Raw genomic sequence first — 72,089 nt, 5'->3', positions numbered from 1 at the left:
TTTCTGAGTTCAAGACCAGCCTGGTCTACACAGAGAAACCTTGCCTGGGGGTGGGGGGGGAGTCTATTTTCCAAATGTTACCTGGAAATCTGGATATCCACCTGCAGAAGAATGAAGTTAGATTCAGATCTTATTCTCAACAAAAATCAGTTCAAAGTATATTAATGATTTAATTAAAACATAAAATTCAGAAACTGCTAGAGGAAAACATAGACCATAATCTTCAAGATACTGGGATAGGTAAAAAACCTTCTGGATAAAACTTCAACAGCATAGAAACTAGCCCCAAGCTCTCAGCAAATGAAACTCGATAAAATTAAAGTGTCTCTGCACAGAAAAAGAATTTATCAAGAGAGTTAAGAGCCCATAAAATGATAGAAAATAATTACTAGCCATCCTTCAGGCAAGAGGCTAATATCCAAAATATACAAAGGACTGCAAAATGTCAGAAGAATGAAAATTAAAACTGCCTTGAGATACCAGCTCACGACAGTCAGAATGGCGGTTAGCAGGAAACCTGGGGGTTAGAGAGCTGTCTTAGCAGTTGTAAGCAGTTTCTCTTCTTCAAGAAGTCCTGAATTCAGTACCCAGCACCCACATAGAATGCTTAACAACTGCCTGCAACTCCTGATTGAGAGGATCCATTGTCCTTTACTGGAGAAGTTAATATGGGAAAATTACCTTTTTTCACTGTTGGTGGGAGTCTGAATTAGCACAGTCATTATGGAATTCAGTGAAGGTTCCTCAAAAAATAAAAACAGAACTATCATGTGATCTACATGTTCCACTCCTAGACATAAGATCTCCATATCCTACCACAGAGAAATGTACAAATCTGTGTTTACTGCTGCCCACTTTACTATAACTATCATGAAAAAAAGAACCAGTCTCTGTGTTCAAAAACAGACGAATGGGGAAATAAACTGTGGAATATATACATAATGGAATATTATCTAACTGTGAATGTACATTGTAAAGTGAAACGGCATTACTTTATAAGAGAGATAATACCCCCACTAGACACTACAGGCTAACAAATAACTCTATTGCCAAGAAGAGTGTTACCCCTTTTGGAGTTGTTTGTCAGTGGGTTTCCATAGACCCCTCCCCCAAGCATTCATGTTCCTCTAGAACTAGACAGTAAGAGCCTCATGCTTATGATTCCATGCACTTGAGTCAAAGAACATGAAGAGATTAATGTATTAATCACCTGGAAGTGCCCTCTTTCATCCTTAACATTTGTAATGCTTAAAGGTGCCATTCATGCTACTGTTGGAAAAATGTAATCATCAATATCACCCAGTTTAGAATCTTCTGAACTATAATAATGACCTGACAATGACTCACAATAATGGCCTGATGATGACTTATAATAATAGCCTTACAATGACCTACAATAACAGCCTCATGAGATATACTCACTGGTACAACAGTGGCATTAATATAGTGTGAATAATCAGATGCTCTCTGAAAGGATCAGATCCACTCCTTGAGATAGATCCCATACTTGGCACTGTTAACAGGGCCACAAACCTGCTTCCATATGCCCCAGGGGAAGGCTACTACTAGTGTTACTATGCTAAGGGAACACAGTACTAAAATGACCTCAGTGACTGACTGCTGTGCCCATAGGTATATGCCCATAGGTCAGTGAAGCTCTAAATCCTCACATCAAAGAGCTTTTTTCAGTAGATGGCCATTGACACAGAGATGTTCAGTGAGTGAAGAGGACAAACCGGCAACCAACAAATTGGGAAAAGATCTTCACCAATCCTAGTTCTTTATATATATCCAATATATATAAAGAACTCAAGAAGTTAGACTCCAGAAAACCAAACAACCCTATTAAAAAATGGGGTACAGAGTTAAACAAAGAATTCACACCTGAAGAACTTCGGATGGCGGAGAAGCATCTTAAAAAATGTTCAACTTCATTAGTCATTAGGGAAATGCAAATCAAAACAACCCTAAGATTTCATCTTACACCAGTCAGAATGGCTAAGATTAAAAATTCAGGAGACAGCAGGTGTTGGAGAGGGTGTGGAGAAAGAGGAACACTCCTCCACTGCTGGTGGGGTTGCAAATTGGTACAACCACTCTGGAAATCAGTCTGGCGGTTCCTCCGAAAACTGGGCACCTCACTTCCAGAAGATCCTGCTATACCACTCCTGGGCATATACCCAGAAGACTCCCCACCATGTAATAAGGATACATGTTCTACTATGTTCATAGCAGCCCTATTTATAATTGCCAGATGCTGGAAAGAACCCAGGTATCCCTCAACAGAAGAGTGGATGCAAAAAATGTGGTATATATACACAATGGAGTACTATTCAGCCATTAGAAACAATGAATTCATGAAATTCTTAGGCAAATGGATGGAGCTAGAGAATATCATACTAAGTGAGGTAACCCAGACTCAAAAGGTGAATCATGGTATGCACTCACTAATAAGTGGATATTAACCTAGAAAACTGGAATACCCAAAACATAATCCACACATCAAATGAGGTACAAGAAGAAAGGAGGAGTGGCCCCTGGTTCTGGAAAGACTCAGTGAAACAGTATTCAGCAAAACCAGAACGGGGAAGTGGGAAGAGGTGGGTGGGAGGACAGGGGAAGAGAAGGGGTCTTACGGGACTTTCGGGGAGTGGGGGGGCTAGAAAAGGGGAAATCATTTGAAATGTAAATAAATTATATCGAATAAAATAATTATGATGTTATAATAAAAAAATAGAAAAAAAAAAGAGATAATGGCAGTGCTCAGCCTAAAACTAGAAGTGCATATCACCCTCCTCAAAAAGCTCAGGGATTTTCATGGAAGAGGGACAGAGATACTGGATAATTTCAAGGAAACAGTGTTTTCCAGACACAGGGAAGTTGAGCATATCAACTCAAAGCAATTCTAACAGCATGTAGAAGACTTATGATATCTCAAATCAGAGTAAATCACAGTATAAAGGGCAAAGTGGGCGTTAAATTTCACCATTAGATGAAAAGCTATTGGCAATTGGTAGCTTCTGGGAGGAAGACAGAAAGCCAGTCTTCTTCAATAATGTAAGCCCAGGTAGTCTGACTGCTTACTGCACTAAAGGGTGGTGGGACCTGGGAAAATGTATGATAAATATAAATGACACAAACAAAAGTCTCATGTAATAGCTAACTTTATTCACAGCATCAGACAATTTATATTCTGTGGCTAAAAAAAACTCACATGACTGGAGGTCAGCATGTAGAAAAATTCAAATCAGCAAATTCTTATCTCCTTGTACAAATCTCAAGTCCAAGTGCATCAGGAACCTCCACATAAAACCCGATGCACTGAAACTTACAGACAAGAAAGTAGTGAAGAACCTCAAACACATGGACATGGGAAATTTTCCTGAACAGGACAGCAATGGGCTATGCTCAAAGATCAACAATCAGTAAATGGGACCTCATACAATTACAAAGCTTCTGTAATTCAAAGGAAATTGTCAATAGGACAAAAGGGAAAACAACAGATTGGGAAAAGATCTTTACAAATCCTACACCCTATAGAGGGCTAATATCCAATATATACAAAGAACTCAAGAAGTTACACTTCAGAGAATCAAATAACCCTATTAAACAATGGGGTACAGAGATAAAGAATTTTTACCTGAGGAATACCAAATGGCCTAGAAGCACCTAAAGAAATGTTCAACATCCCTAGTTATCAGGGAAGTGCAAATCAAAACAAGCCTGAGATTTCACTTCACACCAGTCAGAATGGCTAAAGAAAAAAAAACTCAGGTGACAACAGATTCTGGCAGGGATGTGGAGAAAGAGGAACACTCCTCCACTGCTGATGGGATTGCAAGCTGGTAAAACCACTCTGGAAATCAGTTTGGCAGTTCCTCAGAAAATTGTACATAGTACTACTGGAGAACCCAGCTATACTACTCCTGGACATATACCCAGAAGATTTTCCAACATATAATAAGGACACATGTTCCATTATATTCATAGCAGCCTTATTTATAACAGCCAGAAGCTGGAAAGAACCCAGATGTCTTTCAACAGAGGAATAGAAACAGAAAATGTGGTATATTTATACAATGGAGTACTACTCAGCTATTAAAAACAATGAATTCATGAAATTCTTAAGCAAATGGATGGAACTAGAAAATATCATTCTGAGTGAAGTAACCCAAACACAAAAGAATACACATGGTATGCACTCACTGATCAGTGGATATTAACCCAAAAACTCAGAATACCCAAGATACAATTCATAGACCACACAAGGCTCTAGAAGGAAGACCAAAATGTGGGTGCTTCAGTTCTTCTGAGAAGGGGAACAAAATACTCACAGGAGTAAATATGGACATAAAGTGTAGAGCAGAGACTGAAGCAAAGGTCATCCAGACACTGTCCCATCTGGGGATTCATCCCATATACAGTTACCAAACCCTGAAACTATTGTGGATGCCAAGAAATACTTGCTGAAAGGATCCTGATATGGCTGTCTCCTGAGAGGCCCTGTCAGAGCCTTGCAAATACAGAGGCAGATTCACAGCAGCCAACCACTGGACTGATCCTGGGGTCCCCAGTAGATGAGTTAGAGAAAGGAGCATCCTCATAGGAAGAACAACAATATCAACCAAGCAGGTGCCATAGAGCTCCCAGGGACTAAGCCAGCAACCAAGGAGCACTCATGGTTCCAGATGCTAATGTAGCAGAGGACTGCCTTGTCAGGAAGCAATGGGAGGAGAGGTCCTTAGTCCTATGAAGGCTTGATAGATGCCCCAGAGTAGGGGAATTGAGGGCAGTGATGTGGGAGTAGGATAGGTAGAGAAACAACCTCAAGGGAAGATGGAATAGGGGGTTTCCGGGAGAGGGGAAGCCAGGAAAGGAGATAACATTTGAAATGTAAATAAAGAAAATATCCAATTAAAAACATAAAATATTTATAATAGAAAGAAGCTGGAAATAACCCAGATGTCCCTGAACAGAGGAATGGATACAGAAAATATGGTACATTTACACAATGGAGTACTACTCAGCTACTAAAAACAATGACTTGATGAAATTCTTTGGCAAATGGATGTAATTAGAAAATATCATCCTGAGTGAGGTAACAAAAAATTACAAATTTTGAAAATGAGATATTATTATTTAAAAGCAAAATTTGTCTTTGAAAATGTTTTATTCTAATAAAAGCTTATTGAAAAGAAAAAAAAAGAAAACTCACATGAGTAAAGTATAAAAAACATGTTTTTCCATAGAGGCATGCAAAGAAGAGTTTAAACATTTTATTGAATAATAGCAACAAGCAATAATGAATAATCTGAAGAAAATTTATTCCTGTTCAATATACCTTGGAGGAGCATGAAAACACATTCCAAGCATTCCATGTTTTGAAGAGACAGAGGTCACAAGACTTGAGTCTTGTTTCCTTGGGCTTTCTCACAAGCACTCAGAATTCTCCTTTCACAACTTAATTCTTGAGCCTTGTTCCAGCAGTTGACCATACTCTAGCGAGAGAAGTTGGGCAAAGCAAACCAGACTCTGTGAGTCTAACAAAAAGGAAAATGTATAGTTGGGTGACTAGGGATGTAAGGGTAGATAAGGTGGGTATGGAACAAGTTGGTGGAGGGTTATCTAAATACATTTTATGAAACTCTCAAAGCAATACTCAAAATCTTTTAAAAATATTTAAAACCATGTAAAATAATGCTAGCACAATTTGATATATAAATAATTTTGCCATACATAAAATACAGCTTTGTTTTAAAGGCAAAAATAAAATGAACAATAGGTACATAATTTTGATGTAGAGTTATAAAAAGTTGTGATAGCCATGTAACATTGCAAGCAAACTTAATGCCTTGATATATTACTTTTAAAACTACTAAAATGCCAAGTGTTAAGCTATATATTTTAGTACCTTTGAAAAATAAGTTCTCTCTGTGGTTGTTATATTACTACAGAAGAGCACGGACAGATACAAACTTCCAGAAAAGTAGTTTTCTTTCTTGAATTCTCTGTTTACTCCTGAAAAAAATAGCTATCAGTATACTGTGACAATATTTTATGCTTTGGGGGGTATCTAGTCTGTTAGAGAATACAAACACATTGAAAACGTTTTCTAATAGCTAAAATGCTGTGATGGGCTATAAAGTCTACTTTAAAACTTCTAGAATTCATAAAATGATCTCATTCTGTGCCTGTTGTCAACTCATATCCCTCATCTCCAAATTCAGTGTGTGCTTGATCTGAAAGGACCTGTGCACTGGCCACTGTTTTCCTTTCCTGGCACGACGCAATGTTAAACATGGTCGGTAGAGGGAGCAAGAGGAACATTACAAAAGAAAAGGTTTTTTTGCTTTGCTCAGGGTGTTCCAATGCTGCAGCTGGTTTCCAGCATGGACAGGTGCACCAGGTCCACCTCTGTAGGATCACCAGTGTCAGACCCTGTGGTGTTGGTACCCAGCAATTCCCTAGCTTCACCCCATCTCAGCCTCCAGGTTAGTGGTTCCTCCTGCTGTCTGCCATTCCTATTTCAGTTAATGTCAATAAAATTCTATCTATTAAAAATTTTAGGGAGGAGAATCCTTTGGTCCTGAGAAGGCTAGATGCCCCAGTATAGAGGAATGCCAGGACAGAGAAGCAGGAGTGGGTGGATTGGCGAGCAGGGGGAGAAGGGATGGGATAGGGGGTTTTCTGAGGGAAAACCAGGAACATTTGAATGTAATGCTGATACATGATTTAATGTTTCTACTAACTAGAAATTTCAGAAAATATATAGTGTCTATCTTTCTGAGACAGGGTTAATTCATTTGATAAGATTACATGCCTGTGCTAGCTAATTTTATGTCAACTTGACACAAGCAAGTGACTCATCTAAGAGAGAGAGACTCCAATCAAGAAAATTCATTTATAGGGTGGAGCTGTAGAAAAGCTTGTAGGACATGTTTCTTTATTAGCGATTGTTTGAGGAAGGCCTAGTTCATCGCAAGTGTTGCCACACATGGGTTGATGGTCCTGGGTTCTATAAGAAAGTAGATAGAGTAAACCATGGGGACCAAACCAGTATACAGCATACCTCCACATCCTCTCCATCAGCTCCTACCTGCAGGTCCTACTCTGCCTGAGTTCTTGGCTCACATGTACTGTGTGAGTGACATAAACGCTTTCCTTCCAAAGTTTCTTTATGGCATGGTGTTCATCATAACAACAGTTAACCTAAGACTATCCTGTTACATCTAGTTTCCTAAAAGTGACAAAAGTTTGTTTTTCTTTACAGAAGGAAACTTGCATTGTGTATTTTTTCCCTAGTTTTCTGTTGTTGGACACATGGCTTGGCTGCATACTTATACATGGTGACCAGGACTCCAATAAACATGTGCAATTATTATAGAAACCTTTAGATATATACTCAGGTGTGCTATAGTTGTATTATGGTATACATCTACTTTAATGTCTTGAGGAAACTCCACGCTCAGTTACATATCAGCTGGACTTACTTACCTCCACATCAGCAGTGTGCAAGGAATCCCCTTTGCCTACATCCTAGCCAGCACTTGTCACTGTTTTAATGTCTTCCATTCTGAGGCAAGATGGAGTCATAATGTAGTATTAATTTGTATTTCCTTATGCCTATTGATGATGAACATTTTTTTGTGTTTATTAACCACTTATCTCTCATCTTGTTTCAAGAATATAAAATTTTGTTTATTTAGTTTTAAGGGTATTGTGTTTGCCATGTTGTGAAGTGGGAAGCTCAGAGGACAACTTGCAGAAGTTAATTTTCTCCCTCCACCATGTTGTGAAAATTTTTCTCTCTCCACCATGAGGAAAAGATTATATTAAATGAGGGAACCCATTTCCAGAAAGAAAATCTTTCATGTTTTCACATCTTCTGTTCTTAGTTCCTAAACTTCAGATCTGAGTATAAAACATGGAAGAACAGATAGTGGAGGGTTTACTTAGCAGGACTCAAGCTTGTCAGTAAGCAACTGTACCCACTGTGGCATCTTGTAAGTCACAAGTCAGGCTCCAGGAAGTGTGATGGGATATGTGCTGTGGGCAGGGCTCAGAGTATGGCACATCCACTAATCTCATAAACCATGTCCTGCATTATAAATGGGTGCGTGTGCTAGCAGCTAGTGATTCATATGCATTCTAATCTCATGAACCACGTTGCACACATAAAAGTGTGTATTCACCTTGGAATTCAACTGAATGGTAGAACAATCAAGGGTGTGGCCACAGTTATGCCAGCCTCCTAAACTAATGTCACTATAATCACTGTTGCTGGTCTCCTATTTGTCCTACAACTATCACAATCAATTGATATGATGCCACTCCTCTTTTCCTGTCCTTTGGAGATGGCATCTCAACACATTAACAACAAACTCCTTAAATTCCTTCCCCAGACCTGTATACTCCTGAGACCACACCTCTTGTCTTCTATTCTTATTCACTAAATTTCTCTCATCCATCTGCTTAAAGACATTTTCTATTATTAAATTCATTAAAATTATTATCACACTGGAATTCTATTTCCCTAGGTCTTATTTTCTCCATGACATCATGTAAACATTTCTATTTTTCTATTTAGTGTTGAAGTACATCCTTGTATCCTAGCACTGATTGGGGCTAGTCTTAGGATATTTTCTTAGTATACTTTCAGTTGCTGATAGGCATTGTAACAAAAATCAATGTGGAAAAGGAAGTTTATTTGGCGTACATGTCCTGATCAAAGTCCATCATTATGGAAGCTGGGGAAGGAACTCAAGAAGGGTCAAAGGCCAAAATATGGAGGAAAGATAGCTACTAGATTGTTCTTCATGGCTCACAGAGTACATTTTCTTATACAACTTAAGACTTAAGACTACCTTATAGGAGTGGAGACACCCACAGTGGACCTAGATTTCACACATTAGTCATTGATAAAGAAATGGGTCCTGTAATATGTCACCAGCTACAAAACCATAAGCCTAGTTTCAAATGCTCAAAGCATTAACACTCTTTGTTAGTAAGCCATCTTTCTGGAGATATTGATGAATGAGGAAAAGATTATATTAAATGAGGGAACCCATTTCCAGAAAGAAAATGTTTCATGTTTTCACATCTTCTGTTCTTAGTTCCTAAACTTCAGATCTGAGTATAAAACATGGAAGAACAGATAGTGGAGGGTTTACTTAGCAGGACTGCAAACCATCCTTTTGCTGTAAGGAAGGAATGACGAAGCAAGATTGGATACCTGTTTGTAGTGGGACTTCGACTATAGGGGAGAGGCTACTTAGCAGTAACTGAACTCTAACTCTTTGGCCGTTTGGGAGGAAATACCTGATAGAACCAGACACAGCCATGTGTAGTATGAGGGTTTTGGCATCAAGAGGGGACACCTAGTAGGATCCTGCATCTAAATTTCTTTGTTGGATTTTGGTTATAGGAAGTATACCTAGGAGAAATTCACACTTAGCTGTGAGGTGTGTGTGTGTGTGTGTGTGTGTGTGTGTGTGTGTGTGTGTGTATGTGTGTGTGTGTGTGTACATGTAGCTTTGGTTATTGGGGTGGGGGTATCTAACAGTACTGGTCAAAAAGCCATGTTTGTGTTTGAATTTGTGTTAGCCTTTGAATTAGGGGAGGTAGTACCCAGCATGACCTGAAACCTAAGCCTGTTTGTAAGGGAGAAGATGCCTAGCAAAACCTGAAGCCTATCCTTGACTATGGCTTTAGCTCTTGGGGAGAGGAAGGGACACCAAGTATAACCTGACTTTTATTCTTTTGGGTGTGTGTGCGCGCGCACGCGCAAACACTCATGTGCACATGTGTAGATGTGTATGGGTGTGTATAGACATGGGGTTTGCACTGTAGGGAAGTTTTACCTAGCAGGACCTGAGGCATAGCTGAGGTTGTAGGCCAGGGGATCCACAATAGGACCTGACATCTGACCTATCATGTGATAATAGGTATTTGGCCATAGGTAGGAGGTACTTTGCAGAACCTGACATCTTCCCATGTATATGGAAATTTGGCTGTAAAGGAAGACATAAATAGTAGAGACAGACAGACAGAGAGACACAAAAAAACAGAGAGAGTTTTCCTTATCAAGCCCTGCTGATAAAATCTGCATCACCACCACTACCACCACCAACAACAACAACAACAGCAATAACACCACCACCACCACCACCACCACCACCACCACTGCTCTCCACTTACTTCTATAACTCAAACACTGCTGAACATGGTCCTGGTATGGCACATAGCCATGTGTCATGTGTCATGTTCTACTGTACCTAGACAGTTCCAAACTGCTGCCACCCAACACATACTGCTGTGTTCATAAGACACTGCAGTACAACTCACTGCTTCTCTCACAAAGTCATTGCAGTATTATGGGCTGCCCCCCCACAAGCCTTAAGATCCTCCCCAATCCTGCTGACAAATCCAGTCATGCACTAGTAGGTATCAGGTCCCCTGAACACTCCTTCTCTGGCCATGATAGTATGAAAAACATTGTTTAGTTTAGGGCCTTGCTGGACACTTGCCTGAGGCTTGCATGTATCACATGTTTCTAGACTTTTAAGTCCTGAACCTTATATTTTTGCATGACACCAAGCACTGTTCAATATGTTCCTCTTCCTATACCTGTAACACTGCTAATTTTCAGCCATGCTAACACTCTCTGCCACTTTTTTTTCGATATATTTTTTTATTTACATTTCAAATGTTTTCCCCTTTTCTGGCCCCCACTCCCCCAAAGTTCCATCAGCCCCCTTCTCTCCCCCTGTTTGCCCACCCAACCCTTCCCACTTCCCTGTTCTGGCTTTGCCCTATACTGCTTCACTGAGTCTTTCCAGAACAAGGGGCCACACCTCCGTTCTTCTTGTACCTCATTTGATGTGTGGATTATGTTTTGGGTATTCCAGTTTTCTAGGTTAATATCCACTTATTAATGAGTGCATACCATGATTCATCTTTTGAGTCTGGGTTACCTCACTTAGTATGAGGTCAGCATTCAGAAGAATGGGAACTGATCCATCCTTGTCTTCTTGTACTAAGCTCAACTCCAAATGGATCAAGGACCTCCACATAAAGCCAGACACTCTGAAGCTAATAGAAAAGAAACTGGGGAAGACCCTTGAGGATATCGGTACAGGGGGAAAGTTCCTGAACAGAACACCAATAGCTTATACACTAAGATCAAGAATTGATAAATGGGACCTCATAAAATTACAAAGTTTCTGTAAGGCAAAGGACACCATCAAAAGGGCAAATCGGCAACCAACAAATTGGGGAAAGATCTTCACCAACCCTACATCAGATAGAGGGCTAATATCCAATATATATAAAGAACTCAAGAAGTTAGACTCCAGAAAACCAAACAACCCTATTAAAAAATGGGGTACAGAGTTAAACAAAGAATTCTCACCTGAAGAACTTCAGATGGCAGAGAAGCATCTTAAAAAATGGTCAATTTCATTAGTCATTAGGGAAATGCAAATCAAAACAACCCTGAAATTTCACCTTACACCAGTCAGAATGGCTAAGATTAAAAATTCAGGAGACAGCAGGTGTTGGCGAGGATGTGGAGAAAGAGGAACACTCCTCCATTGCTGGTGGGGTTGCAAATTGGTACAACCACTCTGGAAATCAGTCTGACGGTTCCTCAGAAAACTGGGCACCTCAATTCCAGAAGATCCTGCTATACCACTCCTGGGCATATACCCAGAGGATTCCACACCATGTAATAAGGATACATGCTCTACTATGTTCATAGCAGCCCTATTTATAATTGTCAGAAGCTGGAAAGAACCCAGGTATCCCTCAACAGAAGAGTGGATGCAAAAAATGTGGTATATCTACACAATGGAGTACTATTCAGCCATTAGAAACAATGAATTCATGAAATTCTTAGGCAAATGGATGGAGCTAGAGAACATCATACTAAGTGAGGTAACCCAGACTCAAAAGGTGAATCATGGTATGCACTCACTAATAAGTGGATACTAACCTAGAAAACTGGAATACCCAAAACATAATCCACACATCAAATGAGGTACAAGAAGAAAGGAGGAGTGGCCCCTTGTTCTGGAAAGACTCAATGAAGCAGTATAGGGCAAAACCAGAACGGGGAAGTGGGAAGGGGTGGGTGGGAGGACAGGGGGAGAGAAGGGGGCTTATGGGACTTTCGGGGAGTGGGGGGCTAGAAAAGGGGAAATCATTTGAAATGTAAATAAAAAATATATCGAATAAAAAAAAAAGAATCAGAGAACAATTCCTTTACATAGCCAGGAATCTCATAAGTGAATTAACTGGAAATCATAATATATATCCAGAAGAATTGGTGCAGATATGTGTAGCTCCTCTGCATGCTAATTCAATCTCTGTTAATTTATATAAGCTTTGATCATGTTGATTTAGAGGGCCCTGATTTCTCAGTGTCCTACAGCCCATCTGACTCTAATGTTATTTTTATATCCTCTTCCATGAGAGATTCCTGTGATGGGGGAAGGGGTGCCGAATTTAATGAAAATATCCCATTTAAGGTGAGTGTTCCAAAGTCTCTCACTCTGTGTAATATCTCAATGTAGGTGGTAGTATTTCTTCCCATATGATACAAGAGGTTCTTTCTCTGAAAATGGCTAAGCAAAGCACTGATCTATGAGTGTAGCTTCAGGTCATTTTATCACATTTTTTAGACCAGTAGTATTTGGTTTTATCGTAGATCCCTAGGATACCCAGTCCCTTTGTTTTGGTTTGGTTTTGGTTTTGGTTTTTCATCTAAGCATTGTCTGCTGTGAGTTTCATTCATAGAGTGGATCTTAACTCAAATTATATATGGGTTGGTTATTCCCACCATTGTTGTACTGCAACTGCACTACCATATCTTGGAGGAAGGACACTATAGTGGGCCAAAGTGTTCGTGGCTCTGTTTGTGTTTGCATTTTTCTTTTAGTACAATTCAGAACACGTTCCTGAACTGAAGATACTGAACATAACTTACATTTTGACCAGCTCAACTTCTCTATATTCAAGGAGTTGTATAGGTGTGGTTTTCAGTAATAGAATCTTGCTGTCAGGAGACCAACCCTTCGTCATGGCAACAGCCTGTGTTGTTGCTTGGGGATTCCCATGAGACCCATTTGGCAAAAAATTCCATCAGATATAACCTAATCCGGGTGTACTGTTAGCTTCATTTGATCACAAAAGATGGCCATTTGTGACTCTGTCTTCCCAATTATTTGTCTATTTTATTTAGATTGCATTGATATATGTATGTATTTTAGAAAGTTTCTATGTTGTTTCCATAGTACCCTTAAAATGGACCTTAATGTCTTCTGCATTTCTCCATATTTCCTCCATCATTTCCTTCTCTGATTCCAGTTCTCACTTGATCCTCCAGTTTCAGATTTCATTCCTGTATAACACTCTATTCAACTTCCCTTTCCTAAAGAAATTTATTTATATCCTCTAGTCTCTTACTGTGTATATGTAAGACTCCAGGGAGTCTTATCTTACTGGTGAAACCCCCTGGGTAGACCACTCAGAGATGGGAATTGATGCAAAAAGCAATAGAATTTTTATTCAATCCAGCATGCTGAGGTCGCACTGCACATGGGGAGAAAACGACCCCTGCAGCCTGTGCAGCGGGCCTTTTATACAGTTCTCAGGGCAGCCGTCTTTAAGTACAATGTGATTGGCAAAACAGTGTTACCTTTAAACTAATTGGTTGTTATGGAATGAGGTAGGTGGTCAACAGAATCTGGGCCTTTCCTAGCTGCATGGACCTCCCTGTGGTCTGAGGAATGTATTTAGCCTCTCCCTTCTGGAAGGGGCAAGTGTTCCATGACCTTTCCAAAGTTCCTGAACTAATCTTTTCACATACTTCTGTGGTTCTATGGGTTGTATCTTGTTTATTACTAAATTAGTAGCCACTGTATTCCTGCAGGTGAATACATGCCAAATTTGTCTTTTTGAATATGGGATACTCACATGGAATGAGTTTTTCTTGTTCCATTGATTTACCTGCAAATTTCATGATGTCATTTTGTTTTTATGGCAAAATAACTCCCCATTGTGTAAATGTACCACAATGTCTTCTGTTGAGAGATACCTAGTTTATTACTATAATGAATGCTTAAAGCAACATGCACATGGTTAAGCAATTATCTCTGTGGTAAGATGAAGAACCCTTTAAGTATACATCCAAATGTTATACAACTGTATCTTGAAGTAGCTTAATTACAATCTGCCTGATGAATTGCCACACTGATTTTCATAGTGGCTATACAAGTTTGCATTCCAACCAGCAATAACATAATGTTCACATTACTTCACATCCTCACAAAACTGAACTGCCTCTTGTTTTAAGGATCTCAGACATTGTGATGGGTGCAAGGTGAAATGTCAAAGTCCTTCAGATTTTCATGTCTCTGATGGCTAAGGATGTTGAACATTTCTCAGACATTTTAGTTTCCTCTATTAATAATTCACTGTTAACATCTCATCTTAAGGGGATTATATGATTTGGGTATCTGATTTCTTGAGTTCTCTTTATATTTTGAATATTAGTCTTCAATTAGATATGGTTTGGGGAAAAATCATTTCCCATTCAGTAGGTTGCTTCTTTTTTCAAATACTAGTAGCTTCAGTGGCCAGCTTTCTTCTAACCAAGGCCTCAAATTATATACAAATCACATGTCAGAATGCAGCATAATGTCACAGCAAAGCTGACTGAATACAAAAACAGACACAGCAATATAGAAAGCATAAATTTGGGTCCTGGCTTGTGATTCCACAGGTGCCAGAACTGGGTCTATGGCCCTATGGAAGCAACAGTCTTTTACCACCAAAGGCCAGATGATGTCCCTGTTATAGGCTGTACCCTGGAGACATGTTGATGTCTGAGGGCTGTGCAGAACTGACCCCAACCTTCACCTGAGCATTGTGGGAGAACTAGCCCTAGAGGCATGTGAGCAGGAGATCTGACCCTGCCCATATTCAGCTGCAGTACTCAGGAAATTAGGCCTCACACATTGCAGGAAGTGCAGAGCAATACTGAGGCTATGAGCATGGGAGAGCTGGCCCTGCCACTTATCTCCCATGAACAAGGGAGAGAAACCCTTCTTCCCCTTTACCTCTCAACACCTGCAGCAGGAGTAAGGCTTATCCCTTGGGTCATGAGAGCAGATGTACTGCCCCTGTCCCTCACCAACTGCAGCACTCGGGAGAGCAGCCCCTGTATCTCCCCTAGGCAGCAGAGTAGAGATGATCCTGATGGCAAGGGGCATTGGAGAGCCAGCCAGAGAGCATGGGCATGGGAGGTCAGACCCTGCCACTTGTCTACGGTGGTGGCATGGGGAAGAAAGAGATATACCCCCACATAGCCCTTGCCACTTCTGACAGACAGAAGAGATGTCCCGCCCCTTACCTCCTGCAGCACTTGGGAGAACTGGCCCTGCCCCTCACCTGTGCAGTACAATAGAGCTTGTCCTGGATGTGAAGGCTGCAGGTGATTCAGCCCAAGAGTGTGAATGTGGGAAAGCCAGCCCTGACTCTTGTATGCTGTGTGGTGGTATCAGCAGAGGAGAGATCCCCTCCACAACCTTTGTATTCTGCCATCTATGGCAAACAGAAGAGCTGGCCCTGGGTTCACGAGAGCAGGAGAGCTGGTCCTGCTCCTCACCTGCTGCAGCATTCAGAAGAACAGGCCCTGCACCTCACCTGGGCAGCACAGTAGAATTGATCCAGATGGCAAGGGTGGTGCAAGCAAGCTGACTCTGGGGTGTGAGCATGGGAGAGCTGGTCATGCAACATGTCTGCTATGCAGCAGTCTGGGTGAACAAGAGATACTTTCCCCCACCCTCACCCCTTTCCATCTATGGATGGAAGGAAAGCTGACTCTGGTGGAGTCGTGAGAGCAAGAAAACGGGTCATGTTCTTCACCAGCTGCAATACACAGGAGGGTGGACCCTGCACCTCTCCTGGAAAGCAAGATGGGTACCCTGGTTGTGTGGGTTGCTGGTATGCCAGCCCCACGGATGTGAAAGTAGGAAAGCCAGTGGACTGAACAGATCAAATACCTCTGAGATCCAGATCCAGGGTTTGGAATAGGCCCAACCCAACATTTACACCATTGATAAACTGCTGGAATGCAAGAAGGGGCCTGTCCTACAGATCCAAAACTACAGGATCTCCATGACACAGGGCAACAACAGGATATCTGAGAGAAGGCCAGGTCTGGAGAATTTGTTAAGCAGCTAAAGGTACTTGCCATCCAGTCTGATGATCTGAGTTCAATCCCCAGGACTCCACATGGTTGAAATAGAGAATTGACTCCAACAAATTGTCTCCTCTGTCCTCCACAGACACAGAGTAGCACACACAATTCCACTCTTATATACATATAAACATAAATAAATAAATAAATAAATAAATAAATAAATAAATAAATAAATGCATACATACATACATACATATATACACGTAATTTTGCTTATAAAAGTGTCAAGGAGAGTGAAACTTGAAAAGGACACCCAAGGTTGATGTCTGGCCTCAATATGTACAAATATGGACACACGTCTGTATAAACACAAAGAGACATCCCATGCCCTGCACAGTACACACAGAAAAGTAACATTTCAAATCAGTGTCAATATCAAGACTGCAAAAGACAACCCAGGGTCTGCTCTAACCCTGTGGTGGGTTACTATAAAATGAGCAAATATGTGACAGAGAGATGGGAAAGTCAGAAAATGTGGCGGAGAGATAGGAGAGAGTGGAGCTGGGTGGTCCGTGCACTGTGGAGAGCAGTGGAGCTGGAGATGTGACTGTGGTGAGAACAAGCTGGTATGAGGGGCCTGTGAAAGCACTTGAGGCCATGATGATGAACGTGCTTAAGCTCCACCAAGAAATTCAGCTTGTTCAAGGCCTGAGGGAAGTTCAGCTGTTTTGATGTAGACAGTTTCTCCTTCCAATGCCTTGAAAAATGGAGTTAATGTTCACTGGCCACATTTTCCACAGTGTATCTTCTCGATAAGTTAAAGAGTGAGTCTGGATTCTGACCCTGGAGCTCCAGCACAAATCCTCACTGGAGATAGCTGTGTAGGAATTTCTTCTGCAAATTTAGCCCCACCATCTATAGACAAGCATCTTCTGTCTCCTCAAAATCTCCAGGATGCATGCAGACAAATCTCCCAGGAGTGTTGTAGAAGCTTTTGTTTTGCCTGTTATGTGATTTTTCTGCTAGGGAGCATTCATCCATCATTTGACAGCATCCACAATTCTTAGTGTAGCCAGAGATACATCTTTTACACTAAAGCAGGTCTGTTCCTGTGCAGCCTGCACAGGTGAAACCACATTCTTCATCTGTATATGACCCATGGCCATTCTTACTGTACATCACTTCACATCTCTGGAACATATTCTTCCAACATCCACATGTATTCTCTCCTCAGTACAGACTATATCAGTCAGCTGCTCTGGCTGCTAGCTGCACATTACGGAATAAGCAGGTTTGTATCAGTCTCTGAAATAAAAACTAATATTGTGAAACTTAAACAGGAGGGATTTTTGTCTTTTGGTCCTAAGGGCTAGAATTTCAAGATCAAGATTTGCATATAGCTAGTTTCTCCTTAACTTTCCTTAGCTGGTAGATGCCTTGTTCATTCTACCTAACACATTGGACTATAATTCTGTTTAAGGAGGTGGTTCATAATCTATATGCCACAACCCCCAAAAACCATCAGAAAACACAGATATTTATATTATAATTCTTTAAAAATATCAAAATTACAGTTACAAAGTAGTAACAAGACTAATTTTATGGTTGGAGTTACAACATAATGAACTGTATTGAACGGTCATGGAATTAGGAAGTTGAGAATCACTGTTCTAAAGACATTGCTTTAACATAATGGCCTCTTAAAAGCCATGTCTGCAAACACAATGATGTTCTGAGGTACAAGATGTTAGGATCTAAACATATAAGTAAGTCATGACCCTAAGGAGTAAATTTCACAAAACAAGATCACATCTGACTTGCTATGGTTAGGGCCAAAGAAAATGGCTTCTAAGACCACACTTTAACCTGAACTTCCTCTTCATCTTGGGAAAAAGTGTCATGTCTGAGTTTATCAGGTTTTTTTTTTCTTGCTCAACCTGCCAATTGAGGTTGAAAGCTGAGAGTGAAATGCCTTCTCACTACTCTCTATCATCCCACCCTCCCAGGAGCCAATGCCCATTCTTTCTGCTTGATCTATAGATGGTCCAGCCTGTCTTGGAGCCCTACCTATAGAGCTACTCAGAAAAGCCTATATCTCCAACATGAGCGTCCAATTGGCCAAAGCCAATTGTTTTCCACCTAGTTCTGAATTCTTGTTTCAAAGTGCTTTTGCCAAGCTAACCATCTAACTCTATCCCATTTACACCCCTAGACCCTATGGTGTTTTCATCTCAAATCTGTTCCGTGATACTCATTCTAAACCACCACAGATAATAGGCAATGCACAGGCAGGATTCCCCTCCTCATGTCAGAGCTTTCGGTTTTCATAGAAAATTATATTGATTCAAGACAGAGCATCAGATTTGCTGGCTATTGGGCTACTACCTCTGTTTACTATTGCTCTAGACTAATTGTTATTATTTGTTTGGTTCCTTATACACACTTACCTACAATTATATCATGCTGCTTTCTGAGTTCTTTTTTCTCAATTGGATTTTTCTCTTTTTACTTGGTTGGGAATAAGGAAATCAGTGGGAGATTACACCTAGCTTTCTTCCTTATGCCCATTTATCACAGGCTCTGATCCTGTTCTACCTCGTTATAAGCTGGTAAACAATTCCTTAATCCTCTTGTGGCTGCACACGAGACAGCTTATCATCACAAGTGAAGAAATCCTATTAGTCCCCAAACAACGGAGCCTCAGAGTCTGGCTTACTTTGGAAACATTTCCCATCATGAGAGAAGCAAGTAATCCCTGCAGGTATCCAAGAAGTAAGACAATCTACCTCAACAGGTGTTTGCACTGAAAAGAAGTCAACAGGCAAGGCAGATGGGATCTGAGATTTATTTTTGGTCATGAACAATGCCAATCTGCAATAATGTTAAATAAGATTAGTCATTGCACATGTTCCCATAGTCCTTGCCAAAACATTAAATGCAGAGCACATCTATGAAGCAAATGTCTTCTGAGCATTGATCATTGAGAAAATGCTGCTAAGCAATTATCTGACTACAGAAGTGTTTCTGAGCTGATTTCACTGTTGCATTTCTGACTCTTAAAAATAACTCTCTTAAACACTCAATGTAATCTCCATTCAGTAGAAAGCAAAGCAACGATTTTAAGCATAGAATCTAAAGTTTTCAATGAAATTCGTTTGACTTAGAACAAAACACAAATTATCTCCAAGGTTCCCAGATTTGCCTGTCTAAGCTCATCCTGTGTCATGAACCCCTCATGACTGCCCACATTCAGGTTTCCTGTGAACCCAGTTTAAGCTCCAGCACTGGGGTTTAGAATCTACTGCTCCTTCTGCCTGCACATACTTTGCCACAGCATTCACCATCATAACATCTGAAGTCTCGGAAGAGTTTCTCTGACTTCTTAACTATCAACCCAGCATTTCCATTACTCACTGACTCTCCCTATTTTCTTTGCATAGCATAGCACCTGTTATAATCTTATGTATTGTTACCTATGTCTTTGCACTGAAGTAGAAGCTTCTCATCATGACACCAATGCTCATACCATAGCTAACACATAGAAAGTATTCATTCATTATTAAATACATTGATATAGGGAGGTCATATGGATAGGAAGCTGTTAAGAAGATCTCATGTCTATGGCATTTGACTAAATTTAAATTGACCTATAGTTTTGTACTATGAATAACTGCCATCTATAGGCTTAAAATTTTAATTGTTTTAGGCATAAATTTTTTGAAGTCTATTTTAATAAGGGTTCGACCTCTCCTCATGCCTACCACCCACCACAGGTAGTGGAAGAGAAAAGTTATTAGGACATGAGGGAAGTAGACCTGTTCAGCAATAGTTCTTTGAGGACAAGCTCAATCTTCTTTGTCAGAAGTACAGTCTTGTAGCAAACACCAAATACAAATCAGCAGCTGCAGTCCAGTCCTCTCAGCAGGTAGATGCCACATGCCAAACCAGCAGCTGTAGTTTAATCCTGAAGAAACTACAAGGCTTGCCAACTGGCCTGAGGCCACTGAAGCAGCAAGAAGCCTTAGGAACTTTGGTTAGTTTCTCTCACTGGCAGTGTTACCGTAAGTGGATGTAAGGCAAATCAATGCATGTGTGTCATTAGCAAATAATAGCAAGGCTGAAAAAAAGTGAAATGAATGCTCCATCACCTGTGTCTACTTCATGCTTTCATGTGTCTACCTTAGCAAAACATGCTTTTATCTGTGTGTCCCAGAAAAACATCATTTGACAAAACTGACTTTCCAAAGAAACTGGACGTTTCTACTTCAGCCAGACTCTCTACTTCATAGACCTCACAAGCTGCTCATTGTTTTCAAACGTGGACAGTTGAGAATGGGACTTTAGCCTACTCTGGCTTTTTCCTTCTCAGAATTCATTCTACTCCCTCTTGGTAAGTCCAGAGAGAAGTTCTGAGGCATTTGTACATGAACAGTTGAACTCACAAAGCAGGCATCTCTTAAATCACACTTTGTAACAGCAAGTGTTCATCCTTATTAACAATGTCAATGAGCATCCAGAACAGTTTGAAGAAATGGCCAATAAAGAGAAAGTGTACCATTTTTTTAACTCTCCCCTCAGCATAAATAAAATCTTGGAGTCAATTGAAATCAGACACATCTATTCAGAATCTTAATACTTTAAACAGATATTTTTAGAAGGCTTTTGACTTTTAAAAATGTTTAAATATAACTTGGTAAGTTCCTAAGATTATTAATTTAGCATGTAAAAATTTGAAATGTAGCTCATCTAAATAATTATTTTAACTAATCTAATTTTGTTTTACCCAATGGATCAAGGAAATAAAATTTTATATATCAGCATCAAATATAAAAATGTTTAGATCTGTAATATTGCAGAGACAACAGTAGTGGCTAAGAAATTTTGGGCCTCAAATGTTTAATTTCTGACCCTGGACCAGCTGCCCAACTCCAAGCGGGATTTTGAAGTTCTCATCCCCTTACCTGAAAATTTTCTTACTTTAAAAATTAAGACAGATTGTGGGAAGGCTTTGGTAAAACTTTTAAATTATAGTAAGATGATAAAGTACCCAGAAATTTGGTTCAGTGTAGATCAGACTTTAGGGAGTATTATGGGATTATCATTTAGCTTATGTAGTAGTTTGAATATGCATGGCCCAGGGAATGGCATTAGTAAGAGATGTAACCTTGTTGGAAGAAGGATGTTACTCTGGAGAGGGTTTTAGAACCCTCCTCCTAGCCACATGGGATTCAGTCTTACCCTAGCTGCCTTCAGAACAAAAGGTTGAACTATCAACCCCTCCAGAGCCATGCCTGCCTGGACGCTGCCATGCTTCCTGCAATAATGATAATGTACTGAACCTCTGAAACTATAAGCAAGCCACAATTAAATGTCCTTTATAAGAATTTCTTTGGTCATGTTGCCTCTTCCCAGCAATGAAACCCCAACTAAGACAGCTTATTTCATTGGACAAGTCTTTGAATGATAGTTTACAATAAAAATCAAAAGAACAGCATGGAAAATTTAACTTTTAAGGTTCTATATGATTTAAACTGAAAATGGAACATCAACATAGTACTAGTATAAATGTAGATATAGCCTACATGAGGCAAATAAAAATAAACTACATTAGGACTTCCAATGGCACTACCTGCAATAATCTGTAAGCAACTACACCTGAGGTAGGACTTCCAAGGTGTATATGTGTATATCTCACTAAAATAATAGCCCATTATCCCATCCTCATGATTTTAGGTGTATCATATTTCTTGAAGTAATGAGTCTTTGAGAGATGTCTTTAATCAAGTGATTGACAGATTCCTTCAGATTAACTCTTTTAAAAAGGGGAGAGTGATATGTCTGCAATTTTATAATTTTTCAAACACAATTTTCAGCCTCCCCACCCCTAAAAAAATAAGTAATAGTTTATTCTCTAGTAAAATAGAGTGGTCATGGCCCTGGAACACAGATTCAGGCTATCTTGAGTTACATGTTTCAGTGAAGTAGAGTTTAACAAAAGTTTTGTGTGACAGAAAAGACAAAGTTGGAAATCAATGTCCTTTTCAAAAATGTCAATGGAAACTTTAGCTAAATGTTACACAAAGGGAGGAAACCTCTGCTGTAGACCTGAGATGCTGTCTGATGACATTCTTAGCAAGTTGGTTCGTGGAAGCTGGGTGTTTTGTTACATTACATTAATACAGCTTAAAGGGTTTTATTTGTTACTCACAAGATATAAAGCATAACACATAGATGGGCAAGGAATGCCTATTGAAGGGACCCAATAACCTGCAACATTCCAACCTCACTATCATTACTGAAGTCCTAGGCAGTTAATTAGCTTTGCAAAGATTGAGTAGAAGGTGTGACTTGGAAATGTCATGACACAAAACAACTCAGATACCAAACTTTTGATTAAAACAAATCATGTAACAGAGCAGAGCCCTGTTGTGTCTGCATGCCTTCCTTTCATTCTGTATTTTATGCTTCCCTGCCTCTTTCAGATAGTATTTCAAACCCTAAGAGGACAATTGTGATATTTTCCCGTCTTAAAGTTGGTGTTTTACCAAGACAAGAAGGTGAAGGCTAAAACTACTTAGTCCATTTTCAGGGGACTTCATGCCTGTCAACATCTGACTCACTGCCTAACAAAGGAACATAACTTTGGCTCCAAGGACAATGTGTGAAGCTTTCCGGGAGTCTGGTGTCATTTACATAAGGGCAGGCATACCCTTGTTTCTTTCTTTATGTCTGCATTGCTCTGCAAAACTGGTGCCTGTGTAGCCTGATCTATGGCCCGCCCTAAGCAGGCTCCTATATTTATGGGAGGAGAGAACAGGATTAATGTAGAAACTGGCCACAGGCTTCCCCTGCAGGTGGCATGCGTCTGGCAGAACTCAAGAGCTATCCTGGAAGAACAGTCTAAAGACAGTGAAGTCATCAACTGTCAACAAACAGGGAACAAAGGCCAAGGTATAGAAAGGTCCTCACCTGAAATCCTGTGAGTATTACTGTCTTCCCGGGTTGCCTTTGAGGACATACAGCAAGGTCGGGAAGAGGGGAAGGGATGGTCACTGTTTCTGGCAGAGAAGAGAGCACTACATTTCCAACGATGAAGGAGAAAAGTGCTGTTTTGCCTCTAGCCCCAAATTTCACATATTCTGTGTTCCATTGGGCTTTTGTTAGATTTAAGAGCAAGGCTTAGCTGAGGGATGTGCAGAAATCCCCCTGACCAACAACTGTCAAGTACTTTCTTCCCTGAAGGAAGACACCAAAGTTAAATGAGTCTGCCATAAAGCAAGGCCAAGATCTCCTCAGTGAATGATATTGGCACTGTCCGTGTTCAGGGTAGCTTCCACTTTGCTTTTATCAGGAGGAACTCAGGCCTTTGCTGCAGACCCTTGCTTTTGGCTGCCTGTCTTCACAGCAAAGTTTTCACAGCTCTTTCCCAGGGATGCTATGAATAGAGGTACCTAAGCACCTCTCAGGATGCTAAAGCTTTGAAAGGTTATAACATTCCAAGAACACAAGAGAAACTGAAAGGTATCTTCCGGAAGCAATCAGACCTCAGACTCCCTAAAAGCATCCTCCTTCAAGTCAGAGACTGACTGGTGGACCTACTGAAATCACCCTTAGGTGTTAGCGACCCAAAAGAATTTTCTCATGGAGACAGGAATTATTTCCTGACACAACTGAGTTCATGGGTCTTCCTGATCTCCTGGCAGCCTGGGAGCTAAACACTGCCTCTCCCTGAGATTTGATAATAAAAGTGAGGAGAATAGACCCTGATCTCCTTGACATCATCCCACTGGGCCACTGCAAAGAGGCTTGTTGGTTTTTCACCCTGGCATGGGGCCACATAGAAGAGAACAATGACTTAGTAAATAGATTAAGAAACAAGAACATCTATGACCTGATTGGAAGCATTCACAGACCCACAAGAAGTTTACTTGGACCCAGCCATCTGCAAGAGTTCCTGAAGTCAGAGATGCCAGAGGGGCTCCAGCTCCAGAGTAGATCCTAAAACTCCCAAAGTAGTCAAGGATGAAACCTTCGCTCTCTAAGAACACAAGGGAGCTAGCTCTCTATCAGTGTTATTTTCCTACAGAGAATTCACAGGCCAGGCTATGTCTGTAGTAATCCATGCAAGCGAAGCAGGGCGAGGCAGGGAGCAAGCTAGCACTCAAGGCAGAAAAACGATGCTCACCTCTAAATGTCTGAGGTGAGTCACTTAACAGCCACTAGCAGGAAGCAGACCTCCATTATGTGGTGTCACTGCACTAGCATTGCCAAGCCTTCCAGACATAGTTCTAGTGGCCAAAAGCCAGAAACAAGTTTAATCATAGAATTCAATTCATGTTTTCTTAAGTATCACTGTTTTTCTGTCATTTTTTTTCTAAACTAAATGTGCTCACATTTACTATCAGTTTAAGAGGTTATTTCTCTAAGAAAATGTGATTTGTTTTCTGTCTTAGCAAACGGACTTGAAAAGAAAACTAGAAACCTTAACACATATATCCTGGATAGTGCTTCCTGCCTGTTTACAAAATACAGCTTTTAAGCCACAAATAAGAGATTAAGGAGCTTACAAAGCAGAACTTAAAAAGTCCTCCAATAACAAACACTAGGAAACTGTGATATGTGTAATGCTGGGTTAACAGCAAACATTCTGTTAACCCAGAACTGGATGTGAAAACAAAGGACACTTCAGGGGGACTCAGCTATTAGTATAGCAGGCTGAACAACTATTCCATGGTGACATGGCTAAAATGCCTACTGGAGCTACATTTGTAATATTTTAAAATTATTATGTAATTACATTTCCCCCTTCTTTCTCCTCCAATCCCTCCCATGGCCTCTTTTACTTTAGTTGTTGTTTTACACACACACACACACACACACACACACACACATTCCTAAATGTATAAAAACAATCAACCCAGTTACTTGGAAGATTTTACTTGTGTGTATGTTTTTATGTTGACCACTTGTATTAAGAACTCCACTTGGGGATGGGAGGGGGTCTTTTCCCTAGGGAAGACAATTTCTCCCACTCTTAGTTTTCTTTTCCACAGGGTTTTGACGCCATGTATGTCAGCACAGAAAAGCCTTGTAGCATAAGGAACTAGAAATAAATGGCCAGGTTCCAGCACAGATTCTTCCAAGGATCCTGGAGTTAGAGAGATGGCTCTGTGGTTAAGAGCTTCACAACCATCTGTAACTCCTGCCCAAGAGCATTCAATACCCTATTCTGGCCTCCTCAGTCACTGAGCAAGCTCACGGTGTACAGACATGCATACACTTATACCATTAAATAATTTTTATATAAAAACAATCCTCTATACGCAAACATGGAGAATCAGATGTAGATGAGCAACTGTCTTCTCAGTTCTTGTAGGCAAGGACCAGTGCAACAAAGCAAGTCATGCAGCTCATCTGTCCCAGCAACCTCAAAGACAGCACAAGAGCAAACTGCAAGTTAGCAATCTCCTGAATCTGTATCTCATGTCCTGAGCTTCCCTGGAAAAATAAGCCTCCAGCAAAGTTGTAGTACTAGCTCCTGTAGAAAAGAACGTACTATCTTAAACCCTACTCAGTGGGGAAAGGAAATGTATTAGAGTCCTAAGACTTCCTAAAAGATCCCAAGTAGTGGTGAATGCAATATAATCTCAGATTTTAGGAAGCTAAATCCTAAAACATAAAACAGAGGGATTGTATGTTTGAGGCTAGCAGGCTATTCAATGAAACCAGGCCAACTATTACATGGCTTGACACTGTCTCAAAACAAAACAAAACACCACTAGGACTTCAGATAATAAAATAAGAGTATGGAATATAAAGCCATTGATACTTATATTTAAAAATATAGAACAGTCTTAATCCAAAAATATGGTTAAGTATGTGGAAGAACAGATATCCTGAGGTACACATTGATACAGAAATATTTCTTTAGGTTGTATGAAATACTTCTTAAAACACCTCCCATGATGCTTTGTGGAACTAGCCAAACTCATAGGAAAATCAAAACAGATAAAAAGGAAATAAGAGAAGAGCTTTTTAGGATAGGCATATTCTCAACTAGAGTTAAGTCCTGAGACATAGTCCATTTCCATAGAAAGTAGGGAGTATAATAAGAGCAAACACAGTGTGACATTGTAGAAGCGGCATAACACAGAGAGATCCCTGTGTTGGCGTGGGCACGGCAAAGGAAGAGAAAAAAATATTCCTGCAAATTTGAAATGACAAGCTGCCTGTCACATATGTCTGCAACTCATTCTCATATTCCATAATCTGTGGGATGAGCAAATTTTATTAATTCAATTTTCTCCATTAATTTGGATAAAGTTTTTTCAATCTTATTAATCTGTTCAAATAACAAACTCTCCATTTCATTGATTCTTTATCTTGCTGTTGTTCTTGTTAGGTTATTATGCTATTGCCTCTCTAATGTTGGGGTTAAATGTGTATGCCAAAATTTCTTGCCTTCTATATTTTGCATTGGTGAGTTGTTGGTTCTTGTTTTTCCAAGATCTTTGGATATAACATTAAGTTATTAATTTGTCATATCAAAAATTTATGTAAGCATTAGGTGCTACACACTTTCCTCTTGGAATGACCTTCATTGTTTCAAAAAAGGTTTTAGTATGTTGTGTTTTCATTTCATTCAATTCTAGAAAGTTTTGAATATCCTCTTTTATTAATTCTTTAACCCAGTTATCATACAATAGGATATCTGAGGATTCATACACTTCTGTAGTTTCTATTGCTGTTAATACCTAGTTGTACTCTATTATGGTCAGATTGAATGTGTGGTGTTATTTTAATTTCCCAATATAGATTTTATTTTTAGTTTTGAGATTATAATTTAATTATAACATTTCTCCTTTTCCTTTCATTCCTTCAAAACTTCCCATATGCTCCTCTCCATTCTCCTTCACATTCATAACCATTTTTACTAATTGCTACTAAAGATATATATGTATATAAATATATATTCATAAATATAACTGTTTAGACCATATGAGGTCAGTTGTATGTATGTTTTCAGGGCTGTTTGGCACTGGACAGTAGTTGTTGTATACTTCCCTGCGGAAGATCATCTCTCCCACTCCCAGCTTTCCTACAATTCTTTATGTAAGGTTAAGGCTGTTGTGTGAAATATTAAAAAGCATCCCATGCTACTGCCATCATGGCACCAGTGGACAGGCCATCCTGTTCTCAGTCCAACAGACTCTCGAACCCAGAGCTCAGAAATCTCTCTACCCTGCTTGCTACATTGCCATCCATGCTTCCAAATTCCTGTGACTGGCTGGGGTGCCCTGCCACCTACCTTTCTCTGGAAACCAGTTGAGACGCCATGTGAAGCAAAATAGCATATAATCTTAGCTTAGGATCAACAGGTAACACAATCACTGGGAACATAAAATAGTATCCTAATTTTGTAGGCTATTTTAAGTTATAAATCCTCCAATGGCAGATCCCAGTGGATCTACCACCTAAACTGGGAGCCTCCAGCAACCTATGTTGTGCTCTCTCCCATCCAAAAATGAAGTCTTCTTTGTCATGCCTTCCCTCTTCCTCTCCCTGACCCAGAAGTCCTGCCTACTCTTTGCCCAGTGATTGGTCCCTTGAAATCTTTATTCATTAGGGGAAAGTTCTGCCACAAAAGGCCTCATGGAGTTTCCTCCATCCAGTAGCTTGTGCAGTAATGTTGGTGAAACATTTTGGGGGGTGGGGGTAGGGGGGTTCAAGACAGGGTTTCTCTGTGTAGCCCTGGTTGTACTGGAACTCGCTCTGTAGACCAGGCTGGCCTCGAACTCAGAAGTCTACCTGCTTCTGGAAACATTTTGATATTAATAGAAATACACATATATATTCTGATATTAGTAAAAGACACAATCTCATTAATCCTCTTGATCTTACAATCTTTCTGCCTTCTCTTCTGAAATATTCCCAGAGCATTAAGGATGGCAATATTTTTCAGATGTATCAATCAGAATGAGATTCCACAACTGTGCATTTTTATTGGTTGCTGTTTTGTGGATCTCTGCCTTTTACATAAGAAGCTGATAAGAAGTGAAGACTACTGTGGGAATAAAAACTTGCTTCAAATTCTAATATGTGGGCAAATTTGGGAAAAGTTCCATGGGCACATGAGAGTATAGTGTATTTTTTAGTGTTTGGATAGAAAATTCTGTAGATACCTGTTGGGTTCATTTGATTTATAATTTTTTAACTCAATATTTTTTCTGTTTAAGTCTTGTTCAGATGATTTGTCCATTGGTCAGAATGAGTAGTTGAAATAACACTATAACAGTATCAAGGTCATGGATATATATATATATATATATATATATATATATATATATATATATATATATATGCATACATTTCCTGTGTACATTAATTACTTTTCTATTCTCTATTGTCTATTGCTGCAATAAAATATCATGACCAAGCCAATTTAAAGAAGGAAATACTTGTTTTGGCTTATGGTTTAAGAGGGATAAGATTCCTCTCAATATCATGGAAAACAAGCAGGTACGGTGACTAGAACATCAAACTGAGGGCTCACATCTTGAACCATAACGAGGAAGAGAACAAACTGGAAGTAGGAAGAGATCCTAAGCTCTCACAGCCTACCTCAGTTGAATAATCCTTCCAACAAAACTGGACCTGCTAAAACTCTTCCAGCACCTGGAGACCAAGTATTCAAATGCCCAAGACTATGAGGCTGAGGCCTTTCTCATTACATCAACATGCTGCCTGGTGATTGTACAATTATATTTATAATGTATTTTTAGAGGACTCTTCCTTTAACGAGCATGAATTCACATTTCTTATCTCATTGGACTAATTCTTGCACTGCTGTCTGTTTTCTCAGATGCTAAAGTAGCTCTTATGCTTTCTTCATTAGCTCCATTTGCTTCATATAGGTATTTCTAGTCTTTAAGTGTGTTCAATAGGCATGAGGTATGTTTCTTGGAGGCATCAAAAAGATGACTCCTACTTTCTAACCCATACTTGTTAATATGTGTCTTTTTGACACAAAATTGAAAGCATTAATATTAAGGGTCATTATGGAACAAGTAATTCCTGTCAGATTTAGAATAATTTATTCCCTCAGATCTTATGGTTAGGTTTATCCTTTTTCTTCCAGTATCCTCCATAGGTATACATTGATAGTCATAAACTCCTTTAATCTCTTTATATCATGAGATGTTTTTTATCCTTTAATTTTTATACAGTCTTGCTGGGTATAGCAGTTTGAGTTGGCACTTTTGGTCTTTAATAACTTGAAATACGTCGTTCTGTGCCCTTTTATCTTTAAAGGATTTTGTCTAATAACCAAGTGGTACTCTAATAAGCCTTCATAATAATAAAGTGGTATTCTGATGAATCTTCATTTATAAGTGACTTGATTTTTTTTCTCCTAAAACCTTTAATATTCTTTCCTTAGGTTGTGTTTTTAATGTATTAGTTATAATATGTTCAGGGAAAATTATTTCTGGTCTAATGTAATTGTAGTTGTGTAAGCCTCTTTTTTTAAGATTTATTTATTTTATATATGTGAGTACACTGTTGCTGTCTTCAGACATGTAAGAAGAGGACATCAGAACCCATTACAGATGGTTGAGAGCCACCATGTGGTTGCTGGGAATTGAACTCAGGACCTTTGGGAAAGCAGTCAGTGTTCTTAACCACTGAGCCTTCTCCAGCCCTGTAGGCCTTTTATAAAACTAGGTAGGTATCACTTTCTCCTGGTTTGGGAAATTTTCCTTTTTGTGATTTTATTGAAGCTATTCTCTATAGCTTTACTATGCTATTAATCACCTATATCTACGGTTATAGTACTTGGAGTTTTTTAATATTGTCCCTGAGTTCTCTGATGGGAGGACTGATATTTCTGTTTGTATTTCTTTCTAAATTTACCACTTGTTTTTTCTGAGTTCCCAATTCCATTTCCTCTACCTTGCCTTTCAGCCCTACTTTTTTTCTATTTTTTACATGTTCCACTCTATTGGTAACTGGGATTTTTGTTTGGATTATTGAGTTTTTCATTTTTACCATAACTGTATTTTATTTTATTTTATTTATTTATTTTATTAGATATTTTCTTTATTTACATTTCAAATGGTATCCCCTTTCCTTTTTACCCGTCTGAAAACCCCCCATCTCACCCCACCTCTCCCTGCTTACCAACACCCCCTCCACTTTCCTGACCTGGCATTCCCTGACACTGGAGCATCGAGCTTTCGCAGGACCCAAGACCTCTCCACTCACTGATGTCTGAAAAGGCCATCCTCTGCTACATATGGAGCTGGAGCTATGGGTCCCTCCTTGTGTACTCTTTGGCTGGTTTACCATAATTTTAATTGGAGTCTTCTCCAGAAAATATATTTTCTATTTTCTATAATTCTATTTTTGTATCTTGAATTGACTTCCTTATTTTTTATGTCTTTGCATTTATCTTATTTGAGGTGTTTCAACATAATTATGATCACTCTTTTGAATTCTTTTCTGGAAATTCTTCTGCATAAATTTCATTAAATATTATTATTAAGTGACTATTATTTGTAGATGAGGCTGGATGGCGTGGTCTCTCATATTGTTTCTGCTCCTGCAGTGGGATATGAATATCTGGAGCTAGCTTATTAGTTTGTCTTTTGTTCTCCTTTCATTGGCAGCTTTTATTTAAAAAAAAAATAATTAAGTTCCCTCTTTTTTTTCCCCAGGGAGCTATTTACAATGTTCATTAAAGAATTAAGTCATAGTAATTCTGAGACGTCATTTTTCTCTGAGCCTTATATTTATGGTGGCATGCTCTATCTTCAATTCTCTTTAAAGGCTTGTTGTTACTCTATATTACTTATGGCCTGTCTGGATCTCACAGTTTCTCTGTGATTTATGAAACGCTACACATACCTGAAGGCCTAACCCTGATCTGGTCTCCACTCTGAGTCTGAACTTTCAAGAAAATCATTGGGCATTATGGAACTCCAAAGTACCGGTAGGCTCTGTCCCAACCCTGGATCCACACTTTCACTGAAGCTATTGGGAGATATAGAACTTTCCATATACATGTGATCTTAATTCAGAATCAAATTCCTCTGTAGTCTCTTCTAATAAGCACTTCTGTTAGTTTCACTGTGTCTCTGTTTAGTTCTGTTTTCATGATCTGTCTGTCCATTGCTGAGAGCAGGGTGTTGAAGTCTCCCACTATTATTGTGTGGTGTGTGATGTGTAATTTGAGCTTTAGCAAAGTTTCTTTTTTGAATGTGGATGCCTTTACATTTGGAGCATAGATGTTCAGAATTGAGAGTTCATCTTGGTAGATTTTTTTTTTCTTTCATGAGAATGAAGTGTCCTTCCTTATCTTTTTAGATAACTTCATTCATTTCCTCTTTAAGGATGTCTATCATAATCATAAAGGCTTTTTCTATAATCATAACTTTGATAATCATAAGTTGCTTTTTTATGTTTCACCTATGTTAGAATACACAGGGCCTGCTTTTGTGGGTTTATTGGGCTCTTTTGGAGACATATTTCACTGCCTGCAATTGACTGTGCTTTTACATGGAATGTAGGCATGTGGGATTGGAAACATTGTAATTTTAGGTGCTAATATTGTTCATTCTGTTATTTCCCAGAGAAAAAAATAATTCAACCATTTTATACCAAATTTAAAGAAGCTTCATTAAATATTAAATAGTCACCAAGATATCGACATTAGTCAGGATACCCCCTTGTAATTTCCCAGATGAGTGTCCCTTGGACACATTATTTATTATGACAAACTTATAAGCAACTGCACTATCCCCTGAGGGTTTTTTATTTTTCAAGAACTATAACTCCCAGCATTCTAGGAAGTTCCTGTAATTTTGAGCATTACAATATGTGGTCTTCTCTTTAAGTGTTTCACTTCTTGTTTTTGTTTCCTCTCTGGTACTTAGGAGGATGTGGTGGCTGTGTTGTCCTTAAGCAAGTGGGACTTACAGGTTAATTTTGAGCATTACAATATGTGCTCTTCTCTTTAAGTGTTTCACTTCTTGTTTTTGTTTCCTCTTTGGTACTTAGGAGGATGTGGTGGCTCTGTGTTGTCTGGTAGGAAATTCTTTGGTTGTCCTGATAGATGTATCCATTGGGTGTTCCAAGAAAAATGTGTTTCTAGTTATTGGGAATGGACTTAAGAATGAAATGGACCAGGAGGTGGCTCTGGGATGATCTAAGAGGGAATAAAGCTAAGTGTTCCATGGCTATCTGTTTAATTCCCCTGAGAATATAAACAGAGTAAGGAGAGGCCACAGCAGAAGGTCTACTACAGAGCTTGGGTTGAGACTGGGGGATTTAGAGTTGATGGAATGGAGAGAGAAGCATAGATCTGTAGTTAGCCTACTAGATTTTCTTGTCACAATGGCCTGTGATTTTCCTAGAAGTGCCTTCTAAAGTTGGAGTTTAATACAAATCAATGAGTATGGGAAAGGAAGTTAAAAAAAATGAAGATCTGTCTGATCCACTGGAAAAGAATACAGGATGGAGGCTTCAGCCATTTTTGTACAGAGACCTGGATAAGACAGGAGAATTTGCTATTGAAGAACAGAGGGAAAAGTGAAGATCTGCCTATCTGACTCCCTGGAGGAATGGCCCTTGGTTCCCATGGAATTGTTTGTTTGGTTTTAATTAAAGTCAAAGCAGAGTATTAGCTTCTTTTTTCATCTAGAGAAGTCATTCTCAACCTTTGGGTTACAAAGGCTTTGGGAGTCACCTGTGAGATATTTTGTATATCCGATATTTACATTATGATTTGTAACGATAACAAAATTACAGTTAGGCTATGGTTGGGGATCACTGACACATGAAGAACTGTGCTAAAGGGTCATAGAATTAGAAAGGTTGGCAAGCACTGATCTAGAGCGATCTCCTGGCCTCTTTTGTTTTGCAGTGTTCACCTTTGAGCAGATCTCTTATGTTCAGCATGGCTCACATCCTGAATATTCAATGTTTTCCTCCCATTTAGATTCAGATTAAATAATCTTAGCAAAAATAAAACAAAAAATGTTCAAATTTTAACCCTATTGACAACTTCTAAAATATAATATGTTGAATGAAGAAAAGAGATCACATGAGATTTTCTCACGTTTTTTTACTAGTCTTTTCAGTCTCATTTTTTTCTCCCAGATGCTTGAAATGAACCCAGTTCCTTGTAAATGCTTAATCTCTAAATTACAAAATCAACTAGAGTAAAAATATATATAAAGTATTATCATTTTATTATGAATACAAATAAAATCCAAATTACAAAAACATTGTGAAGATAATAACATACCCAAATCTAAACTGTGATTATAATTTATTATATGATTATAATTTTCCCTGTGGTAAAAAAGGAAAGGAGGGAGAAAAATTGGCAACAGGGTTTTAGCTACCTATAATACTGCACCTATTAAAACAAATAAGGAAAACTGTTATCTTTTGAGTGTCAGATTTCAGGCTGTTTTTGATCTATTTTTGCATTTTGCTTTTTTTTATTATTTTATTTTATTTATTTACTTATTTTGTGACTGGTATATGGTGCCACATGCCTTTAGTCTCAAGAGGTAGGTGGATCTCTGTGTTTGTCAGGCCAAACTAGTCAAGCCCCAGGGAAGCCAATGCTACATAATAAGACCCTGTTCCCCACTGGTACCCTCAGGAATAAGTAGGTGTGCAGGATGAAAAAAGCTGTCACTTCAAGTCTGATTTTGCCACATTGGGTACACAGGTAAGGAAAACGTATGATCAAATTACTTACAATAGAAAGTCTTGTCAGGGCTTCAGTGGTTTCAAACAAACTGATGTGTATTAGGTGATTACCCAGAGATTGTACAGATAATAATCCCTACTGCAGTGGGGCAGTGGTGGAGCATGACTTTAATCCTAGCATTTGGGAGGCAGAAGCAAGTAGATTTCTGAGTTCAAGTCCAGCCTGGTCTACAGAGGGAGTTCCAAGATAGCCAGGGCTATACAGAGAAACTCTGTCTTGAAAAACCAAAATAATCACCATCATCATCCCCACTGTAATGAGACACTGGCTCATCTACTGTCTGAATGAGCTCCTGGTCTCTATTTTACTTCTGGGTAGCTGCTGTGTCAGCTTCATATTGCTGCTTAAGAGATTACTACAAATTTGGTGGTTTAAAGCAACATAAGCTTTTTAGCTTCCAGGTACTGAGACACAAGTTCTAAGGTCTGGCTTTTGGTGAGGCTGCTCTCTTTAAAGTCCTGAGAAGGTTAGTCCCTCAGAAGGGACTGCCTGAATTCTTGGCTTCAGCTCTTCCACAGGGTGTCTTCAACTCTGTCTCTGTCTCCATGTCTGTCTCTATCTCCCCCTATCATTTTCTCTCTCAATTAGTTTTAAACTCACTATGTAGCTGAGGGTAACCTTTATCTTCCTTCCTCAGTTCTGGGATGAGAAGTTTACCCCATCATGCCTGGGTTTCACACATACATCCTATGGAGCTTGTATAACAATTGGCATTAACAGTCATGGTATCCTGCAGTCATTTCTGCCCCATAATCACCTATTCATCATCCCTCTTAACTACATATCCCTGTTTACCTCCACTGTCTTCACAGTTTCACCTTCCTAATAAGACCACATAGTTGGAATCACACAATATGTCACTTTTTCAGACAGCTTTCTTGCACTTAGTGTGCATTGAGATTTCCTTTGTATCATTCTGTTGCTTCATACAGCATTCATTTTCCATAATAAAGTCAATCTCTAAGAAAAAAATGTAGTGGGAATAGATTAAAATCGAGTACCACCCAGCCAGGCCTCAGCTCCAAGTCCCAGCATGTTTCGCTCTCCTGCCCAGCGCCCACTCCTTCCAAGCATCCGGCAAAGCATGACTCTTCAACTTGAGTAGTTACCCAAATATATCTATGTATATGAAACTCCCAATTACATAATTACAATAATAATGTTTTATCCCAATATTTCTGAATTCTCAGCACACCAGAAACACATCTGATGCCATCCGGATCTGTGTGTCTCCTCCTCTGCTCCTCCTGCAGCTCCCAAGCTCCCTTTCTCTCCGCCCCTCCTTCTCTTAGCTCCTCCTCCTCTCTCCCCTCCAATCACTGGCTTCTCACTGCCTCAATATAAATGAATTGGAAATATCTTGCATCATTTCACCCTTTCTATTTAATTTAAAAAAAAAAAAACTTTCTCTCCAAATATAAATTGTGGACAAATATTACCATTTTGTAAATTATAAAATATAAGATAGGCCTAGCACCCAGTCCATCAATTTTTATAATCAAACAGAACCTCTGTCATCTATACTATCTTAAAAGACTATAATAATTAACACCTGACTCAATTCTTGACTATAATTTGTATGTCATCTGAAAACTATCTATTTAAATCTATATCAGCTTTTTCAAAGTTAACCATCTTGGGCTGACTATGAGACTAACAGTCTTCAACCCCATTAGAACTCTGAGTGATCAATAATAACTGAAAATACATAGGAAGTCTAACACAGCTTCCAACACTTAGCCAAATTATAGAGACCGCTGAAAACCTAGACAGTCCTTCTAAAACTTTGGAGCATTGATCTTCACCTTCCTGGTCCAGGGTCATCTGACACACTTAGAGAACAGGAATTACCCAGGACTTGCCCCCTCCGTCTTGGCAGAAATCAAGCTGTCCCAAGCTGTAAACGTGTCCTTTTTCTGGACAGAGTTTGTCTGTAGATGAAGAGAAGCAATTTTTGCCTCGTGGCTGTTTCACCACAATGGAAGCAGCTCTACTGATGCTCAGTTTCTTCTTTGAATCCGAGAAAGGGAATCCTGCTGTCAGGAGCAGACTAGTCTCTACAACAAGTGAAATAAATAAAATTAAACATCACATTCTGTGGATTTCTGACATTTTTGAAAACCAACTACCTAAAGTAATGTGGGCAGTTGTCCATAAACAACTTTCAGCTGTTTCCGATTAAAATCTGGAAAACACCCTAACAATAAACTCAGAGCCTTTTTTTTTTTTTGGCCCTAAACTCACAGGCTTAAACATCTCAGATCTGTTATAATAACAGCAAAGAAGGACTGGGTCTAAGCCCTGTACTTTTAAATATTTAGTATCAATAAAAGAAATTTATACCAATAAAAACCTTGATTATGAATCAAATAAATTCTTTACCAAGTAAGAATTTATAACTTTAACTTAGTAACAATTAAAAGGATTTTTACCAAATGAACCTACAGCTATATAATCAATCCTATTTCCTCCCTGTTTCAAATCTATCCATTTCTACATTCCTTAGAAAGACAACTTAAAAACAATAGCAACTCTCTCCAGCACCAAATCCCAGGGAACTGGGTTGACAACTCTTCGTAACTTCTTCAAGCTGAATATGTATTGAGATATCAATAAGGGGGTGGGGGAAGGGTAGGAAAAATGGGGGAGTTGGTTGGTCTCTGATTTCCGGATCTAGCTGAATTCCAGGACCTCAGGAGTTAAAGCAGGTCAGTTCAACATGTTTGATAAAGAGACTCAGCCTGGCTGTATTTTCTGTAATATATAAATCTCAAAACAAAATTTTAGTATCACAAAGACAATTTTTTTTTGTTTGATATTCTGGAATCTAGTCCTTTGGAGGTATCTATCATTTCTTATCCAAATAGCTCTGGAAGAAGTCCAGAGCCTAATCACCCTTTTCTAAAAACATAAAGACAAAACCTTTTCCCCAAATTAGCATATCCTTGAGCCAGTAACTAGAAAAACCTTCATTTTGATCTCTTTCCCAGAGGACTAATATAACCACAAAACTCAACATCACACCCATTATGAAAATCAAAACAATCTAAAACAAATGAAATAAGCTAAGATACTGTCTGATCCTCTACTTAGGCATTTACTATATCGCAAAGCAGGAAAAGACACCCAAAAGCCAGGCAGTGGTGGTGCAAGCCTTTAATCCCAGCACTTGGGAGGCAGAGGCAGGCAGATTTCTGAGTTTGAGGCCAGCCTGGTCTACAGAGTGAGTTCCAGGACAGCCAGGGCTATACAGAGAAACCCTGTCTCGAAAAAAACCAAATCCAAAAAAACCAAAAAGAATAAAATAAAACAATTTGAGTATCCTGTTAAGACCTATTTTTTGGGGCTGGAGAGATGGCTCAGCAGTTAAGAGCACTGACTGCTCTTCCAGAGGTCCTGAGTTCAAATCCCAGAAACCACATGGTAGCTCACAACCATCCGTAGTGAGATCTGATAGCGTCTTAAGGGGTGTCTAAAGACAGCTACAGTGTACTTACATATAATAAATAAATCTTTAAAAAAAAAGAGAGAGAAGAAAAAAAAAGACCTATTTTTCCCACTAGGGATCCTCAGTATTCTCAGTCTTTCTTTTGTTCCAACTTGTCCCGCTTGAGTCATGTGACTCAATTTTGTTGCTCTAGTTACTCACTTAATAACAACCAAAAAACCAAAACTCTTAACTTTTAGACTAATAATCTCAGGTTTCTAATGGAAATATGTCCCACATTGGTTCGCCAAATGTAGTGGGAATAGATTAAAATCGAGTACCACCCAGCCAGGCTTCTGCTCCAAGTCCCAGCATGTTTCGCTTTCCTGCCCAGCGCCTACTCCTTCCAAGCATCCGGCAAAGCATGACTCTTAAACTTGAGTAGTTACCCAAATATATCTATGTATATGAAACTCCCAATTACATAATGCCAAATTACAATAAAGTTTTATCCCAATATTTCTAACCTATCAGCACACCAAAAACACATCTGATGCCATCTGGATCTGTGTGTCTCCTCCTCTGCTCCTCCTGCAGCTCCCAGGCTCCCTTTCTCTCCGCCCCTCCTTCTCTTAGCTCCTCCTCCTCTCACCCCTCCAATCACTGGCTTCTCACTGCTGTAATGTGAATGAATAGGAAATATCTTGCATCAAAAAAAAAAAAAAAAGCAAAAATCTCAGAAACCACTCTTACCTCACCTCAGCACTTACCTGCAGACCCTCCTGCCCAGTTTCCTCGCCTCTCCCCTTGCTGAAATGAATTCCTGGGAAAGTCAACACGCTGCCAGTAAGTGTGTCACTACAGAATGAAAGAGGAGGGCATGTCCTTAAACGATAGTTGCCACATGTGTTTTATTTATCCCAGAGTCCTTTCTTTTTCCCCTATTTATTTATTTATTTATTTATTTATTTATTTATTCACTTTATATCCTGATCACAGCCCCCCCCTTCTTCTCCCAGTCCTACCCCTATAAATTGCTCCCTCATTACACCCTACTCTTCTCCTCAGAGAAGGGGAAACCGGCCCTTTCTAGTTTGGAAACCACAAATAGAAGATTGGTTAAACGAACTTTCTCAGATCACCAGGTAGAGCCCACTGCCTCAGGAACCAGGGCACTAATCCTGCCACATTCCCAGACACTTCCATAGCTGCCTACAAATAAGTAAATGCCTTGCCTGAGGAATGGAAAGCAAGGCAACAAACTTCACCAGGCAGAAGAGGGAAGCTGGGTATCTCAGTGCTGCAGATGTGTATCCCACACAACTGCAGTATGAGGGGAAAGGGCTGCCAAGCCTCCGAGCAGCATGCTCTAGCCTTTGTTTGGGGGGTCACTTTGCGTGCTATAAGTGGCAGCAGAATTTTCAAAGAATACCTGTCTCTCATAATTGGAGTGACAATTATAATAACTTTATTGAACTCATATGCAACATTCAGAACTATGGGTGACAGTGTCAACCCTTAATCTGTAAATGAATATCTTAACTCAAAAATTAGTCTAAATCGTGTAAGTTAAGTTTTTCAGTAGGGTAACTCAGACCTCTCACGTACAAACCTGATAAAACTGAATCTTCATACACTATATTATATGTAGTAATATATAATGTAGTAATGTCTCTATAATACACTAAGCTCTCACTTCAAGTTTCACCTGTTAGATGTTTCATTATATCAAACGCTTGCTAAACATCCCAAGAACATTCTTATAATCTTAGAACAAAACCAGAAATGCTATGACTTTTCTTATTTTACTTCTATATAAAAGATGTGACTATATGTGTCTTTGCAGTCCAAACTGGTCTCAAATTCAAAGTCTGCCTGCTTCAGTCTCCAAGTGTTAAGGCTAACTACAGCTATGCAATAGCACATACAGATCTATGTAAATGTAATTCTCTGATTTCAAGAAATTGAAACAAAATTATTCATCATAGAAATAGCTGCCATGTCTTGAGCCATTGTATTGCAGGGACTTTTGAGGTTTCTGCTTGAGATTCAATAACAAAGTCACAGAGACATCTGTATAGTTGTGCTGGGGGCAGGTCCTCAGGCAGTCATCTAAACTCAGCCCAGCTCCTCCCCTACTACTAGTCTCTACCATGTGGTTCTTTCTGCTCTACCTCCCTGCTATACTCCAATCCCCCCCCCCAACCACAAGCCTCCAGATCTTTATTCATCCAAAGCCCTTTACTCTCTAACAACAACAACAACAAAAAAAAAAAAAAAAACCCTCAAGAATATAGTGAAAAAGGTTCCACAGCTTACTTAATCAGCAGCAGGCCTATGACCAGTCTATTGTTGCCTTTTTGCCAGACTGAGGGCTATGAGACCTCTCAAGGGCAACCTGCTTTTGAACATCATAATCTCAGAGACTGCTTGATCACTCTGTTTACATCTTTTTAGGTAGGTGGGGAATCGACAAACATTTATACAGAAAGCAGGCCTTGTGGGCATAGAAATGACAATACCAGATGTGCTGCCAGTACCTGGCACTGCTGGTACAACAATTAACAACTGAGAATACTGGAGCACACATTCATAGCCAGTTCATACAATAGGTGTGGGGGGTAGGTTACCCCAATACCGTTGTGTTTGTTCTCCAAGAGATATAGGATAGCTTCAGATGATGGTTGCTCTTCAGCTGAGCCCTACCACTGCTGATTTTCAGAAAGATTTCTGTCAGCAGACTACCTTGCTGTGACCCTTTGATGAACACAGTTACATAGGGAGGGACCCTAACAATATGTTCCATTAAGTCATTTCTATAAACTTTGTACTAGTCAGGTCAGAAACAGTTTAATGAGCCTGCTTCTACCCACTTCAGCACTGCTTTGAATTCAATCCACTTCATGCTCCTTGAATCCCACAGTAAGCCATGTTCTATGGCAGGCCTCAAACAGTCTGGTTCCAAGGAGACAACACAAAATGGCGGGTTCCTCCCTGGATGTCTTCTTCCCTGGTAGCTGTCCCCTCAGAGATGTTTGTAGGCATGTTGCAAATGTTCCACATGCCGACAGCTTTACTTTTCTTACTAAATGAACACAAAATATGCCAGTAACTATTCTGGTCGCCTGAAAGAAAAGCTTTCAAAGTTAAGCCTACATATTAGAAATAATGTTAATTCCCCTTCCTACAGAACCTGTCAAGTCCCCATTCTAAGATGTCCTTGGAAAAAATGAAAGACCTCCACCTTGATGAACAGAACCTGCAGCCAGAAACCAGGGAAGTGAATGGGATTCTCATGTCCAAGATGATGAGTGAAAACTGGGACAAAATCTGGAACTTCCAAGCAAAGCCTGATGATCTCCTCATTGCAACCTATGCAAAAGCAGGTGGGTATGAGGAAGAGCAGCAGGAAAGGCCACTTACACAGAACATGCAGATGTGGGCATCTGAATTAATAGAGGATGGGTGGGGCTTTATCTAGGCAGGTCCTAGAAAAAAGGAAAAAACAAAATAGAACAAAACAACCATTCCAACTCACAAAGGTCAATACCCTATCCTACTGGATTCTCTTTTAATTAAGCTCTTGAAAGACAGAGATGGCCCAACCATAACAAACCCCCAAAGACTAAATGAAATTACAAAGCGGTCACACAGAAATTACAAATCACAAACTGTGGGAAATAAAATAGATTCTGGGATTCTGCCAGCCGTCCACCCTTCTGTATTCACCTCTCTAGCACCTAAACTATGCCTTCTTGTGTCCAAGACTGGCATGTACTTGAGCACTTGCAGCCCAAACGTAGTGCTGAGAACGCATGAATACACATTGAGAGAAAAATGAAGAATAGTCAGCAGTTATTAGAATCCTAGGGAACAAAGAGGGGACCATGTGAAAGGATCAGAAAAGACAAAAACTGCCATGGGCCTAAGCAGGGAGAAAAGCAAGAAACATTCCCTTTGGGGAAACACTGGTGAATGACTCATGGGGCTTTTCCCTCCCCCATGCCATTTGTTTTTGTTATCCCACACAGTATGACAGAGTTAGTAGTTTGGACACTTGATTTAGTAACAGAGACTTATGACATGAAGATACAGATGAATTTCAAAAAAGGACCACCTCTGTCTTCCATATTGGTTAGCATTTGAACTCCTGTTGCTCATTGGGCCAAGATCTTAGGAGTTGCTACAGAGGGACTTAGTTTGTTATAGGCTCTCCATTTCTGTCTGGCTTTCACTGGACTTGTGACTTTCCCACATCTGAACTTAAACTTGCACTTTTTCTTAGAGCAGAAATTTTTCAATAAGTATAGCTTGAAAAATATGCATTTACCTACAAGGACCTCTGACCTCTGGCCAGTGGTCTTTGTTCTCTCTCTCTCTCTCTCTCTCTCTCTCTCTCTCTCTCTCTCTCTCTCATCTCTGGATTTATTGCTGTATTTCTCTCAGCACCTCTCAACCTCCTATACACACTACATATACTTCCAGGTGACACAAACTTGCCCTGGTCCCCTCCAGATAATATTATTTTCTATGGCAGGCTGCATTCAACTTGTTCTTCCATTGTTCATGTCAAAACAGCCATAGTTCTACCCAATCTTTTAAGCAATAAGTAAGAAACCTTCCTGTGCACTGCTCAAGCACATTTCTCCCTTCCCAGCCTTCCTGTGGCAATAGCTACCGTTTGGTTATGTTTATACCTAGTATGTTTGGTTTATCTGTAAGAACAAGGTTCTTTTTCACAATTAAAAGTAGTGACTGTATCTTAGAATAAGAAAAACTAAAACCTATAGCCTTGAGTTAGCTAATTACCTAACTAAAATAGGAGTATCACTTAATTTGAAATACAAGAGTAGATGTCTGGTAGGCAAGAAGGAGTCTCTGTCATGTCTTCCCCAAAAGGACCACCAGTTTATGAAAGCAAATGGCTAATTCATCTTTGATTCAATCCACATTTGCCTGACTCCATATTTATTCACCCAAACTCCATTTATGGGGGACAGAGTACTTTATTGAATGCCAGGCAGAAAGAAGACAGAGAATTAAAAAGAGCATACACTACTAGCACAAAGTGACAATGGAACACAGAGGGCCACTAGTGCCTAGAGGAAGACAATGAATGTAATAGATGAGTTGATTCTATCTAGAACCCAGCAAATCTGAATACAGCTTTGTTCACTACATTAGTGACTGATTGAATAGAATTGAATTGTGCCACGAGTGGGTAGAACTGAAAATAACTAATGCTTCTAGGTACCACCTGGACACAGGAAATTGTGGACATGATCCAAAATGATGGGGATGTTCAAAAGTGCCAGCGGGCCAACACCTATGACCGACACCCTTTCATTGAGTGGACTTTACCTCCACCCCTCAACTCAGGTGAGTTGCCCCAAATGGTATACAGGGGACTGTAATCGTTGTGCTGTATCAGTTTTTACCCCAGAGGAAGATCATTTCTGCAGTCTTCCTTCAAAAAACACTTTCAAATGGAACCAGAAAGGAGTGTGAAAGCAGCCCAGGTCAACACAACACAATTCCTTTCCTAAAATACATGATTAGGTAGCAGAAGGCATACAACCCATGGTGTACAAGCATCTGTAGTGCCATGCATGTATAAGAGGTCAAGAAAGTCATGGGCTACAGTTTGGAACGCATGTCACCAAAGTCTGAAGGTCAAATGCCTGCTCCCCCAGGAAGGCACTTGGGAGAAGCAGTAGAGCCCCATGTGGTTAGGCATATGTGAGATAGATTTAAGTCATTGATCCTGACCTTTAGGAGATAATGGAACCCCAACTTCTGACCCTTTTGTATATGGCTTGAGAAGAAAGGCTTTGTTCTACCACATGCTCCACCATGATGTGCTTCCTCAATACAGGTTGAAAGAAATAAGGCCACTATCTGTGTAAGTTCTTAAGCCATCCACTGAAGCAGACCATTGTTTTTCCGACTTGATCATGTCTGGTATCATCATATAATGGTAGATAATATGCATTACCATTCCAAACAGAGGAAAGGGGACATAATTAGAACAAAAGCAAGACCAAACACAAGCTTAGTAACCTCCAAACACTCCACTTTCATTTCTGATGTCAAGTACTCTTCAGATCTCCAACCCCTTTTAGTTTTGGTTGACTGCAAAATATTTTTTTCCCTCTTGGGCTGATTCCACTACGTGTTAGCTATTTTTCTTGACAGGTATCCCATGTCACTAGGATATCCAACATCTTGGGGTCTCCAAGGCAATCCAGACTTCACCTTCGCAGCTTCAAAAAAATGCTCTTTCTAGACCTCTATGCACAGATACCCCTGACATAGGCCTCTGCCACTTTCCTTAGTTGCAAAGAAATATTCCAGAACTCCTTTCTTGTATCCTTGACTCTAAAGCCAGAAGCACATGGCTAAAGTTGCCAAAATCAGATGTTTACTAAGGCTGGAACATGGCTCCCTTTGTCAAATAAATTTTCACCAGCTTCCTGATTTGGATAGCTTCCTTTACTGCTTAAGCTTGACTGTCCTAGAACTTGCTCTGCAGACCAGGCTAGCCTTGACCTCAGAGATCTGCCTGTCCCAGGCTGGGGTGGTTCCTGGGGTTTCCCAATCTGTGGGTATGACTGGATAATGAAGGCTGTGTTAATTCCAGGTTTCTTCCCTGGGGCTTTAGGATCAATGAGTATGACAGGTTAACAAAGACTATGTTAGTCACCCTTCTATTCTCTGGGGCTTCTGGATATATGCGTATATAAGTCTGGAAGGTTTGCTATAGCCTCTCCAGAAACATGGTAGGAGTTTTAGCTGGTTTATGCAAAACTCCACTAATCTTAGACAAATCTGTAGCCTCTGTACAACATTGTAGATATCATTCATCATATATAGAGGTTGGGGGGTTCCCTTACCTTATTCAGTATTGGGGTCCCATTGAAGTCTAGGAGACAGGCAGTTTCTAGAATCAGGGGGTCTTCAGAGGCAATGGACTTCCTTGCTTCCTTCCAGATCTCTGACTTCCCAGTCCCAACCCCTCCATTCTCTCTCTCTCTCTCTCTCTCTCTCTCTCTCTCTCTCTCTCTCTCTCTCTCTCTCTCTCTCTCCCTCTCTCTCCCTCTCTCTCCTCTCTCTCTCTCTCTCTCTCTCTCTCTCTCTCTCTCTCTCTCTCTCTCTCTCTCTCTCTCTCTCTCCCTTCTCTCTTCCCCACCTCTAAGGTAAGTAGAGTTTAGAGGAGTTTTTGGCAGTTTTCCAGGTAGGCTTGTGAGTGTGAAACCTTGTTTGAAATTATACCTTGGAGTTTATTAGAAAACTGGGTATTTTGATTTTTCACAGTTAGAAAAGGGAACATAGACCATAAATGGAGCTGTAGGAAGGGTATCATTATCACTCATAGCTTCACTTGGGGTATAGGAGCCAAGCACCCAAAGAGAGAACCAGGCTTGGGCTTTGGCTATGTCTGGATCATTTGAGAATGAGTCAAAAGAAGGAAGCTTTGGATACAGCTGAGAGTAGGAATGTAGAACTTAAGAGACACCACTCTGTGCGTAGGAATATCTAAGAACAGTCAAAGGTGGTAGGATCAGGAAGATTCAGTGGTGAGGGATAGAATGGCTATAAAAAAATCAGAGTCTGGGATCTCTGGCAGTTTTAGAGGCTTTTCCTTCTGCACTATTATGATCTTCTGGATCCCATGTTTGTTGCACTGTAGAAGCCAGGAGGGTTGTGTTTCCAGGATATCCTGTCACACTCAAACATAGGAAAACTAACCCAGGACTTTCTAGAACAGTACACTGAACCTTGGCATCCAATATCAATGTTGGCCATCCCACACCAAAGGCTAGCCGATCCAGTTTGCAAAGTGAACAGAGAGTTCCCTTGGAGAAGTGGTCTCCACATTCTGATTCTAATGCTCTGAAAACTAATTTAAAGTTTTGTAATTTGTATTCCAAGGGGGAGGTTGAGACCATCAATGAGACTCAGTTTTCCTGCTTCTAAATGGAAAAGATTAATGAGGACACAGAAATGCCAAAGACAAACAAGAGACAGAGACAATGAAAATGATCCAGCAATAGCCGGGCAGTGGTGGCGCATGCCTTTAATCCCAGCACTCTGGGAGGCAGAGGCAGGCAGATTTCTGAGTTCGAGGCCAGCCTTGTCTACAGAGTGAGTTCAAGGACAGCCAGAGCTATTACAGAGAAACCCTGTCTCGGAAAAATAAAATAAAATAAAATAAAATAAAATAAAATAAAATAATTAAAAAAAACTTTAAAAAAAAAGATAAAAGAAAATGATTCAACAAACAGAAGACACACATTGGTGACCACCAAGACAAACCAGATCCTTAGGATTTGCAGTGCTCTCCTGGCTAGAACCTGGATTCAGGAATTCCTACATTCTTTCCAGATTTTACCATGAGTCCCATCATGATTAGCATCTAAGACATACCAGAAACCAAAAACATTGGTTTATGTTACCTGCAGGGGTCCCAAATACAGGTGCACATATGGACTCCTTCAACAATTTTAGAGGACAAGTTGGTGGGAGGGTAATCAAGTCCTGAGGCTGAGGAACAATTTTTCAATGGCCTCCCTACTCCCTATTACCAACAGCTCTTACCCTTACATAGAAGTCACCTATCTTAGGGGTCAGGGGTCTTTTCCTCAGGCATTTTTGTGGAACCTCAAAATGTCATATGGTTTGAAGAAAAAAAAAACCACATGAAAAGCCTGAATAAGTCAAATTAAGTGGTGTCTTTATTTATGACCAGTGGGCTTGTCCCAGAGAGAGAAGCATCCACTCTTCTAAATTTGTTAAAGATTTCAATAGCAAAATTTCAATTGAAACACATACAGAATGGCAGCTGTAGACATACTCAACAAGGAAGCATTGTTTACAGAATAGAGAGAGAGCAGTTTAGGACTCAGGTATTTCTCATAGCCTTGAAGTCAGGAACACATTGTATAAAATTTATGGCTGGTCCAGAGACCAATTTACCCAACATAGTTTTTAGCACTTAAAGTATCCTTAGGAATACCTTCATAGGATGGAATAACTATAGTTCAGAGTCCACTACAAAGTAAATAAAAAGTTCCAGTGACTACCCCTTCCCAAGTCCATCTTCAGGATTATGACATGGAATCTAAGTTTAGGTAAAGAGCAAGAGGTATATATAACTAGGTAGTCCTTTCCAAGGTGTAGTTCCATCCATCATTGTAGAGTATCCCCTAGAATGAGCTGGAAATCTGCCCTCAAGACAAAAGAAGATATAGGTCTTACATATGCAAGACTGTAGAGTCAATCATTCAGTCAATACAGTTTCTAGTGTTTAACACAACATCTGATCCACATAGCTGGAGAGAAAGATCTGGCTAAACAAAGTTGTCTTACCTCCTAGGTCTAGATCTGGCTAACAAAATGCCTTCACCTAGAACTCTGAAGACTCATCTGCCTGTTCAGATGCTTCCACCTTCCTTCTGGAAAGAAAACTCAAAGGTAAGACCAGTCGAATTGTATTCATTAAAAGAGAAACAACCAGTGGAAACTATAGGGCACATGGTGGCATTACCCCAGAGTCCACATTCTCCTTTTTGTACCCACATTTCTTCAGAATATTATTGTTGGATACCATTGGAAGTTTTCATGCAAAGTTCTGATCATCTGTGCACTAGCCTGTGTTAATGAGAGAAATCAATTATACAAAGTATGGGTTTCCTGCTTGAAGGTGGAGTTTTAATTTGGAACCTCTTTGATGTGGGGACCAAGAAGGACTTAAATCTGAAAGCAGTCTATCTGGGGAAACCTGCATGGATAAAGTAAAACATGACAGTGAGTTTGTAGATCTCTGTGACTCTACAAAGCAGAAACCAGGAGAATTCTGAAAATACAGGCTGCAATGCAGGCCCATTCAATATTCAACAATCTATTAAGAGTTCTCCTAAAGCCAACCATCCAAAAGCCTTACCTGCCTCTGGATTTCTGCTGTGCCATCTCCTTAGCCGCAAACATCCCTTTTGAAATATGCCCTTGTCCAGTACATGATAGTTTATTAAAACTATAGCAGATAAGGCCATCTGACAATATCCTTCCTAGAACCATAGAGCAAACAACATTCTAATGGACACCAATGAAAACATGTCCACCTTGTAGGCAAAACATGGTCCTCTTCCTTTTGGAATGACAACTCTAATTTGATAATGTGTAGAAACTTGTTCTATCCTTACATCGACCTTATCTCATGAAGCTAGATCCCAGTGTTTCTCTTTCCTCTATCTAATTTGTTTTGATACTTCTTAATTGTAATCCTATACAAGTGTAGACACACATTCTTACTAAACTCAAACATCCCAGATATTTTATCTCTGAACATATCAACAAACAGATAAAGGAAGAAGGGTTTCCTTCTTCCATTTCATCAAGTCTTGAAATAAATAAAAATTTTAATTGAAGAATTATTATCATTACCACAGCAAACAGCATGCCAGGGGGTCTGACTCTAGCCTATGAGGTAGAGTCCCTTGTTATAGGCCAGAATGTTTCATTCAGTCAGGCTATGTGATTCCTAGGCAGCTCATAGGGGTTGTCTTAGTTAGGGTTTCCATTGCTGTGAAGAGACACCATGACCAAGGCAATTCTTCTAAAAGCAAACATTTAACTGGGACTGGTTTACAGGCAGCAGAAGTGGGAGGCTTCCTTCCACACCAGGCATAGATTAAGCATAGGAGGCCTCAAAGCCCACTCCCATAGTGACAGACTTCTTCCAAAAAGGCCACACCTACTCCAGTAAGAACACACCTCCTAATAGTGCCACTGCTAATGGGCCAAGTATGCAACCACATGAGTCTATGTGGGCCAAACTTATTCAAACCACAAGTGTCTTGCCATTTGCTGTATAGCAACTGGATGAATGAAGCTGATGCAGTGATTACGGCCTCAGTTGAAGGCAGCTGCGGATTCTCACAAATTCCTACAAATATATACCTTCTTATGTTAAAGGTACTTTTGATGCTTGAGAACCAATAATCTCTCCAGAATTTCTGGAGATCCATTCATGGTTATCATATGATAATGCAGAAATAGAACTCTTAGTCTCATTAATGAAGAAGTTTAAGAATGGATTCAAAAGCAAATCAAGGGCAACTTTGTTGGAATCTAAAAGAAAATCCTCAGGGGAGGCAAGCTGTAAATACTATCAGCTGCCTGGAATAAGGGAATGGAGGAGAGAATGAGGAAGAGGTGCCATGAAGTGTGAGTTAAACATGGGAGTTAGCTATGTAGTGGACACACAGCATTAGCCAGTTCCAGGGCAGCCTTGGAGAAAGGATACAAGAGCCTAAAGTGACAGGTTATCTCCACCAATGAAATGAGCCAATTCATGACAAAATAGATATAAAGGCAGGTTAACTGGGAGCACCTCTCAGTTGTGTTTACCAGTCCTAAGGAACAAGGCCATGTGGACAGGGAGACAGGAGAGAGAGAGAGAGAGAGAGAGAGAGAGAGAGAGAGAGAGAGAGAGAGAGAGAGAGAGAGAGAGAGAGAGAGAGAGAGAGAGAGAGAGAACAATGATGTCTGGGTTATACAGTGGTGAACAGCCACTTGGTGAGAGGAAGCACAGTCCCTGAACTGAAAAGTTCAGCATAGAGGATAGGGTATGCCAGCCATGCCCTGTAACAGGTAGGGACTGAGAGATTCAAAAAGCTGGAGGCCAGGTCTGCTTTGATATGTTAAATATGCACCTTACCCACTGGTCCCAGGTCTGAACCCCAACACTGCAGGCTTTTGCTGATAATAAATGAATAAGAGGCAACACAATTGTTATAACTACTTTCTGCTGACATTAGGGCATCCTTGGTGGAGGTGTAGAAGCTGTAATGGAAGTTGTCCACTTCCAGAAAGTACAGGACTAATGTACAAAAGTCTGCAGGACTTTCTGGGGCTAGGAATGTGTGAAAGTCCAGTTGAAGCAGTTTGTAAGGCTATACACACCTAAGAGCAGCCATTTCAGATGTATGTATGTATGTATGTATGTATGTACATATGTATACACACACGTTAGGGGAAAAAGATAAAGCTAAGGAGTTTAGGGAGAAAATTGTTTTCTTGTGTGTACATTTCAAACTTTTAGACTGTGATCTTAGAAATTGGGGTCAAAACCAGAAGCAAGATCCTACCCTCAGGAATAAGCAGGTGGGTAAAGAGGCTGCTGATTGACAGTACTTATTTGGAATCCATTTGGCCTATGAGAAGTGTATTTGAGTGAGTTCCTTCACGTTTATAAGAATCTTAAGTTTGCAAAAAGAGATATGGTGTAGTATTAGTAGTGATCTTAGTATTATCACTGTTTGTAATCTGTACTAAAATCTATATTGTAGAAAAAGCAATAGGCTCATGCTTTTGAGTCACAGTAACCTATAACAAAATGATTTGGGTGAAAAACGCTAACACTCTGTCCTCTCTCCAGAAGACTAGGTCTATATAGTTCTAGCACAATGAGAAGCACTTTCTTATCACAGTTTAAGGTTTTATCTCCTCCAACCTTTATAACTTGCATTTACCAACCTTAAAACACCCTCTTAGACCCTTATTTTCTTAGGTCCTCAACTTAAGCTTTCATATCTTTAGACCTAACATAAATTTACACTTTTTCCTATCCAATTATTCACCATGAGACAAAGGTAACCAGTTGATTACTGGGAGCACTCTCTGTAAATTGAGTTTCTTTAGATAAAGTGATTGTAAGAAGGTACTTCTTTCACTAGCTTAGTCTTCAAACCCATTAAACACCTGACAACAATAAATTTTTACCTGAGTAAGCAGGAAGTGCTGCTGAAGCAGCTTCTGAGTTTATTAATAATTACTAGCTACCTAGGCCCCGAGATTCCTCTCTGGTCACTGGGGCATCTTTCTTCAGCTGCAAAGCCCTGGAAAACTTTTCTGTGAAGCAGGAACTTGGGAAGACTATCTTATCTTTGTCTAGGCAAAGTAAGGCAGTCAGTTTTCCAGTGTCCTACCTGTTCAGTTTGGACAGTGTTCTGTCAGCAGTCAAGGCAAAGGACAATCTACAGTCCAGCTTTGACACATTTGAAACAAGCTTCAAGTGGAAGTTCTTCCGTATCCATCTCCTCAGGGGAGGTGATTAGGGGTACTGTCAGGAGTTGGCATGTCTATTATTAAAAGTTTTTCAGCAAATCTGTTAAATTCCATATTCTGTATGTCTCTAAAGTGGCTGGGGACCATCTACCTATCTAAATAGACAAACTGCTTGCTTCTAGTTATCCATAACAGGCTTAACCTTGAAGACGTATGCTGGAGGCTAAATAAGGCCATTCCTGTTATGTTTGAGTCTTCACAATCTTGAAGCTCTTCTGATAATAAAATAAAAGTTTTAATCATAGATGCAGTTTATAGCTACTGGCACCATTATGTGCCATTGTCGTTTTCTATATGGGTTAGTTTTGCCAAACAGCTAAAGCATAAGAGACAAAGAAGTTACAAAAATAACATTAGCAAAATGAGGCTATACTATTTTAAGCCAGTGATTTTTAGCCTTTTTCAATGTTGTAATCCTTAAAAAAAAAAAATTCCCAACCCATAACAGACCTGGCTCTCAGCCATGTGGCTGCCACTAGTCAAGATGGTGGTGAAGCCAAGACTCCAACTTCTTTATTCCATAGTCAAGATGGCAGTCAAGCACGCATTGTTCATGTCTTTCTCCCTGCCATCTAGGGTGTAGTCAAAAGGATGTGGCAGGTGATTTAAAAGGCCAAGGATGCTCTATCACCACAACTGTTGTTGGGACAGGAGAGAAGTGGGTGCAGAGATACAGGCAGTACCTGGAGCCTCGTGTGCAAAGGTGCTCAACACCTAAAACTCTATTGCAGCAAAGGAGAGGAAATGGGTACAAGAGAATTGCTTCAAAACAGCCTGGACTCCTGAAGTTCAGACTGAAGCTGTCCATGCAAGGTCTGCAACACACCTAATTTGTTTAAATTTCACAGCAGTCATCAGTGGTGTCCATTTTCTCAGCCTGTGCCAGTAGGTACCAGAAAACCCAGTGTGCAGCATTCTAAACATAAGCCTGGTGTTGAACAGTAGGGGTAGGGTAGCCTCAGGTCAACATCTTTTAAGTCTGAAGGCTCCCTTAGAACAAAGACTATCTTAGCTCTGGACTGGACAAGCTGTCCCTGGCAAAGCCTCAGCTTGGCAGAAAGCCCAATGCTTGCTTGGGTCTTGTACCCAGAATAAGTACCAGATACTTAAAGGCAGCCTCTGGGAACTGATTACACATCAAGTCCAAAGTCAATCATGTCAGGCCAAGAGAATGAAAGGAATGGGCTCCTTGTCTGGCTTGCTTGGAGCTAACACCTCTGAGTCTCAGCACCAGATGATAGGTTATCTCCACCAATGACATGAACAAATTCAAGACAAATTTAAGTATCTCAGCAGCTTTATTAGGGGCAGCTCTCAGTTATGATCACCAGGCTCAGTGTAAGAGACCAGGGAAGTTGCCATGTACACAGGAGTCAGGGGGAAGAAGGAAGAGTGAGAGCAAGAGAGAGAGAAGCCCAGCCCATAGTGGGCTGGAAAGTTCAATATAGTGGGTGGATTATGCCAGCCATGCCCTGTAACTGGTAGGGACTGAGGGATACTGGAGAACCTTTAGGCCAGTTCCACTTTGATATGTTAAATTTATACCTCAGCCACCAGTCCCCAGTCTGAAACCCAAAATAAAATGCCAGAGAAAGCATCCTTGGGCTCTGACCAGAATCCAAAAGAGAGACAGAAAAGGGAAAGAAGGAAGAGTTACTGCATGATTCAGAATGGCAGACAGACCTAGCATAACCTCATTATTAAAGGGTTAGTTATTCCTACTGTCTCTTCAGCAGGGCCTAAGTGCATCTACTTCCTGAGAGAAGGTCCATTGACCAAGTGAATGGCAAGTCAAATTGGACTGACTCTTCAGGGAGGAAGCAATGATATGTTTCTGACCCAGAGGTAGATTCCATTCTTTATGTAAGAAGGCAAAAGTTTTTCCTTAATGGGCCCTCAGTCCTGCTCTAACCATATTATTGACAACCTTGTAGATCCAATGTCAGAAGAGACACAAACACCTATTTAATCATATCACTAACAACTTTTTGTAAAATCAGTCTTATAAATACTGAAAGCTTCCTGGATAGCAACCCTGCCCTTTATCCACTTAGATGTGAATAGTAGATGATTTCTGAGACCTTTGTCTTAGCTTTTCATTGTATGATGGTATGGTAGGCTTAACAGTGGCTACCCAGTGGTGTCTGTGTCCTGGTCAATATAACTTGGGAACATTACTATTGCCAAATGTGCCTTGTAGGTGTGGTTAAGGATGTAGTGAGCAAGGTAAATTCTCAGGGCCTTGGATTTCAACATAGAGGTCTTTATAAAAGAGGCAAGCAGAATACCCTCAGCCATCTTCGCTACCTGCAGGGGCCGAAAAGCATCACAAGGAACTGTATTATCCTGAGCTTAAGATCTCTGGGAGTGCAAACTGCCAGGGGTCTGCCTGCTCCCAGGACCTGAGCACATAGGCGGTTCATCTGCCAGCCAACTGGTCATGGGGCCTGTGTCCTACTTAGAGAGCAGCAGAGGGAGTGAATCCCTGCGGTTATCTTCACTACCTGCAGGGGCAGAAAAGCATCACTAGGTACTGAATTATCCCGAACTTAAGATCTCTGGGAGTGCAAACCGCCAGGGGTCTACCTGCACCTGGGACCTGAGTACATAGGCGGTTCATTTGCCAGCCAGCCTGTCATGGGTCCTGTGTCCTATGTGAGGATCAACAGAGGGAGTGACTCTCTGCCGCCATCTTTGCTCCATGACAGAGCAGTGGGGAACACCTGGATCACTGAGACAACACAAGTATAACATTGCTTGAGGCAAGACTCAGCAGGGCTCCAAAGGCACAAAAGAGGAAGGCAGCATATCAGCAATCTGTGCCAGCAGAAACCCAGTCATCCAGTGTCGCAGAAATAACCTTAAAGGTCCACAGGAGGTTGAAGCACCAGCCAGTGACAATAAGACCATCTAACACCAGTGAGAACTAGGTGGCTAAAGGCAAATGTAGGAACGTTACTAAGAGAAACTAAGGCATTATGGCAGCATCTGAACCCAATTCTCCAACAGCTAGTCCTGGATACCCCAACACACCAGAAAAACAAGAGTTGGATTTAAAATCACTGCTAAGGATGCTGTTAGAGGAACACATGAAGGACATAAATAAATCTCTTAAAGAAATTCAGGAGGATCTTGGATCTTGGGCGCCAGAGAAATCAGACAGACTGAGGTACACAAATATAACCCAAGGCCATCACAGGGCTCTAAGCACGACGGGAGTTGGCCTGCACCCAGGCCCTGGGCTGTTGGGGGGAGGGGCATACCAGGCCAGGAGGTTGTTTGCCCGGCCAAGCGCACACGCCGCCATTTTGACTACTGGACTCCAGAGAGTTCTAGCAGGAAAAGTCAGCTAAGAGTTATAGCCCGAGGCTAACATGGGGGGGAGGAGGCTAAACCGGACAGGTCTTAGACCTGAAATTTGGACCTTGGAAAAAGAATTTCATGCCAATTTCCCTTGTGACTATCAAAGCAAAAGTGCTCAATAAAATTCTTGCCCATCGAATCCAAGAACACATCAAAACAATCATCCACCAGGATCAAGTAGGCTTCATCCCAGGGATGCAGGGATGGTTCAATATACAGAAATCCATCAATGCTATCCACTAAAAAACACATGATCATTTCATTAGATGTTGAAAAAGCATTTGACAAAATTCAGCATCCTTTCATGCTAAAAGTCTTAGAAAGGACAGGAATTCAAGTCCCATATCTAAACATAGTAAAAGCAATATACAGCAAACCGGTAGCCAACATCAAACTAAATGGAGAGAAACTTGAAGCAATCCCACTAAAATCAGGGACTAGACAAGGCTGCCCCCTCTCTCCATATCTTTTCAATATAGTTCTTGAAGTCCTAGCTAGAGCAACTAGACAACATAAGGATGTCAAAGGGATACAAACTGGAAAGGAAGAAGTCAAACTATCACTATTTGCAGATGATATAATAGTATACTTAAGTGACCCAAAAAACTCTACCAGAACTCCTACAGCTGATAAACAACTTCAGCAAAGTGGCTGGTTACAAAATCATCTCAAGCAAATCAGTAGCCTTTCTATACTCAAAGGATAAGCAGACTGAGAAAGGAATTAGGGAAATGACACCCTTCACAATAGCCACAAACAGCATAAAGTATCTTGGGGTGACTCTAACCAAACAAGTGAAAGACCTATATGACAAGAACTTCAGATCTCTGAAGAAGGAAATTGAAGAAGACCTCAGAAAATGGAAAAATCTTCCATGCTCGTGGATTGGCAGAATTAATATAGTTAAAATGGCCATCTTGCCAAAAGCAATCTACATATTCAATGCAATCCCCATCAAAATCCCAACTAAGTTCTTCATAGAGCTAGAAAGAGCAATTCTCAAATTCATCTGGAATAACAAAAAACCCAGGATAGCTAAAACTATTCTCAACAGTAAAAGAACTTCTGGGGGAATCAGTATTCCAGACCTCAAACTTTACTACAGAGCAATAGTGATAAAAACTGCATGGTATTGGTACAATGTCAGGCAAGCAGATCAATGGAATAGGATTAAAGACCCAGAAATGAACCCACACACCTATGGTCACTTGATCTTCGACAAAGGAGCTGAAAGCATCCAGTGGAAAAAAATATAGCCTTTTCAACAAATGGTGCTGGTTCAACTGGAGGTCAGCAAGCAGAAGAATGCAAATCGATCCATTCTTATCTCCTTGTACTAAACTCAACCCCAAGTGGATCAAGGAACTCTGCATAAAACCTGACACACTGAAACTAATAAAAAAGAAACTGGGGAAAACCCTTGAGGACATGGGCACAGGGGAAATTTCCTGAACAGAACACCAATAGCTTACACTCTAAGATCAAGAATTGACAAATGGGACCTCATAAAACTACAAAGTTTCTGTAAGGCAAAGGACACTGTCAAAAGGACAAAACGTCAACAAATAGATTGGGAAAGGATCTTCACCAACCCTAAATCTGACAGAGGGCTAATATCTAATATATACAAAGAACTCAAGAAGATAGAACCCAGAGAACCAAATAACCCTATTAAAAAGTGGGGTACAGAGCTAAACAAAGAATTTTCAGATGAAGAACTTTGGAAGGCTGAGAAGCACCTTAAGAAATGTTCAACATCATTAGTCATTAGGGAAATGCAAATCAAAACAACCCTAAGATTTCACCTCACACCACTCAGAATGGCTAAGGTCAAAAAAATCAGGAGACAGCAGGTGTTGGCAAGGATGTAGAGAAAGAGGAACACTCCTCCACTGCTGGTGGGATTGCAAGATGGTACAACCACTTTGGAAATCAGTCTGGCGGTTCCTCAGAAATCTGGGCATGACATTTCCGGAGGACCCTGCTATACCACTACTGGGCATATACCCAGAGGATTACCTGGCATGCAATAAGGACACATGCTCCACTATGTTCATAGCAGCCCTATTTGTAGTAGCCAGAAGCTGGAAAGAACCCAGGTGTACCTCAACAGAGGAATGGATACAAAAAATGGGGTATATTTACACAATGGAGTACTATTCAGCCATTAGAAACAATGAATTCATAAAATTCTTAGACAAATGGATCGAGCTGGAGAACATCATACTAAGTGAGGTAACCCAGTCTCAAAAGATCAGTCATGGTATGCACTCACTGATAAGTGGATATTAGCCTAGAAACTTTGAATACCCAAGACATAATCCATATATCAAATGATGTCCAAGAAGAAAGGAGTGGCCCCTGGTTCTGGAAAGACTCAGTGCAGCAGTATAGGGGAATACCAGAACAGGGAAGTGGGAAAGGGTAGATGGGGGAACAAGGGGAGGAAAGAGGGCTTATGGGACTTTCGGGGAGTGGGGAGCCAGAAAAGGGGAAATCATTTGAAATGAAAATAAAGAATATATAGAATTTAAAAAGGGGGGCAAGCAGAAATAGAAGATGTAGCAACCAAAGCAAGAAGAGTGATTCTAGGAAAGGGTCAGCAGCTAAGACATACAGGTGGTTTTTCAGTCCTAGGAATCTTAAGGAAATTCATTACCCTCTACAATCAAGTAAAGGAACAAGCCCTGATGATAGCTTTACTTTATCCCAAGGAAACATGGCTATGAAGATAATATATCTCGAAGATAATATATCTGTTTTCAGCCACTATATATATTTATGATAATGTGTTTATAAGATAAACTAGAAGCTAATATAAATTATCAGACTCTTAAAAATTATATTTGACTTTGGATTCTATATTGTAAGCTCTCTTGCATATATTTGTTCTGACTTCTCTTATTTCCAATCTCTCAGTTCTTGAACAGGATATATAACATAGGAATATTTTGCAAAATAGGAGCTAAATGTTAAATCTAGAAGCATTTGTTTGATATCCATGAGTCACTGTAATATAACGTATATAAACTTATATGTTATTGATAAGTGTAGTGCCTCACACTTTTGGGGATCCTAAGTGCTTTCATGAATATTGAATAGAAATCCAGTAGCAAGAAACAGTCATGAAGGACTGTCAATATTGGTGGAAATGCAATTGGAAAAGCTCATGTGAAGATAATTCACCAGAAGCAAAACAAATGATTGAGACACCATACAAGGTACTTAAGAAAACACTAGTCTTATATCAGGCAAGAAGCTTTGTAGTACTCCTTAAACAAAATGCCTAGCACAAGATACTGATGAAGGAAGGAGAGATTTATTTTGGTTTATTGCTCTTGAGGTTCAAATTTAAGATGAGGCACTGCTCCTGATTGACCCTCTAATAAGAGTTACATATCATGACAGAAATAAAAATCAAAGTGAAAAGTTGAATCTCAAAGTAAAAATGAGAAACAGGGAAGAGTAAGAAAGAGAAAGAAGGAACGAGCGGACCACAATATTTTTGGATTGTATAGTGCCAGTCTCCTAAGGATTCTACTTTAACCCTATCTTTGAAATGTCCACAGTACCTCCTTGTTGCACTACACTGGAAATGTCTGGCCATTTGGAGAGTGCTACTCATGTCAAATCATAAGAGTTTCTTCCTCCCGCAGCATTACTGCAAACGCATATAGAGACACATGAGAATGGGCAAGGTGGCAATGAGTGGAAGGGGACAGACAGCAAGATAAGGGGTCAACTGTCTTTCTCAGATCATACTATTGTTTTCTTTACACAGAATGTCCTTGTCAAGGGGCACTTCAAACTGCCACAGAAGGTGAAAATCAGGGGAGGCAAGTCTTCTGTGAGACTGGTGTCTATCTGTAGAGAACAGACTGTGGGGGGGCACAGCCTTTGCTTCTCCCATATTCCATTGAAACTCTCAGCTAAGCAAAAGCTAGAAAGCATTTTCAAATGGTGAAATACACCATGCTGCATGGGCTGAATATTCTGTCCTACAAATTCATTAATTGAAATTTTAAATGCCAAGTTGATAGGATTAGGAGGTAGATCTTTAGTGATCATGTTATGGAAGGGAGCCTCATGAATGAAGTTGGTACCTTTATTAAAGATAGCTACTTCTGAGAAAGCTGGACTTCCCAAGACAAATACACCTTCATCTTAGTTTCTCTAGCCTCCAGAACTGTGAGAAATTAATTTTTGTTAAAAGGCACACAGTATGTAGCATCTTTTTACAGCTGTATAACTGAACTAAGTCACTTTGGGTTGCTTTCTTATTTCTCAGGTTAACTAAGGGTAACAGCAACATTTATCATGTAAAGTACACCTCTTTAAAATATAAAAAGTGATATATTTAGTAATAATGTTAAGAATACAGTGATAAATCAGAACGGTTCATGAGCAAATTGGAAAAGGTGGTCATGTTGATCATAAAAACACATGCACACCCAATTCCTCAGTAAGTTGACCTGTAGTATACAGAACTTTTTTTCTGAAACAGGGTTTCTCTGTGTAGCCCTGGCTGTCCTGGAACTCACTCTGTAGACCAGGCTGGCCTCGAACTCAGAAATCCACCTACCTCTATACAGAACGTTTTCAAAGAACAGGTGTCCGTACTGAATAGTAATAATGTTTCATCTTATTTTCTCTTTGCTTCCCATTCCCATTGATGGACAAACCTAGATTATCTATGTGGCCAGAAATGCCAAGGACTGCCTGGTATCTTACTACTATTTCTCAAGAATGAATAAAATGCTGCCTGACCCTGGTACCCTGGGAGAATACATTGAAACGTTCAAAGCTGGAAAAGGTGTGTGAAATAAAATGGGGGCATCCTATTTCCTAACCCATGCAATGACAACAGACAAGATTTTCTGTAGATATTTACATTCCTCACGGTCAATCAGGGAAGATGATATACTCAGAACAGGTCATTTATGAAGACTTTGGCAAAGACGCTATTGACAGTTGAGAGCAAAGTTAGGGAAAGTCAGCAAGGGCTAGTGGGGGTTTCTGGTGTTCCCTAGCCCCTGGTGTTACCAGAGGGACCTTTAATGGTAACTGAGCTTTGACAGTGCCAGCAGTTAACCACAGTGAGCCAAGAAGAAATACACCAAGGAAACAATTCCAACATCCTCCTGTCTCCAAAAGCCTTTCAGTGTCTCTTTGAACAAAGTCCAGCCATAAGCTGAGTTCCATTTCCTGGGCACAGGTGGCAGAACCAGCAAAAGATAACCAGCATACTTCTTACCACTCACCATCACAGAAAGAAAGGTGTCCAGATACCAGGTAGAAACACATTTCCTAAGTTTATTTCAAAATCATACTATTAGAATGTTATATATATATATATATATATATATATATATAAAATATTAATTTATGTGCATTGTGATGATGCAAGAAAAATAAGTTTTGAACTCAGTCATAATACATCCCTCCACAGCAGAGGAAGAAGTAGAATAATGGGAATAAAATACAAGGAATTCACAATGTATCTTATCATCTGACTCAATACTCTTACAAAAGGAAGCATCTAAGAGCCAGGGACAGTGACACTATCTTCTGGCCACAGCACAGGAGCTGTACATATATTCCAATTGTGAAAGTATTCATAAACCCTGTGAAAGCCCAAGCCATACCAAATCCTAGCATCTAGAGTTGGCATAAAATTCTTCCCCTAACAAATGATTGTCATTTGCTGGAGGATAACAGGACAGTTTTCTCAGGTCAGTTTAATCTGAGAGTATATATATATATATATATATATATATATATATATATATATATATATATCCTCAGATAAGTATACCACACTCCAGGGAAGACACCATATTCAAGAATATTTGAGGAGTACAAATTGACCTTGATGGAAATAAAAAGTTACAAAGTTGGGTGGAAGGAAAAGGGGGAATACTTCTGGTAAGACTTGGGGATAGGGCTGGAAAAATTATCAATAATGTGTGTGTGTATGTTTGTGTGTATGTTTGTGTGTGCATGTCAGTGTGTCTGTGTGTGTATGTAAAACTATCTTCTGCAAGAAAGAGTTCTGTTCAGGATCTTTGGATTTTGTTTGTATTTATTAATTGTTCTTTTTTATTTAACACAGACAATCTCATTTGATACGTTTTAAGATGACAGTAACATCCCCTTTCTTTCCTCCTCAGTGCTGTGGGGCTCCTGGTATGACCATGTAAAGGGCTGGTGGGATGTGAAAGACCAACACCGTATTCTCTACCTCTTCTATGAAGACATGAAAGAGGTGATTGCAGTGTGATCTCAACTGTGTCACTCCCCCATCCTCATTTACAAAAATTGCAGTGACACCCTGGGATATGGGCTTATCTGCAGAAGATCCTTGAGGATGTTCTCTGCCTCCATGATACTCCACAACTCAGTCTTCCCCTAGAAACTCTACAACTCAGTCTTTCCCTACAAGCTCTAACTACTTTTTCCCTCTTTATAGTTTTCATGGAATCTTTTCTCTCCACAAAACAGAACAAGTTTTATACTCAAATCAACTAACTAGATTCTGACACTTGTGACCCATGTTTCATTATCTAAAAGCTGACTAAAAAAGTGACTAGAAATCTATCCAGTCATAGTTGTAGAGGAGAAAAGAGGAGCTTCTTTGTCCCTCTTCCACACCACTGAAGTCCATCATTAAGTTCTAGTCCATGTGAACACTGGCAAGATTAGACACATGTAGTTTGGTACAGAACTGACACCTCTCTCTGTTTCATTGTGAATGAGTAGAGTGTAATGCCTAAAATTAACCTGTAAGACACACCTGCTTAGGAAAAAAGCAACTTCCTGGAATGCTGGGAGTTGTAACTTTTAGAAAATAACAAAGCCTCATGAGAAAAATACAGTGGCCTACAGGTTTGTCTTTATAAACTCCTGCAATACATGGCTGGAGGCACTTACATCTGGGAAACTCCAGGGAATGGTCCTGAACAAAGTCCATCACTTAGTACTTAATATTTAATAAAGCTTACTTAAAATTTGACCCAAATTTTAAGTTGATTTTTCTGGCAAGTTTTAGGATTAACATACTCTCACAATCCTGTGGATTGGTGTGCTTATGTTACAAATCTACCTTCTACACCCAAGCTAAGAAGTCCAGTGTGATTTAACCAGAAGCTGTAGCTCCCTGTCTTTCATTAGAATGAGGCAAAGAGTAAGAGTTCATATCCCTGTGTCTACTTGATAACTCTTTTACTCATTCTCTTATTAGACTTCTTATAACTCACAACCTCATTTTGCTGGTTATTATAGCCCCTATACCAAAGTTAATCATACAACAGAACCTCAGCTTCATATGATCTTCACACAGTCCCTGACATGCAAGAAATAGAATAGCTACCTTCCCAAGATTCCAAGTCCTGTCTCTGGAGGCATTTGATCCCCTGCCACAAGTGAATCTCTTAGATGGCAAGAATGTAGCCTGGAGCAGTCAGTGCCCAGAACTCAAACTACTTAAGATAAATTTCAATTGGCCCGTTGAAACAATGTTTTCCAAATATTGTTTGGCAATACTGATTAAACAGGATCTCTAATGGAAGACTAAAATTGTTTATTTTCTATAATTGTTCCACATACAGGACCCTAAAAGGGAAATTGTGAAGATAGTAAAATTCCTGGAAAAGGACATATCAGAGGAAGTTCTAGATAAAATCATCTATCACACATCCTTTGATGTAATGAAGCAGAACCCAATGGCCAACTACACCACTCTACCCTCCAGTATCATGGATCACTCTATATCTCCTTTCATGAGAAAAGGTAGGTGATATTGACATTCTGAGATGTCAAATAAGTCTCATGGTTCTGCTTATGTTTTCCACTGTTATCTCATGCTATCTAACTTACTTTGCTAACAGATATAGTGTTGGAGAGAGGTGGTTTGTATATCTGTCCATCTTGGTGCAGGTCATGGGGTGTATAGGCACTCCTCCCTCTGTGCCTGCAGCACTCTCTAAGAGTTCACTTTGTTTCAGGGATGCCTGGAGACTGGAAGAACTACTTTACTGTGGCACAAAGTGAGGATTTTGATGAAGACTACCGGAAGAAGATGGCAGGGAGCACTCTTACCTTCCGCACAGAGATCTGAGAACAGTAGGGTAGAGGGGAGCCCTAGATTTCCTGACTATATGCTTTAGCCATTTGGGCCTCCATTCCTAAGCTGTTGCACAGTTCTGTATGTCCTATGATACTATTTCATCAGAATGTAATTAGACCTTCTACAGATTGATTTTTGGTGACATTATGTGATTTCTATTGATACCTACCATACAATCACATACTTTACTGCACTTAGGCAAAAATAAACGGAATACCGTCACTAGCCTACAGTTGTTTTGTCTCACGAATAGAAGGACACACAGGAGAAGAGGAATTGACATAAGAAGGTAAATAAGAAAAGCAAAAGCAATGAGAAGTGAGCACTGGTGATAAACCAAAGGCTAGCTGTTTTTCTTAACAGTTGTCTTCATCTGTTCTATGACACTTTAACAAAACACCTCATTTGTTTATAAAGAATAAAAACTACTTCTTATGTACTGCTTTGAAGCCTGGGTGACTAAAGTCAAAGTTCCACATTGGTAAGCCCCTTCTTATTGCACCCTCCCATGGTGTAATAGGGAAGACAGACAGGGGCAGGAAAGGAGGCCAAGTTCATGTTTTCAAGAGCCTGTGATAACTCATTCACCTCCTGACTCCATTGGACTGATGACTCAGTTTCCAATATAGAATAAACATTGCTATACATTCGAACTATAGCTGTTAGCCCCAAGAATAAGACTCCCCACTTCAAGATCCATAGACTATACAACAACAACAACAAGAAGTCAGACTTAAAAGCTACCTTTTAAGTTGTCAAGGTTATCTAACAGATTCCTAAAACTTTTATTCTCGGTGACCTCCCCGAAGTCAAAAGTAAGTCCCTACCATGGGTGATGTCATACACTTTGGACCATGCCCACCACCCAGAAGATCTGAGTTGGATCCATTTTGAAAGTACACACCCTGGGTGATATGGTAACTTCCATTTTTTCCTCCAGCAATGAAAGATTAATCTCTCCAGTGGCTGGATAGATTGTTTCTACTGGCAGAGAATATCATCAGAATTTAAGTAACCAATGTTTCCTGCTCCATCAGTCTCTCCACATCATCTCAGATTCAGTTTATAGTGTCCTTTTCTTTTCTTCTGAGTTGATGTTTGCACTTTAGCAGTAGACTCCCTGTGAGACTAGAACTTCATTGCCATTGAGTTATTTGAACAAAGAAATTATGTGTTCAGTTTTCCACAATACCAATTCTCTCTCTCTCTCTCTCTCTCTCTCTCTCTCTCTCTCTCTCTCTCTCTCTCACACACACACACACACACACACACACACACACAAACTTTACATTTTTACAGACCAGTCTTTGTTCTCCTCTTGGTCTACCCTCCCACAGTTCCTCATCTCATTCATCCTTCCCCTGTCTCCAAAAGGATACCCCCCACCCCCGCCAGACCTCCCCACTCCCTAAGACCTCAAGTTTCTCCAGTGCTAGGCATGTCTTCACCAACTGATGCCAGACCAAGCAGTCCTCTGCTCTGTATATGTCCTAGGCCTCAGATCATCTCATGTATGCTGCCTGATGGTTGGCTCAGTGTCTGAGTGGTCTCAGGAGTCCATGCTGACTTCCTATGGGATCGCCCTTCTTCTCACCTTCTTCCAGCCTTTCCCTAATTCAACCACATGGCTCCTCAACTTCAGAACAATGGTTGGATATAAGTATCTGAGTGTGTCTCAGTCAGCTGCTTCTTGGACCTCTTGGAGGACAGCCATGCTAGGCTCCTGTCTATAAGTATATTATAGCATCAGTAATAGTGTCCGGCCTTGGAGCCTCCCCTTGAGATGAATCCCAAGTTGAGCCAGTCCCTAGGCTTTCCCCTCAGTCTTTTCTCCATTTTTGTCCATGCAATTCTTTTAGACAGGAAAAATTCTGGGTCAGAATTTTTGACTATGGGATGGCAACCTCATCCCTCTACTTGATGCCCTGTCTTTCTACTACACAGAGATTCTACAAGCTCCCTCTCCCCGCTGTTGGGCATTTTATCTAAGGTCCCTACCTTTGAGTTCTAAGAGGTTCTCACCTCCTAGGTCTTTGGTACTTTCTAGAGAGCCCCCCTATCTCCCACCCCAACCCCCAGGTCGCATATTTCCATTCATTCTGCTGGCCCTCATGGCTTCTCTCCTGTCTCTCCTCACCCCATACCTTATCTGTCCCCCTTTTCCCCTCCTCCTACCTTCTCCAATCAAGGTCAAAAATTCTACCAGGGAACTACAACTTCAGGCAAGTGGATGGATATAAAATTAACTCAAACAAATCAATAGCTTTCCTTTTTAAAAATAATAAATGAACCGAGAAAGAAAATAGAGAAACAACACCCTTCACAATAGTCACAAATAATATAAGCTATCTTGGAGTAACTCTAACCAAACAAGTGAAAGATCTGTATGACAAGAATTTCAAGGCTCTCAAGAAAGAAATCAAAGAAAACCTCAGAAAATGGAGAGATCTTCCATGTTAATGGATTGGTAGGATTAATGTAGTAAAAATGACCATCGTACCAAAAGCAATATACAGATTCAATGCAATTCCTATCAAAATTCCAACACAATTCTTCCAGACATGGAAAGAGCAATGACCAATTTCATATGGAAAGACAAAAAATCCAGGATAGTGAAAACAATTCTTGACAATAAAAGAACTCCTGATGGAATCACCATTCCTGACTTCAAGCTGTACTACAGAGCAATAGTGATAAAAAGAAAAAAACCTACATGGTATTCATACAGAGATAGATAGGTCAATCAGTGGAATAGAATTGAGAGCCCAGAAATAAACCCATGGACTTATAGACACTTGATCTTTGTCAAAGAAACCAAAAATATACAATGGAAAAAAGAAGGCATCGTCAATAAATGGTGCTGGTCTAACTGGCAGTCTGTATGTAAAAAAAAAAAATGAAAATAGATCCATATTTGTTACTTTGCACAAAGCTCAAGTCCAAGTGGATCAAAGACCTCAACATAAAATCAGATACATTGAATCTCATAGACGAGAAAGTGGGAAAGAGCCTGGAACTCATTGGTTCAGGGGAAATTTCCTAAACAGAGCTCAAATGGCTCAGGCTCTAGGATTGAGAATTGATAAATGGAGCCGGGCAGTGGTGGCGCACACCTGTAAACCCAGCACTCTGGGAGGCAGAGACAGGCAGATTTCTGAATTCGAGGCCAGTCTAGTCTACAGAGTCAGTTCCAGGACAGCCAGGGCTACAAAGAGAAACCCTGTCATGAAAAAAACAAAGTCAAAAAACCAAAAAAAAAAAAAAAAGAATTGATAGATGGGACCCCATGAAACTGAAAAGCTTCTGTAAGCCCAATTATTCTTAAAGAGAAAAACCACATATGCCATTCTCAGGCACCAACCCTTTGGAGTATCAGATAACAATACATAACTTAGCTTGTGGGTACATTGATGCATAGCAACACCTCTCTACTGCAAATGTTAAAGACCAGTGATTGTCATACTTTCAGGTATTAGATGCCCAGAGTCCTAAACAGATCTTCTTTATGTGGGTTATAGCTTTTGGTGTTTTTTGTATTATTAATTAAAACTGAGAAATTGTAAAATTCCAGAATAAGGTTTACTATGTACCATTTGTTATCAAAATACTGGCAACATGATGTGATAAATGATGGAAGAGTCCACCCTGAACTTCTGAAAGAATGAATCTGAGAAACTAACATTATCTCATACTAAGGAAATGGACTTGACCTTGTAGAATCCTTGACAGGGTCTCAGATTCTATAGAGATTTCTAGAGTGTAATTTAGAAACTAATGCACAGTCTTAAAGTCAAACAAAATTAGTATATATTGCTCAACATCTAATCTCCTAACTTTAGTCAATCTGCTCCTCTATCTGGTTTGTTTACATATTCCTTGTCAGAAGATGTCATCTCCCTAGAAGAAGCGCCATTCTCTTTGTGCAACTTTATAGGATATATTACTATTTCTCTCCTCTCCTTTTTCCCTGCTCTCCTCTTCTCTGCCTTCTCTCCTGCTTCCCTCTCTGTCTTTAGAACTTTCAAAATATTTTATTAATATCCATGTTATTACACTTATGTATTTCTCCTACTATTTCTAGTTAAGTCTTCATCTTTTTTCATATTCTTATATGATTTGCCTTTCAAAGTCCTGTACAACCACCTGCTATCACTGATTTTTCGTTGGGGAAATATCACTCTCTTAATGTGCTCAGTTTTATGCAATTATCAAGGGGCCCCAATTTTCCCTGATCAATATGTACACACATATCTAAAACAGGGTAGGTCTTATACTGTGCTCTCAGATTTGAATTACGGGCCAACTAAATTTATTTGCAACCCACTCAACTTATGAGAACTGCTTTGGCAATGGTCACTTGGGAACTCCTTTATCAGTTCCCACAACTGCCTCGCTCTCTGTCCTTGTTCTTTTCTCTCAGGTCGGTGAGCAATCCTATATCCTTTCCAGTTGCTGTTGTACTGGAATAAGGTGATCCATGTTGCCTGCTACCATAGAAACTAATAAACAGACACACAAAAAATGAATCTTTAAAATGTACTTTATTTAGATATTCAGCATTCTGGGAGCCCAGTAAATCGTTGTCCTTAAATCTTCCTTCTCTGGCACATCTCCAGGTAGTGTACTTGTCAAATAATCAGAATCAAGGCAGGAAATAATTTCAAAGGTTACTCGTGTCCCTCTGGTGAGGTGAACAGCCTTGTCTCTGACATTTATGGTAGTGATGCTTTTTCTGCTATGTTACTCTCTTTGTATAGTGAATGATTCACATATTCCCAAGACTGCTAAATTCTGCATTCCTTCTGCCGTCCCATCTGTGTTACATCTAAGTTAAAAGTAAATGTATAACAAACAAACAGCAGTGTAACATTCTGGGCTACTTAGAATGTTCATATTCAAGTTCCTTTCTACACGAAATATAAATGTGCCTCTCTAATATAGAATAAAAAAGTATACCACAGTATTCCCATCAATGCTACTTATTATCATGGTTCTCTAATAAATAATCACCTGCATCCATGTGCCTATATAACATATTTTAAAACTACACAAATTCAAGACCCATAAGAGCATGGGTAATTGCAATTTTATTAACCTTTGCAAGACAGTCAACATAGCATACATGTGATTGTATGCAGAGAGAGAGACTAAGACAAATTGGTACCAGTGTAGTGGGGTATTCCTTTGACAACCTGACCATGTTTTGGGGAGGACTGTGGAAGGACTTTGGAACTTTGGGCTAGGTGATCCATTCAGTGTGAAGAGCTCTGTGGAATGTTCTGTAGGAGCTTGGAAGATGATGTTGAGAACACTGCAGAAAATGGAGTCCTGGCTTGTGATATTTCAGAGGGAAGATTAAAGACTCATAAAGGGGACATATTTTGATTGTGAAGATTCTGTGGTTTTGGTTAGCTGGGGCTGAAGAATCAGCTGTGATTAACAAGATACCAGAACCACTAAAGCAAACCTTTGTGTTACTGGGTCTATTGATACTGGTTAGCTGGAGCTAAGAAAGTAGTGGTGATTAAGAAGAGACCAGCATCACTGAGAGAGAGAAGAGAGAGAGAGAGAGAGAGAGAGAGAGAGAGAGAGAGAGAGAGAGAGAGAGAGAGAGAGAGAGAGAGAGAGAGAGAGAAATATTACCTTTAATAAGTAGAATTCCTTAAAATGATATATTATTATAATAATATCATCTCTCCTCCTGAGATACCATTTGAGGATTATTCAGAACCCATCTCTGAATAAAAAAGTCACTCTCAAACTTTGAATTCCTTTTTGCAGGCAGAGATAATAAGGATCCAGAATCAAAATTCATATACTTATACTTATGATGCCACATCCTTTTTCCCATTTTCCCTTTTATTATCTTTTATTTTACACATATGTGTGAGTGGCTGCCTGTACATCTGTCTGTACACCATGTGGGTCTCCAGGAATTGAAGTTATAGTTAAGGTTTATCATGTAGGTACCAGGAATGGAATAAACTTCTGTCCTCTGGAAGAGGAAAACATACTCTTAGCCACTGAGTTATTTCTCTAGCAGTTGCAGTCTTGAAGAAACGTAAATACTTGTTATGAGATAGACTGAGTAACTTTCATGCATATGTCTTTAAAATGAAGTGAAAAACAAATGAACAAGAAAGGGGCAGACTATATATGGACATACCTTAAAGGAAAAGTGAGGCCAGAGCTACACAATGAGAAATTTGAAGAACCATGGTAAAAAGACAAAAATGTTAAATGGACCAATTCAAATTCACCAAAACTAAAGATTTTATGTTTCTTACTAAGCAGAACAGTATGGCAAGCAATGGAAAGTAAAGAAAGAGAAACAAATAAGAAGAGAAATCAAATTATTTCCATTTGCAGATGATATATTATATATAAGAGATTCTAAATATTCTACCAAAGAAAGTTTCTAGACAATCAACAATTTCAGCAAAGTGGCAGGACACAAAGTCAACTTACAAAAATCAGTAGCCTTTCAATATACCATTAACAAATACACTAAGAGATCATGAATACACACACACACTTAAAATAACATCAAAGACAATCAACCTCTACAATATAAACTTCAAATACGTAAAGAAAAGCATTGAAAAAGGAGCTAGAAAGTGAAAAGATCTAATATGTTCATGCATTGATAGAATTAATATTATGATACTGTCCATCCTACCCAAAGTGATTTAAAGACCCAGTGCAATCTCAATCTAAATACCCAAAACTTTAGTCAAAGAAATAGAAAAAGAATCCTAAAATTCATATGAAACCAAAATTAACTGCAGATAGCCAAACAATTTTAAGAAAAAAAATAATAATGGAGAAATTACTAATCAAAATCTCAAGACATACCATAGAGCTAAAGTAATAATAATACATTTTTAAAACTCCAATATGATACTGAAACAAAAACAGAAATATAGATTAATGGAACAAAGATGTGAACATGAGTGTGTAAAATATATATCCATCTGATATTTGAAGAAAAGTCAAAAACATACATTTAAAAAAATAGCTTTTTTAGCAAATTTTGCTAAGAAAAATGAGTATCCACATGTAGAAAAAGGAAACTATACTAATATCTGCCACTCTATGCAAAAAACTAGATTCAAATGGACCAAAGACCTCAATGTGAAACCAGAAATATTGAAACTTCTAGAACAGAAGAACATGGGCAGTACCATGGAAATTTAGGTGTAGGAAAAGATTTTTCTTAATCAGGGAATTATTTATCTGAGAATTATGGCCAACAATTAACAAGTGGTACCTCACAAAACTAAGAGCATATATAGTTAAGGAAACAGTACAATAGGTGAAGAAGAAACCTACAGAATGGGATATAATCTTTGCTAGTTGTTCATCTGAAAGACTATGTGAACAACTCAAAACAGCAAAGGAAACATGATTCAATGAACAAATGAGCTAGGAATCTAAACAGAATTTTCAACAGAGGAAACAAACATGACTACAAATCAGTTCAAAACGTGTTCAGTATCCATGCAATTAGGTAAATGCACATTAAAACAGATTTGAGATTTCATCTCACCCCAGTTAGAATGGCTAATTGATTAACAGAACAACTAGCAAGTGCTGAGGAGTTTTTGGGACAAGGGAACCCTCATTCACTGTTGGTTGGAATGCAAATTGGAGCAGCCAGTCTGGAAGCCAATATAGACAATTGATGAGCTCATCGCCAAGAAACACTCCTTTTCTCACGGGTCATTAGGTAGCTGTAAAGATTTTTCCAGGAGTGTAAACCTATGAGATTTCTCCCCTTTCCTCATTAGTATACCTTGGAATTTTGCTAAGTTCAGATCTTATTTATCCAGCCACTATGAGAAACTACTTCAAAGCAGACTTCTTGGTATTTTAGTTCTTGAAATCTTCACGCAAAATACTATAATGTTTTCTAAGGCATAGATCAGGAGCAATGAGGTAGATGCATACACTTAAACTAGGTTTTCTACAGTTTGTTGATCTCTGTGTGTCATTCAACATATGAGGTAACCCAAACTGCAAAATATAAATGTCACATTTTCTCCCTTATCTGCAGTTCCTTCAGATGTGAGTGTGTACTTCAAGGTGTGATTACGCAAGATCACATAAGCACAATAATGAGGGAAGTTCTAAAAGGACCATTGGGGTGGGGGATAAGAGAAAATAGCCAAATACAGTGATGTGAGGTGAAATGCTAAAATTGGGGGAAGGGGATTTCAACTTGCAGGGGCAGGGTACAGAGGGAAAACAGTACCAAAGACAGGGATGAACCACAAATAACATCAAGGTTGTTTGAAAAAAATCTCAAGAAAACTTATTATTGCGTATATACCTAAAATCATGAGCAGTTCATGAAGTGTACTTAAATGAAATTTTGCCACTATGGCTGGCAATGTGTCCCACAATAAACACAAACTAACAAAAACGCCAGAACCAGGAACAAAGAATATGCTTTAGAAGAGTTCTTCAGGGTAATCTTCCTGAAACAATGTCCCAACTCCTAAAACAGTATAGATTATGACAGTTGTCTTCAGTTGCCTATCAGAGTGAAGATTTGTTTCTATTGCTGAAGACACCACACACTTAGGATAGAGGACTCAGTTGATACAAGCTGGATAAAATTTGAAAGACTCTTTACTGCACACTAGCTTCCATGGTACCAGAAAATACTATGTAAGCTGCCAAGGGAGGGAAGCAATTAACAGCACAGCCCATGGATCACAGCAATGACCAACATGACAAGATATCCATAAAGGTCCAGGGATTGACACTTACATGTTAAGGATTCAAAAGGATAAAGGCCATGCCTGATACTAGAACCATAGCCGACTACCTACGTGCTGTGTGACTTTGAGGAGATTCTACAGACAGGTGTGCAGAATCATCAATCTCATACCCCAAAGAAGGAGCATAGGATAGACCAAATATGGTTGCCACCAAAGTCCAACTTGGTGAACCAGTAAGTTTTTTTGGGGTTACTTATAGGAGTATGGGTGGGAGGTTTTTACAGGAACAGAAATAACTCAAAGACAGATGCATCACTAAAAGCCACCCCAGCATGAGTGACAACTCACAAAAGCTGTGAACCTAAGGCCCACTACAAAGCCTGTAAGCCATTCAACTGGTTGGAGAATGTCTTTTCCAAGTGACTCAGTGATTTCCTTCATCTAAACATGTTCCAGCTGTTCTGGTTTTGTTTTGTTTTTGTTTTTGTTTTTCCCTTCTTCTTCCAGGTAACTGGTCTAATCTCAAGTCTTCTTTGAAGCCTGACTTGTCCAAGAGTGACTCTCAGGAACTTTATTTCTACTCTGGAGTGAGTGAACTTGGTTACCCTAATGAATCCGGTCAGTTTCTGGGTCTTTCTGAAGCTTTTTGAGTTGTTTACTTTCTTGCTTAAGGAGCCTTTTGCATAAGGGGATGATTCTACGTTAGAGAAAACTGTTACACACAGTACTAAGGCTAGTGAAGTGATGGAATGCAGAAGAGAATCTAGTATGACCACTTTGTTAGACCAGCATAATTCCTAAGTACATTCTGAATCTTATCCTTATACTCTCATATAATGGTAACTGTTGCCTTCATCAAAGAAACTGTTTTTTTTTTCTAGCAAATCACACAGAAAACAACTGTATCCAATAACACAGAGATCAACAAATTGTACAAAGCCTAGTCCCAGTATATGCTACGACCTCACATCTCCTGATCTATGGCTCAGGGAGCTTCACAGTTGAGAAGGAACAAAGATTTCAAGAGCTAGGAGACCAAGAAGTCTACTTTGAAGCAGTCTCTCATCAATGACTGCTAAACAAGATCTGAACTTAGCAATATCAAAAGACATGTTAATGAGGAAGGGAAAAAAAACTCATAGGTTCACACCCCTGGAAAAGTAACTACAGCCACCTAAGAACTGCTGAGAGGAGGAATCTTTCTCAGGGATGAGCTATAAAAATTGCCTGTCCAATACAAAGTGCTCAGGCCTAAAATCCTATACACACAAACAAGAAAAGAGGATCCAGCAAGTTATATTTAGATACTTTCACATACACAAACATACATACAT

The 72,089-nt window shown here is 39.7% G+C and overlaps 1 protein-coding gene across 1 annotated transcript; it reads left to right on the top strand.

Annotated features, from left to right (window-relative positions):
* The first annotated feature begins 40,611 nt into the window (after positions 1-40,611).
* Positions 40,612-62,162, top strand: LOC127692441 (sulfotransferase 1C1). Its single transcript, XM_052192798.1, has 7 exons — positions 40,612-40,799; positions 42,664-42,792; positions 46,790-46,887; positions 58,591-58,717; positions 60,075-60,169; positions 61,512-61,692; positions 61,908-62,162. Exons 1-7 carry the CDS (start codon positions 40,628-40,630, stop codon positions 62,018-62,020), a joined length of 915 nt encoding a protein of 304 aa, XP_052048758.1. The 5' UTR covers positions 40,612-40,627; the 3' UTR covers positions 62,021-62,162.
* The last annotated feature ends 9,927 nt before the right edge of the window (positions 62,163-72,089 follow it).

Source organism: Apodemus sylvaticus, chromosome 9, assembly GCF_947179515.1.
Source record: "Apodemus sylvaticus chromosome 9, mApoSyl1.1, whole genome shotgun sequence".
Taxonomy (NCBI): Eukaryota; Metazoa; Chordata; class Mammalia; order Rodentia; family Muridae; genus Apodemus; species Apodemus sylvaticus.
This window is presented reverse-complemented; position numbering and strand designations above follow the sequence as displayed.

What these genes read in the sequence shown, in the direction of transcription:
- LOC127692441 (XM_052192798.1), top strand. Translation starts at nt 40,628, where the DNA reads ATGTCCTTGGAAAAAATGAAAGACCTCCACCTTGATGAACAGAACCTG. An exon ending in TCTGGAAAGAAAACTCAAAG is followed by an intron (nt 46,888 to 58,590) that starts GTAAGACCAGTC and finishes GGACAAACCTAG; the next exon opens with ATTATCTATGTGGCCAGAAA. An exon ending in TCTATGAAGACATGAAAGAG is followed by an intron (nt 60,170 to 61,511) that starts GTGATTGCAGTG and finishes TTCCACATACAG; the next exon opens with GACCCTAAAAGGGAAATTGT.